Below are 70,539 nucleotides of genomic sequence, written 5' to 3'. Positions count from 1 at the left end.
CTGCATTCTAGCAACCTCTGATTGCCAAAGAATATTATTTGATTTTTCTTAACCCAAAACATTGGGAGAGCCAGATGCTCTAACTAGTGGCAATAGATAAGTGACATTATTTTAAATCCCCCAAATCTTCAAGTTGTGTTTCTGGATCAGAGATCAGACTCCACTCTGTGAAGCAAGAAGATTGCCAAAGAACTATTGATGTTTCAGTCTAGGTAGGGTCTCTGTAGAGCTGACAGCACTATTGGCACTTCACAGGAGCGTGTAGAGATTGAGTCTTTCATGTTCACTAAATCCAGAGACTCATCTTCAGGGAATAAAAATGTTAGACCAAAGGAAGGTGAGGTTGGTCATAGGGAAGATGTATTCAGCTAAAGTGTGACTTCTTACTGAGCAATTTTAGCTATATTGCTTTACACTCGAAAAGTGTACTTCAGGGGGAGGTAAGTAGCATAGTGAATTGAGAGCCAGGACTAGAGATGGGAGGTCCTGGATTCAAATCTGACCTTACTGTGTGTGTGTATGAGGTCTGTGTGACTCTGGGCAAGTCACTTAACCCCCATTGCTTAACCCTTACCATCCTTCTGCCTTAAAACTGATACTTATTACTGGTTCTAAGACAGAAGGTAAGAGTTTGTTATTTGGGGTTTTTTTTAAACACTGCAAGTCAATATCAGAGAGATGACCTAAGGGTGTCATAGACTGCCAGGGAGGAAATAGAAATGAAATCTTGGATAGTCACCAAGGTATGAGCTATCTTGAAGAGGAGTACTTGTTAGAGAATCAGAGTATCATAGTGAACCTGGAAGAAAAGTCCGCATATCCAACTGTAGCATTGTATGTCAGGGAAACCAAAAAGAGATGAATCTTGTAAGACTCAAGGTGTCACCAGGACATTTAAAGTCTATGTTCATGAAATGAGAAGAGTCGGTGGCTGTTAGAAAGAGTTGGATGTCTGGAAATATTTTAAGCAGCCATGGTGGCAAACACACTCAACAAGACATGAGGTTCATTGCAGTGTTGTGCACCTGGATTGGGTTCAAGAAAACATTATCCCATCCTGTCCATCCCTTGGAAGTGGCCGGGCAATGAAATGAACAAAGAATAAAAAGAGAAAACAAATTGACTAGGGTTGAGTCTTAATGTTGTACAGTTAGAGTGTTTCCAAAAGCCAGGCACTATCTTATGTCAATCTACATCTAGTCTGGAGATCATTGGGAGCATCGACAGTGCAGGCAGTAATAATGGAAGCCTCCTGCTTCTCCTTCCCTGTACACATGTATTGTCCAATCAAGTCAGAGGGTTAGGGTACAAGAGAGGAGAGGCAAGTAGGTGGGTTTGTTCTAGGGTTCTTTTTCCCTGGTCCTAAGAGCAGGGTAGGAGACAGAAGTGTCCAGATCCAAAGAGTGATACATGGATTCATGTCTGATGGTCCTGACAGCAGCCAGGAATGTTGCTGGTCAGCTGGGACTGGAGTGGAGCCTTCCAGTGGGGGTGAGGGACATTTCAGTATTGATAGACTCATTCTCCAGACCAGAAGTTGGAGCAGAGGGAATCGGGCAATCAGGGCAGAGCTTCCGATAGCCATTGATAAATAGATCCACCAGCATTGACAGTGATACAGAAGAATCTCACCTATTAGTGGAGATCTGTTTGGTACAGAGAGCCTGGAAGTCTATTCCATTTACAGAGTGTATATCAACAGAATCTTATGTGGTATAAAGTGTTATTAATGTTCATGAGTTATAGGAGGAGCATTGGGCCACTTGGGATTTGTTTCCTGACAACTTTGTCCAATCACTTTTTCAATGACAGTTTTTGGTGTTCTATATCAGTTTTGGATGGTAGCTGTAGCCAAGGTGTTATGTGTTAGTGTCATATATGTGTGTAAGTGCCACAGTGTTTAGAGTGCTGGACTTAAAGAGAAGAAGACCTAGGTTCAAATCTGGCCTCAGACACTTAATATCTGTGGGATCTTAGACAAGTCACCTCAACTCTGCCTCCATTTCCTCTTCTGAAAAATGGAAATAATAATAATAATAGCACCTCTCTCCTAGGGTTATTGTGAGGCTCACATGTAATTCTGTTTATAAAATACTTTGCAAATGCTAAAGTTCTACATAAATGCTAGTTATCGTTATTGATGTATGCTATGTGTCTCTCTTGTTGTCTAGCATAAGTGGCAATCCAAATGTGGGAATTAATTCTTTTTTTTTAAACCCTTACCTTCCATCTTGGAGTCAATACTGTGTATTGGCTCCAAGGCAGAAGAGTGGAAGGGCTAGGCAAAGGGGGTCAAGTGACTTGCCCAGGGTCACACAGGGGAATTAGTTCTTTAAGGAATTTTTTTAGGAACAGTGATGGAGTCTTTGGGAACAGAAGGGAAGTTTCTACCTACTGAGGGTACATGTCAATAATGAGGATACTTTCAAGGGAATAACACTCAGGGAACCCAAAGAAGTTATGCTGCAAGTTTACAAAGGGTCCCCGAAGTAGTGGGCAGGAAGAGTGGTCCTATCCTGCTGGCCAGTGTTGTGAGACAAACAGATTGATTGAATAGGTACAAAGGAAGGAAAATGAGGGCAAAGCCATCTCTTTGCATCATAGTAGCCATCCTCCCCACCTTTGGTTCTTTATGTACAAGGGGCATTTCCCATGCTGTAGAGCATAAGAGTAGGGCATCTGGGCATACCATAAAGGCTCAGGGTATGAAGACCCTCAACCATTCTCCAAGGTTTAGCCCCTCAACACAGCCCAGTTTCTGGGACTTGATCTTAAAGAAGAACAATGTCCTCAAAAGTCACTTAAAGGTGACAGCTGGTCCTTAGGGAGGGGAACAGAAAAAAAGTGTGGCCTGAGCTATTCCACACCCTGATGTGCTCTTCTCATGAGGCAAATGACATTGGGGCTATCAGGAAGCCAGGGACCACCCTAAAATATTTACAGGAAAGCAGTTCTCTCCCTGTATTGATACCATTTACTTGGGGACACAGGATGTCATAGAATTTATCACCTTAAAGGGGGCAAAATGTAAATTGTTGTACATTAAAATATTCTCTCAGGATTTGCTTTAAAAGATACTGATGAACCTTGCTTAGATATGTAGACACAAGAGTCCCTTAATTCTGATCTTCAATAAAGTAAAGACTTTTTTTGGAGCAGCTGATTTTTACATTATGGCTCAACACATAGAAGAGTCTCAAAAAATACATGATAAAATGAGATCATATTTATAAATAGTGCTTAGCACATAGTGTCATATAAATATTTATTCCCTTCTTTCTCCCCACATCCACCAAAGCCTAAAGTTAAGTTCTGCTTCTGGTACATCCTGGCTGAGTGACCCTGGACAAGTCACTTAAGTTCTCTTTCCCTTGCAAAGAGTGTGCAAGGTGACAATATGATCTAGCAGAATGTTCCCTGTGCCAGTGGATTCTTAGGTCCAGTCCCTCTCCTCCTAACTTCACCTTATCCAGGGGCTACAATGGTCAAGCTTATTGACTGATAAGTAGGAAATCTTCCATTCATAACAAAGAGAACATCATGGAGATTCTCAGCAAGACCCTCACCTTGACCTTCATGATCTTCATCCACCTGGTCCTGGTCCCTGCCAGTTGGCAGCCACTAACCTTTTCCCTTTGCATGGCAAATAGCTTGATTTGTTAACAAACACTTCAATCAGGATCAAAATGAGATCATGGGTAATATGTAAATCAGTTGAAAACTCCATGACATTCCTACCTCACCCAATAAGTTCCAATGCTCACAATTAAAGCAAGATGCAATTGTTTTGAAATTAATATCAATACAAATAGGTACTGGGATTTGTTTACAGCTGTTGCATAACTTATGAAAAGCATCAGGGTTTACTAAGGAAGGCTCACATTTCCACAGGGAAAATCCCCAAATTCATGATTTAAATACAGTATAGGAAACTAATTTACCATATTAATAACATTCCAAATATTCTCAAGTCTTATGAATCTCACTCTCATGTTCTTCAGGTGGCACTCCCTTCTCACACTATCAAACAAAATCTTTAATTAATTACCATTTTAAATTTTTTTATAAATTGCCAAAGTATCATATACCCATTTGGTAAGAAGGGGAAGGATTCAGATATGTTTAGGTAATCTATAAAATCAATTTAATATCCAGGTGTATAAATTTATTCAAATCCATGTTGCTTTTTGTCAAAGGCAATTTGAAGTCTTGAAGTCCAAACACAGTTTTGTTTTGGTTTTTAGTTTTTTTAATCCCTACCTTCCGTCTTAGAATTAATTCTTTGTATTGGTTCCAAGGCAGAAGAATGATAAGGACTAGAAATTGGAGGTTAAATGACTTGCTCAGGGTTACACAGCTAGGAATTGTCTGAGGTCAGATTTGAACCTAGGACCTCCCATCTCTAGGCCTGGCTCTCAATCCATTGAGCCACCTAACTGCTTCCTCCCCCCAATAGTTTTCTAATTATCATGCTCAAAGGCCCTCCAAATGTTCATTCATTTCTGATTTCCATTTTTAGGTTTAAAATTCAACAAGATCTTCAACTTGTCTCTTCTGTACCTTATCAGTTATATAGTAGAATTTATTTTCCCTGCCTTTAGAGAACTATAAATTGAAGACAGGTTTGGGATCATGATTAATCAATGATTGTTTCACATTTAATTGTACTCTCCTTGGTTCTCCATCCCATTAATTATACTTCTGCATTTTTTCTAATTCTCAAGATCATTTATACTATTTACTAATAACAAATTACCTCTCAATATGATATATGCATTTATAAATTTATATAATCATTGGCCAGGGAGAGTACCACATCCCTCAACAAATGTTTCTACCATGTGATAGTTCTTTTAAAGCAATCACAGTACTCATATCAATAAGAATTCAACCCCTTGATGCTATGTTTACATCATAGAATAGGCATCAGTCAAAAATATTCACAGCACAGCCTCATAGTCTTTTTTCAAAATTTTAATTCTGGAAATTTATTAAAATAACATTAACATAAAACGATCTTACAAACAAGTAAAATATAGTGATATTAATTCAATAATAGTCCAATTTAATACACCTCCAAATTATCTACATGGTATGACAAGTAAAAATTCCAACAGAATAGGTTTCAGGCAAAAAAGAAATCAAATTATTGATTGGACTAACAATGATCAAAGATAACTTTGAGTCTTGAGTCATTTGAATACAATTTTTGAAAGCTCATTATTCCGTCCTTCCCTAAACAGCCCAAGACATCTCAAATTGGCAGATACCTAGTAAGGAGGTAGGTTAATAGTTTCCAGTCCTTCCATGATCTCTTCATGATGTGATGTGGATGGGAAGTTTCAGAACAAATCATGATTCCATATTGGAATCTTGCTGACCTAAAGGTAGTATTCGGGGGGCAATGAGGTGGTTCACTGGATTGAGAGTCAGATCTAGAAATGGGAGGTCCTGAGTTCAAATATGGCCTCAGACACTTCCTAGCTGTGTGGCCCTGGACAAGTCACTTACCTACCATTGCCTAGCCCTTACTGCTCTTCTGCCTTGGAATCAATTCACAGTATTAATTCTAAGACAGAAAGTAAGTGTTAAAAAAAAAAAAAGAAGTAATCAAGTTGGGTCTGGATAGGTTTGACTTCTACCATTCATTCTAATAGATAGAATTAAGTTCATGGCCATGCTGCCCCAAAGATATACTTGGTTGGAGTGAAACTTATTTACTGGAAAAGATGAATCTTAGCTTGTCCATTTTAATTAACCCTATTATAAAGAATGCTTAGCCAAGGACTGTGAGAGCATTCCTATGATTGTTGGGACAAAGGAATGAGGAAAAGACTTGAAAAATTTGTTACAAGGCTGTATTAGAAATTAAAATATAGAGTATTGGGGGCAGCTGGGTAGCTCAGTGAATTGAGAGCTAGCCCTAGAGATGGGAGGTCCTAGGTTCAAATCCGGCCTCAGACACTTCCTGGCTATGTGACCCTGGGCAAGTCACTTGACCCTGATTGCCTAGCCCTTACCACTCTTCTGCCTTGGAGCCAATACACAGTATTGACTCCAAGACGGAAGGTAAGGGTTTTTAAAAAATAAATAAATAAATAATAAAATATAGAGTATTAGGAATAAACTTTCCCATTAAGGATAAATCTTCTCAAAAGAAAAATATTTCATGCATATAACTCTCAATTTTGGCATGCCTTACTATTGCATCCAAAAGTCAGCACAATGGGGCAGGTAGGTGGGTCAGTGAGTTGAGAACCATGCCTCAAGACAGGAGGTTCTAGCCTCAGACAATTCCTAGCCATGTCACCAAGGGTTTAAAAAAAAAAAAGCGATCAATAGTATGAGCTAACTTTATTTTTTTTTTAAATCCTTACTTTCCATCTTAGAATCCATACTGGGCATTGGTTCCAAGGCAGAAGAGCAGCTAGGCAATGGGGATTGGTAACAAAGCTAGGAATTGTCTGAGGCTACATTTGAGCCCAGGACCTCCTGTCTTGAGGCATGGTTCTCAACTCACTAACCCACCTACCTGCCCCACTGTGCTGACTTTTGGATGCAATAGTAAGGAATGTGTATTCTTACAATACTGTGTATTGGTTCCAAGGCAGAAGAGTGGTAAGGGCTAGGCAATGGGGGTTAAGTGACTTGCTCAAGATCATATAGTTAGGAAATGTCTGAGGCCAGATTTGAACCCAGGACCTTCTGTCTCCTGGCCTAACTCTTAATCCACTGAGCTACCCAGCTGCCCCACTATTGATCACTTTCAATGTCATCATTGTACATCAATTGCTATCCAAAAGGTAAATCAACTGTCATGGAACATAATCATGCTTAGTTAGTCTATCAAAACCAGTGTCAATCTGGCTTACACTACTCAATTCTAAGAGAGTTCCAGGATTCCAATTTTCTTTTCCAAATCCATAGCAGGATATGAGGATCTGTAAAACTAAGCATAAAATCATTAGAACTCTTGCCAATTCCCTGGAGAGGAATTCAACATAAACTCAATTTTGTTTCAATTATAATTTGTGAATCCTAGTTAATGAATGCTGAGAAGAAAGATGGAAAGCCCTTCTTGCTAGACATTCATGCTACTTTACATGACATTTATTTCTCATCCATTAGACTGACCCACACTGAGAGCATATTGTCACATTTATCTTTGTGGAAGTATAACTCTGGGAATAAATAGAAGGTTCTTAATAAATAAGTGTTGAATTGACCATGTTCAATAGGATAGTATGTATATATATAGTGCTTTGCAATATAGAAACAAGTGATTTTTTTTCAAATTTATTATCAGCAAAATTGCTGACTCCTTAAGGGTACCTGGATTTCCAGTTTGTGTATTCTTCTTGGCAGACACAACAGCTACATGGGACAAGATAACCACACAAGTGTATCAGAATTCCTCCTTCTGGGACTTTCAGAGAAACCAGAGCAACAATTGCTCCTCTTTGGGATCTTCTTCACCATGTACATGGTCACCATGATTGGGAACTTGCTCATCATTCTGGCCATCTATTCTGACTCCCACCTCCATACTCCTATGTACTTCTTCCTCTCCAACCTGTCCTTCGTGGATCTCTGTCAGATATCCACCACAATGCCTAAGATGTTGATAAACATCCTGACACACAACAAGGCCATCCCCTATGCTGGCTGCCTCGTCCAAATGTATTCTTTTCATTTGTTTGGAACCATGGATAGTTTTCTCCTTGCTGTGATGGCCTATGACCGTTTTGTAGCCATCTGTCACCCACTACGCTATGCAACCATCATGAGTCCTCGGCTCTGTGTCCTGCTTGTAGGAGGACCCTGGGGTATCACCAATCTCCAGTCAGTGGTACACACCTCCCTAATGGCCAAGTTGACCTTTTGTGCAGACAATAAAATCCCCCATTTCTTCTGTGACCTCATGCCTCTGCTGAAGCTCTCCTGCTCTGACACTCACATCAATGAGCTGGTGATTTTAATCTTTGGCATCTTCATGGGTATAAGTCCCCTGGTGTGCATTCTTCTCTCCTATATCTGCATTTTCTGTGCTGTCCTTCGGGTTCCTTCTGCCAAGGGGAAATGGAAAGCCTTCTCCACCTGTGGCTCTCACCTTACTGTGGTCTTACTCTTTTATGGAACCATTTTTGCTGTGTATCTGCAGCCCTCAGGACCCACCTCTCCACAAAAGGACAAGGCAGCTGCTGTGATGTGTGCAGTAGTCATACCCATGCTGAATCCCTTCATCTACAGCCTGAGAAACAGGGATATGAAGAGTGCTTTAAGGAAACTCATCAGCAGAACATCCTCACAGTAATTGGAGCCACAGGCTTAGGGGGCTATGAGACAAGCACCTGGGGAACTCAAGACTAGCCCCTTCCTGCTTTTCACTGGACACCTGCATTGCCACCACCCAAGGTCTTCAGGTATCTATACCCTGAGGACCACAGTAGGGTTGCCACATTTTAAGAGTGAAACTGTCATGTTGAAGAGCATCTAAAGAAGGACAACTGGAATGAGGAAGAATTAGAGGCCATGAAAGATCAAACGAAAGAACTAAGAATGTTTAGTGTAGAGAAGAAAAATTTAATAAGACACAATAGCTGGGTTTTGAGTGTCCAAGAGGCTCAGATAGAAGAGGGATTATTGGAATCAATACTATAAATAAAGTCTCAGAGTTAAATGGAACTTTAAATGTCATCTCATCCAAGCCATCCACAAATACAAGAAGCACTTGTGATATCATCAGCCTTGGGGAGCTCAAGGTGTGGGAACTGAAATCTACCTATGCCTTAGTAGATAAGCCCTTGAGAATTACCTGAATTATCTAAGGATTAAGTGATCTGTACATCCTTATGCACTTAATAAGTATCAGAAACAAGATTTTAACTCTGGTCTTCCTAACTCCAGGCCCTGCACTCAATCCACCATGCAATATTGCCTCATACTTCAATAACAACAAAAACTTGTTGAGCCATGAAGTTGCAGAGTCATTGTTGATCTGCATTGGTAGAAGGCATTTCTTCACTAGGAGTTCCATAAACCAACGAATAGTAGCTCTGAGTCAGTTTTTTTTTAATCCTCAACAAACTTTCTTTAACTTAAAGAACTCCAATGATGGAGAGCTCATGGTCTCCCTGAGGCCACTCATTCCACTTTTATAGGACTCTAATTATTAGGAAGTTGTTTCTTATATCAAGGAAGGAGTTTAATTCTTTGCAATTTCCTCCCATTGTTTCTATATCTACCTCCCCCACCCCTCACTCCTCAATCCCCACTCCCAAGCTAAGAAGAACAAGTCTAACTCCTCTTCAAATATTTGGAGAGAGCTATCATATCTATCTATGTCCCCCACCCCACCCTCAAGTCTTCTCCAAACTAAACATCCCTCGAGTGTTTACAAACAATCCTTGTACGACCCAGTCTTCAGTCCTCTCACCATTCTGGTTGTCCTCCTTGGGATATATCTCATTTGCCAATGACCTTCAGAAAATAAATAGATCATTAAAACAAGACACAAATGTACAGAATGTAGTCTATTTGATATGGAGTCCACTGGGGCTGTCCTGTCTCTTGTTCTAGATACCACTCCCCTTTTAAGACCTAAGATAAGTTAAGTACCCTTTTGTGGGCAGCCATATCACATTCTTGGCTCATTGACCTTGTAGCCCACTAAAACTCCACATGATTTCCATGTGTAACTGCTGTTCCAGGTACACTTTCCCCACTCTCTGAAGTTATACTTCTGAAATTCTTTTAATCAAGGTATCCCTGTTAAATTCCATCGGATTAGAGTCAGTCTATCATTTTAGCCTGGAAGAGCTTTTGAACTACTGATGCTATCCCCCAACATGCTACTGACCCCTCAGCTTTGTGCCATTAGAGTATGCTATCTGCGTTCTTATCCAAATCACTGGCAAAAATGTTAAACAGCACAAGACCAAAGAAAGATCCTTGAGACACTCCAACAGAAACCTCACTTCAGGCCAGGGGTTCTTAACCTTCTGTCATGGACCATTTGGGCATCATGGTGAAGCTGATAGGTCTCTTCTAGAATAATATATTTAAATGAATAAAATAAAATGTAGAAATAATATATGGAAATTACTCTGTGATACAACATAAGCTATTGTTATTTATTATGTTAATAGCAAAGTTCCTGATGACAAGTCTGTATTTCCATTTCATGTATCTTCCCTGGCAGATACATCAGAGGATTACAAAGGAATCCAATTATATTGAAATGTTATCAAACTATTAATTTTCTTAGTTTATAGACCCCAGATTAAGAATTCCTGCTCTAGGACAACATCAAATAATTAATTTCCCTTGGGTCTAGTCATTCAACCAATTGTAGCTTCATGAAATCTCTCACTTTTGACCTCTTCTCTCTATTTTTCACTGTAGCGACTCTAGCTCAAGCCTTTTTTCTCTCTCTCATTTTAGCCTACTGAAAAAGCCTCCTGTTCATTCTTTCTATCTCAAGTCTCTCCCCTGTCCAATTTATATAACTCCATACATCTGTCAAAGTGATCTCTTTTGAATTTATTTTTCCGTAATTACACGTAAAAAAATTTTTTAATGTTTTGTTTTTTTTTTATTTTGAGTCCTGAATTCTCACCTTCCATTTCTTCCTCCCTCACTGAGATGGTAAGCAATCTGATTTAGAGTTTACATGTGTAGTCATGTAAAACATTTTTCTATATTAGTCCAAGGTGATCTTCCTAAAGTGCCAATTATGGCACTATCCTCCTGCTCAATCAACTCTCATGGTTGCCTACCTGCTTGAAAATCATATACAAACTCCTTTGCTTCACATTAAAGCCTTTTATAACCTAGATACATATCTCACCTTCACACACTCTATGGTCAACTGGCCTCCTTGTTGTTCCTAATACATGATATCCTATTTCTATCTTCTATGCTTTTAGAAAGACTTTTAGCCTCCACTCTGGAATGCACTCTCTCCTCACCTCCACCTCTAACTTTCCATCAAAGGTCAGCTCAAACATAGCCTCCTACATGAAACCTTTCCTCACCCACCTCCTACTCCTATTTCCTCCTGCCCTCAAATTACCTTTATTTATTTTATAGCTATTTTGTATACATTTATATGTATATGTATGTATCCTCTCCCTTGATAGTATATAGATTCCTTACAGAGGCTTATAATTTAATTTAATTTAATTTCTATCTCTGGATCTTTCTAATACCTTGCATGATATCTGGCAAATTGAAGGTAGTTAATAAATTCTTGTTATTTAATTAAATTATTGACTGATTGGGATATGGAGCTGGCATCATATAGGAATCTAGTTTTGTGCTGGGGGCCCCACCACTTTGTATTTACAGATTCATTCTCCATGAATGAGCTTCTCCAATCTCAACTCCTTTTTAGCTGGTGTCTCAAGATGGAACAAACTGATGTAATCCTCCAGCATCACAGAACCCTGAAGTCAACTGTACTTCCCCCTCCTAGGGCTTAGAAGCTTCTCACCTCTCTCTCCCCTAATCCTTATAGTTCAGTTGGCTTCCCTCCTTCCTTTTTTTTCCTTCTTTCCTTCCTTCTTCCCTTCCTTCCTTTTTCCTTCCTTTCTTCCTTTTTTCTTCCTTCTTTCCTTCCTCTCTTCCTTCCTTTCTTCCTTCCTTCCTTTCTCCCTTCCTTCCTTCCTTCCTTCTTTCCTTTCTTTCCATCTATGATTTCACTGATATAGGTAATTCCCAGTGAGAGAATTCCCTTGGCCAAAGCAATTCATCAGTTTAAAGTTCTAGTGTGTTACCAAGAGCAATGAGAAATTAAACAGTATACCCAGTGTCATAAAACTAGTAGTGTCAAATACAGGAGTTAAAAACAAGTCTTTCTGGCTTGAGGCTAACTCTCAACTTCCACACTCACTGTTGCCTCTCTACCAAGATGAAAACCCTTCTTTCCCCTGCTATCACATCCTCAACCACCTTTGCCCTCCCTTCCTCAATCCCCATCATGTTGTCCTTCCATAATGTTCTCAGAACCCCATTCTATGATTTTCATTCTAGACCTCTTCATTTCACACTCTGCCTTCATGAATTCATGACTTAGTTCCTTCCTAAAACACTCTACTCCTCCCTCTCACCCATTAATCCAGATGTAATGAACACAAAGAAGAATAAGAAAACTTATATGAACTAATGCAAAGTGAGCAGAAAACAATATATAAAATCTTTACAACAATGTAAATGCAAAGAGAACAAAACTAAAAATAAATGCTACTAAATTATAACATATAAAATGTAACTATAATTCTGTTTGCCCCCAAAGAGATAATGCCCTCCACTCCTTTGATTACACTGTGTGTGTGTGTGTGTGTGTGTGTGTGTGTGTGTGTGTGTGTGTGTGTGTGTGTAGGGGTAGTTTAGAGGGTGAACCATAGGTATGGAATACTGAATATAAATAAAATCACATTTTTTTATATGTTGGTTAGTTTTAAGGAATTTTTTCCTGTCTTCCCTCTTTTTAGTCTTTATTATAAGAGATGGCTCTCTGGTAGGGAGGAGAGAAAATATAGTGGGAAATAGAGCAATAAAAATTTATTTAATAAAAGAATGTAAGCTGTTTCAGGACAAAGACTTTTTTTATATTCCTGTTCCTAAGATCTAGCACAGTACTGAGAACATAGTACACATTCAGGAATTATATTCATTCAATGGTTCATTCATTTATTCTAAATCCAGTGCTCTTTCCAACAGACCACTTGAAAGAATTAACTTGCCTCCTAAAAACCTGCCATTCCTCCAAATTCCCTATTTCTGTTGAAGGCACCACCATCCTTTCAATTAGCCAGGTTTCACAACCATGGGGTCATCCACCCTCTCCTTCTGACACCAGGTGCAATTGGTTATGCAGTCTTCTTGATTCTATCACCACCACATCTCTTTCCTTCCTCAGCACACACACAATGACTCTGCCCTAATCAGTCTTTATCCATCTTTTCTGGATTACTGGAGTACCCTCCTAATTGTTCTTCCTGTGCCTTGATCTCTTCCCTCTCTAATCCATAATCAGCCCATCCTCCACATAACTGCCAAAATAATTTTCTAAAAGCAATGTCACAGCTCCGTTAAGACAAAAATAGAAACTCTTCACCCTGATATTTATAGCCCTTAACAAAATGGATCCTATCTTTCCTGCCTTATGCTATTTCCCTTCATGAATGAAATGTTGCAGCCACACTGAAGTACACAAATTTAACATGTCAGCTCCTGTTTCGGTATATTTCCATAGGTCATGCCTGGCCATGCACTCGCTCTCAGAATTTCTTTCTTTCAAGGTTTGACTCAGATATTACTTTCTCCATATAGCATTCCTTGATGCCACCAGCATCAAAGTTTTCCTTTTTAATACCTGAAAATAGATTTCATTCTCCCAGCAGAATGTAAATTCTTTGAGGACAAGGACCAATTGGTGTGTTGTTTTTTTTCATCTCCGGTCCCTAGCATAGGTCCTTGCACATAGTGAGTCCTTAATGTTTGTTGAATTGAGTGCTAACTCAATCCCCACCTGGATCCTAAATCCCCTCTAAAATATCCCTAAGAAGTGGTCATCCCGACTTTATTTGAAAGTCTATGATGATAGGCACCCACTGCTTTCCAGGCCAAATCATTCTAGTTCTAAATAGATCTGTTGGGAAATTTTTCCTTCTCTATAATTTCCCTGTATTGCTCCTGGTTTAACAAAGCTAAGCCCTCTTCAGCATGACAAGCCCTTGCTGGGGGGCTCAATGGATTGAGAGCAGGCCTAGAGATGAGAGGTCCTAGGTTCAAATTTGACCTCAGATACTTCCTAGCTATGAGACCCTGGGCAAGTCACTTAACCTCATTGCCTATCCCTTACCACTTTTCTGCCTTGAATCAATACACCATATTGATTCCAAGATGGAAGAGAATGGTTTATGGAAGAAGAAGAAGAAGAAGAAGAAGAAGAAGAAGAAGAAGAAGAAGAAGAAGAAGAAGAAGAAGAAGAAGAAGAAGAAGAAGAAGAAGAAGAAGAAGAAGAAGAAGAAGAAGAAGAAGAAGAAGAAGAAGAAGAAGAAGAAGAAGAAGAAGAAGAAGAAGAAGAAGAAGAAGAAGAAGAAGAAGAAGAAGAAGAAGAAGAAGAAGAAGAGGAAGAGGAAGAGGAAGAGGAAGAGGAAGAGGAAGAGGAAGAGGAAGAGGAAGAGGAAGAGGAAGAAGAAGAAGAAGAAAAGTAGAAGAAGAAGAAAAGTAGAAGAAGAAGATGATGATGATGATCCCCTAGGAAAGAAGCAAAATCAGCCAAACCTGTCTCCTCAGTGATGCTATCTGGGCTTGTCCATTGGGATAAGAGAAGTCATTTGTTCTTCCACAGGGATTCAGGTTCTGCCAAGCCCAAATCAACTGTCAATTTGTGAACCTAGCAGTGCTAGAGAAATATTAGCTCTTCTGATCATGAGGTTTACCATCTTGGTCAGAACAGCCCCAAACCTACTACACAGCACCTTCCATGACAATCACATCCTCTGAGGTGAGACAAATCACTGGCCAGAAAGTATTAGCACTCAGCTCCACCTGCCTGTGCATAGACATTGGGCAGCACCTCCTGGACAGTAAACATTGAAGTACCTACTTTGTGTCAAGCTTTGGGGATAAAACCAAAACCAAAAGGCATTTGCTGCTCTAAGAGGTCCCAGACTAATGGAGGAAATGGCATGCAAACAACCATGTACAAACAAGCTATCAACAGGATAAATTGACAAGTTTCAGAGAAGACATATGTGCTAATAATTGTGAGGAAACTCTTCATCAGTCTTGAGATCTGGCTGCATTTCTGGTTGTCAAAACCTAGGTTCCTGATTAAGGGTCTCTAAACCTCAGGCACAGGAAGTCCAGCTCCCCAACCATGCAGGGAGAGGCACAAATGATGCAATAAGGTTCTCTCCAAATTCCCACAATTGAGTAAACTTTTCTCACAAGACAGAATTTAGGTTAGGCTTATAAATGAATAGAAAGGGATCTGAGCTAGCTCCAGAGCTGAATCACAAGATGGAGTCAGTGTGGTTCACTCATTTCCCACAATTAACCACTCACTATCCTAATCTCCTCCGTTCCCTCACAGTTTTCTTGAGGTTGTTGGGACAATCAAATAAGATAACAATTCTAGGGGGCAGCTGGGTGGCTCAGTGCATTGAGAGTCAGGCCCAGAGATGGGAGGTCCTGGGTTCAAATTTGACCTCAGACACTTCCCAGCTGTGTGACCCTGGGCAAGTCACTTAACCCCCATTGCCTCGCCCTTACCACTCTTCTGCCTTAAGACCAATACACAGTATTGATTCTAAGCAAGAAGGTAAGGGTTTAGGGGGAAAAAAGATAACATCTGTAAAATACTTGCATAAAAGGCACTTAAATTTTTATTTCCTTCCCCTGACACCCTGGGCCTTTAAAGATGCCTGGCACATGGGTGCTTAATCCATTCCTTTTCCCCTCGCCTCTGTCCCCAGAAGCAGGCAAAAATTTTTGTGAACTGCTGGATGGGGCTGTCTCTTGCCAGGGAATGCATGGCATTTCCGTTTGCTCTGTCCTCATCTGAGATAACTGAGTGTCAGAGGTAGAATGGACCAGGTTACAGTCTGTGAGCTTCAAAAGTTCAAAGTCTAGCAAATTTCAGCAAATGAAGTTAATAACAGAGTTTGATGACAGCCATAGTAGCTATACCTAGGAAGAAGTCCAGCAAAAAGACTGTAAAGCATTCAAACTATCTGCTTGACTCAGGCAGGGACAAGGCAGTACAACTGGGCAAGGAATGCCTTGTGCACTGGCTTCACCACACCAGAAAAGAACCAGATGAAAAGTAATGGTTTGTAGCAAGCTCTTTTAAGTCCCCCACAAGGATTGCTCATCATGTCCAAGAGGAGGGGAGGGAAAGGAGGCAGGAAGACATTTTTGGATCTTATCATGTCAGAAAACATATGCTAAAAATTGTTGTTACATATAATTGGGAAAATAAACTATCCTTGAATAAAAAAATGTCCCTCACATGAGGCCAAGTGGGTAGGTAGAGGGGAGAGTTCATCATCATTTGGCCTGGTTGTATATTTCATTTCTTGCCCTACCATCTCAGTAAATATCCCAATTGTAAAAGCGAGTTGATATTAATTGGTTCATTGATATTGGGGGAACCTTTAACTGGCCAACTGATAATTGGAAGAGGGAACACAAAGGACAGGAACTACTCTCTCTCCCCACCCCAACTCCTCAGGACTACCTGATCTGCTAGTGTGAACCAGGGTTCATTAGCAATAATAATATGAATAATCATGAACAATCTCATACATACTGTTACTGAATCTCCAAAGAAGAGACTTCAGAAATCACATAATCCACTCCATATCTGGGCAGGGGTCCCCTACAGACACCCTCCCCAAAGGATTCTTTTCTTTCCTATAAAACAAGTTAGAGAATGAGGCTGTCGCCCACTTCAGGATGAATCTGAGGAGGAAGAAGATCTTTTTCTTTCTTTGAAACTGAAATTCTTATACATAGAATATCCCCTCCTTTTCCCTAGTTCTAGACCTTGGGGCTGAAGCAACTAAATGCAATCACCTTTTAGGCTCTCCAACTACCAACTACTAATTTCTCAATTCCCTACACAGTTTGTGATAGACGTTGGCACACCTCTCGTGCAGGCAATGGAACCAAAGCCTTGAATTTGAGTCAAAAAACCTTGGTTTGAGCCTTGATTCCATCCAATTCTGAGTCTAAGACCTTGGGCAAGTCACTTGATTTTTTTTAACCCTTATCTTCATTTTAGAATCAATACAAAGAACTGGTTCCAAGGCAGAAGAGCAGGAAGGGCTAGGTAGTTGGAATTAACTGACTTGCCCAGGGTCACAAAACTAAGAAGTATCTGAGGCCAGATTTAAAGCCAGGATCTCCTGTCTCTAGGCCTGGCTCTCTATCTACTTTGTCACAAAGCTGCCCCAAGTCACTTAATTTTTGAATCTCACTTTTCCCAGCAGCAAGAAGAATTAATCATCATCAACAATGTAGTTAATATTTCATGGAGTCACAAAGAATTGAGTTCAAGTTCTGCTTCAGATACTTCCTGTGTGACTGTAGGTAGTCACATACCTCTCTGAAAAATAGGGCCCACCTGCCAGAGTTGTCATGAAGATAAAAATGAAATATTTATAAAGTGCTTTATAAGTCTTAAAGAGCTATATAAATGTTAGTGCTCGTTATTTATTGACTCATTGGTGTGTAGTCCTTCACTGGTACAGATAGAAACCCTTCAACATCTTAAGATTTGGTCTTGGGGGCAGTTGGGTAGCTCAGTGGATGGAGAGCCAGGCCTAGAGATGGGAGGTCCTAGGTTCAAATCTGGCCTCAGACACTTCCCAGCTGTGTGACCCTGGGCAAGTCACTTGACCCCCATTGCCTAGCCCTTACCACTCTTCTGCCTTGGAGCCAATACACAGTATTAACTCCAAGACAGAAGGTAAGGGTTTTAAAAAAAAAAAAGATTTGGTCTTCATGAACTGTGACCAAAGCAGATCATCAACTTGTGGGTGGTCATTCATCTGTCAATGGGCCTCCTCATCCTTTGCTTGGCCCCTGCATCTCTGGTCTCATACCTGAAGCTTTTCCAAATTGGTAGGACCCATCAGAGCTCACCTTTTTTTCCAAGAAGGATGACCAGCTCCTGTGTATAATATCTACTTCTTCAGCCTATTTCTCTGCTTCCTATTTTCACCCTCAGGACTCTAGTGCCACCCACTTGAATGATTTCAATAGCCTCCAAATAGGTCTTCCTGCCTACATTTTCTCCCCTCTTTAATCCATCTTTCACAGGCTACCAGACTAATAACCATCCTTAGATCTAGACCTGATAATGGCTCTCCCTTTCTCAAAGCCCTTCAAGGCTTCAGTAATTCCAACTGAGTAAAGTTTAAAAATCCTTTTCCCTCCATTTAAGGCCCTCCCGAACTTCCTATCACCCCACTCTTTAAGCCTGAACTATTATGATATTCCTCTCCATGAATTCTATGCTGTCGCCAAACTGTATTATTCATGTCCCCATGCATAGATATAATGATTCCCATCATTGTTTCTTTGCTCATCTTGTTTCCCTCTGACTAGAATGCCTTCCAACCTTGTCTCTCTACTGATTTCCTACCAATCATTTAAATCTTAATTCAAAAGCCCCCTCCTCCAGGAAGTCTCTCCTCATTCCTCCTTCCTCCATTTGGCAATAGCCTTGAATCCCACATAACACCTGACGCCACTCTAATGAACTGAATCACGCACTATTTTGAATTATAGTTATTTATGTCTGTGCTAAATCCCCCTATAAAACTGTAAGTTCCATGAAGGCAGGGGCCACGTTTTAGGCAAAACTCATAGCTTCCTCAGTGCCTAACACAGAGATTACTAAACAAATGTTTGGTAAATTTAATTTTGTAGCAACTTGAAATGTGATCTTAATCAGGGGCTAGATCATGAGAACTACTGGAGTCATTATTAAACTACTATAGTCATTATTAAAGGGTGTGGTGATTTCTAGAGATCTGATGGGAGATATATAACCTAGAGTGACTCTGTAACTAACTATGAGAAGAAGAAAAAAAAACTCTGCTAGGAAAATTGGAATTGAATCTTAAATATTGGAAGGGACCAGCGAGATCATCTAAACCCTATCAGCTTCCCAGTGTAAGAAACACAAGTGGGTTTTTACCATATTCTTTTTCTCCTCTGCTCTGCTAGCCCAGATGGATCAATAAAAATATCAAGAACCAGATTGTTCACAGAGAAAGCAAATCAGGCTATTTTCCCAGTTGGAAGGAGCCAGGCTGAAAAGTTGACTCTTTCCTAAGATCAAAGGCTGACCTTTGAAAGAAAGTTATTGATACGAGCTCTCAATTTTGATATTTGATATAAAGTACATTTTGATACCAAAATTCCCTGAAGCCCCAAGAAGCCAAAGCTGGGGTTGTCTACGTGCCTAGGAATGGCTTTCAACCCAGGGTAGAGTAAAATTAAAATTATGTTTTATACATAATTTCCTTGGAGGACAGCCAGAATTAAACTGAATGATGACTTAAAGATCAGGGAGAAAGATACTTAGATATTTGTATTACTTTGTCTTATCCCTATTGTATAACTTTTAATGGTGATTAGTAAATGTGGTAGCATTTCATTAGAATACATCAATTTATATTCGATATATTTAATTAGCATAAATATATGCTATATTATCTACATATAAAATAGCCTTTTCGTTTTTAATAACTGGGTAGAAGAGAACACAACAGTCTCAGATCCAACTAACTCGTTCTATGAGAAAGGGAGTTATTTGGGCCATTCAAGAGAATTGAACAAACATTTGTGATGAGCTTCCTCCATACAAACACTCTAAGATACCTGGGAGGAAAGAATCAAACTAGGCCCAAGCCCGGCCACAAGGGGGCTCCAAGACACCACCGTCCTCATCGGAAAGGCAGGAACAGACCCTGGAAGGAATCTAACTTGGGCTGGCCAACCCAAACACAGAAAGAGCCTAGGAATGTTGCTGCATCCTTTCCCACAACTAGCTGCCCTTTTCCCAGACATCTTCACTCTGTGTCAACCAGGGAGATCCAACTGCAGCTTTGCTGGATTTGAGTTTTTCCTTTTAGATCCTGTCCCAACACTGACCCAAGAAGGGCAAAAGAAAATCACAGGCCAGGCCTGACTCTTTCCTCTCTCCCAGAGCTATATAATGCAGCCCAAAACTCCAGGTTCTTGGGCTAAATCAATCTTTCCTCAATAACTTTAAGTGCTTAGTAAATTACCACAAGTGCTAGGTTAATGATCATTTTTATTAATGTGAAGTATAGGCTAGTTGGTAGAGCCTAGAGTCACAGATTCCAGATATCTGCTAGCTGTGTCATCCTCAGCAACTCACCTAACTTCTGTTTGCGGCAACTTCCCCATTTGTAAAATAAGGATAATAATAGCATTGATTTCCCTGAATTTTTATGAGGATCAAATGAAATGATATTTTAAAGTGCTGTGCAAACCTTAAAGCTATTACTATTAAAATGTGTGGTTTCCAAAGCACTTACCCCAAAACTCTACAAGGAGTAGTATAAGTATTATCCCCATTTTACAAACAGGAAAACTGAGATCCAGGGATTTGCCCAAAGCCACACATGTACTGAAAGATGAGACTGGGATTGCTAGTTAAGTCCTGGTGGTTCAACACCAAAGTTCTTCCTTAATGAAAACATAAATAAATTTTTTTTTCAAAACAACTAAAAATGAAAATAAATCTCTCCTGCTTATTGGTAAAAAAAAATTCATTTATTTTTCCCTGTCCCACTCCACTCTTAACACTAGTTTTCATCTACTATATCTTGTAATCTGTCCCAAATGGCTAGGCTGAGCTGAGGTCTTGTCTACTCATTCCTATTCCCTCCTCCTTTCTTTCTGTTTGCTTCTGACTTAGGAAAGGACATACAATCCCACATATTTCTCTCCCTTTCAGTTGGCAAATATTTTCCAAATCACAGATGGAAAGAATTTTTCACTTTACCTTTTTAGGAGCAATAGCAGTGTGTTCAAACAGCCTCCCATGCTCCTAATGTTAGAGGTAGCTTTGACTCTGCCTCCACCAAGGCTTGCTGATTCTATTCTCATCACACCTCTCTCCTTCATCCCTTTTTCACTTCCACTGTCCTAGAAGCAACCCTCACTCAGATGTATTCCTTGCAGATAGTCCCATAACCAATCCAGTCTCCAAACTACTACCAGAATAAACTTTATTAAGCAAAAAAACTAGTTGTGAAATTCATCTGCTTAAAACAAGGTAAGAGGCTTCTTATTGTCTACCAGGTATAAAGATTAAAATTTTGGGGAGACTGAGGCAGGTAGAAATTAGTTTCTCTCTGCAAGGAGTATTATATTTTTATGAGGTTTATTAAAGGTTAAGGATTAAAGAAAATACAGAATAAGAAAGCACATGCCTAGGCCAGAGAGGCCTAGACAAGATAACCTCACATCATGAAAGAGACACATCTGCTCCAAAACGGAAGTCCAAAAGAGACTGAGCCTATTCACAACCAGGTTTAAATACCCCATCTCGCTCTCGGCCCAGGTGAGAATTCAGTGAGATTAGAGGGAATTCTGGGGAAGTGGAGCAAGGATTTCTGGGATTGAAGTCCTGGATTTGAGTCTATTTTTACACAGGTCATCTAAATTCCTGTCGAGTATTCAAGGCTATTCTCTCCATAACTTGAAGGGACTCTACTTTTCTAGACTTATATTATTCCCTTCCATTTGCCCTACCGTTCTAAGACAAAATAGACAACTATCAGACCCAGAAACATGCCCAGTGTCATCATGTTTCCACACCTTGACTTAAGCCACTTCCTGTACCCAAGCTGCTCCTGATCCCCATCTCTGTCTGTTGCTAATCCTATGAAGCCCAACTCAAATATCAGCTTCTAGCAGCTATCCCTAACCCTAGCAATCATTAGTTTTGTTCTCTTTCCCTTTTATCCTCAAATTATTGTAATTTATAAGTTAGTTATGTTTACATGATCCATTGGGGAGGCTAGTCTGCCAAAGGATCTCAGGGGAGAGTGTGTAATTAGAATGTTACCCTAAAAACTATAATCCTCAGCAAAACTATGATTCCCAACACCCTACTTACTTCCTTACCTTTTGTAGACAGGATATAAATTTGGTGGAGTTCCGTGTCTTGCTCTCTTTCCTTCCAGCCAAGGCTTTGGTGGAGCAGAGGTTTTGAACAGGTAGAAAAACTTAGTCATGTGGTTCTGTTTTGTCAGATAATAAACTTTATAAAAATAATACTTGGAGAATTGGACATTAATTTAAATCTTACAACTTTCCATCTCCTCCTTTTGAGAAATAGCTCTGCATATGTCAGGTGCTTAACAGATAATCAAAGAATAAACCAAATTTTGCTTATTTTGTCACTATAAAGTTGCTTAAACTCTAAAATCATCATGGAGTTTGTTACAACCTATAAGTGCCACTGTTTTGTCTTGAAACCATCACTTTGGAAAGCAGGAATTAACACACATGATCTTCAGTCCAGTGGTGGTTATAGTTATGGAACTGTCAGGAAAGTGGGTGATATCATCTATATTCGAAGTCAAAGGATGTGAAGCTGCTCCATGGATCATGAAAACCAAAAGTTGAGTCAAGATAAACCACATCAAATATGGAGATCTAAAAATGTGAAGGAAGATCAGGGGGCATGGTTTAGAAAGAAGACGTCAAAAAGAAGCTGAGAAGCAGCCCAGGGTCTAATGGGAAGAGGAAAATTATTTGCTACCAGTGCATTCCAAGTAGTCTGGCTCACCTTCATCTACTAAAGTCACACTGCTACGGACCTTGTTCCCTCTGAACCCTAGGCATGGAGTCTCTAGGGTCTGATAAATCGTTCCTGACAGGTTTGCTCCTCTAAAGTCACAGAGAACTGACAGCATGAGCTGGCCTGCCATTAAAAGGATGCTACAATACACCCTGAACTCAACAAATTCTCTTCCTAGATGGACCTTAGTTCACAGCTTGTTCCCTAGCTTCTTCAGAGTCTGATTTATCCTCACATCTTCCTGATCATCTTAGTCCCATCTCTATCTTCCTTTTCCATGTGGTTATTTAGCCTTAACTTTATTTCTGCCAATCCTGTTTGATATGATGCCTGTCTTCTTTTATCTAGATTTTGACCTACAACTACTCCAAAGTGTGACCTATTACCTTGCCACATAGTAAAAACCAAGGATATCTGTTGTTCAAACCAAGATATGGAATTATATGGAAAAATACAGGGCTTATCTGTCATATGCACATACTCATAGACACAAGCATATTATAATCTCATTATCCTTCTTACCTAGAAAGGTTGATAGTGAAGGAGAAAGGTAGGCAAACTGATAGCCTCTCTCTAGAGTTCATCACTTTGTCTCAGTAGTCCTTTCCCTCCACCCCAAATCCCCTTTTTCCTATTAATGAAATCCTTCCACAACCACCATTTTGGAAAAAGGACCAAAGCAGTTATCCTTCACTCTTCAGACTTTGCTACTATGAAAGAGAATTCTTTACTCTATTGTCTATCCTGAGTGAATACTAACTTAAGCACCTCACTAGATTGTGGAGACAGGATTAACTCTCCTTTGTGTACCTTTTGATTGAATCAACACAAGCTTGAACTAGGTGGAGTTGCTTGCAAACCACTTAGTGAATTCACATCCTACTTGGTGCTAGGTGAGAAGCCATCAAAATACTTGGACAGCTCCACCCTTTTTTTAACTCAGTCAGAAACTTGTGAATTCTTTTAAAAGTTCACATCCTCAGAAATTGTTCAATCAGGAAACTGTGAACCTTCTTGATAAGAAATTGACCTTCAGAAGGTGAGAAGTTGGTCCCACAGACACTGCCCCCTGGGCAGTGCTAGACAATTTGGAAATTGTGATTGGCCCCTGGGAGGAGACAAGAAGTCACCATAAAAGCAAGCCCAAACTCCCTCAGTGAGGATAATCTTTGAGAAGATAGTCTGAAGAAATTGTCTGCTGGAGATAGTCTTCTAAGTGAAAGAGACTTTGAGGGAGCTCCACTGGAGACTGTGGTTAGGATCATGGACTTGGAGCTCAGCTTCAACTTAGACTCTGACCCCTGAACTACTTTGTTGGGTGAGGTAAATAAAGGCTGACTAATTTCCTAGCTTCCATTCTTGGAGGAGGCCATGTGGTTATTTACCACCAGCCTTCCTGGTTGAGATAGTATAGATAACTTCTCTCTATCCTCCTCACATTTCTCATCTTTATTGTTTCCTCTCTGTTTATAAATACTTGTAAATAAATTTCTGACTCAAGATGTAATAAATATTGGTGACCACATAATTTCATAAAATTATTGTCCAACCATTAATTTTCACCTTTACACTACCATGCCTCAGAGGCCCTGTCCTAATACCCCTTGACAATTCCTTCTTCCACTGGTAACTTTTTCCCAGAACCTCCATTTTGAGGAAGGGCCCTGATTCTTTGGACTTCACCACCAGGCCTCAGCTATTTCCTGCACCACTTTTTTAGCTCCCTTTCATGTGTTGCCTTCTCCCATTGGAATATAAGTTCCTTGAGGGCAGGGACTGCCTTTCTTTTTGTTTATATTTATATCCTCAGAATTTAGCATAGTGCCTGATACAAGATAACACTTAATAAATGCCCAATGACTTGATTTATTTACTAGAGACTTTTAAATTTCATCCTAGTTGTATAGAATGGACATTAGATAAAAGTTCTTATTTCTTCTTTTCCTTGTTTTGTTTTTCCCCTAAATTATTCATGAAGGGTCATATACATTTTTTTTTTAAAGAAAGAAGTTGGGTTTTTATAACTTCAAGCAGATGAAATCTACTTGTTACTAAAGGAAAGAAAGCCATCTGCTGGTGGAATTATTCTTGTTTGCAGGGACCATCTGGGGAGAGGGTAGTCATTCTGTATCATTCCTAGTGGGGCAGGAGAGAGGATACACAAAGCTTGGAGTTACTCAAATAAGCCAAGATCCAACACTGACCTCCACAGGTTGATCCAGCTCTTGGAAGCAGAGTCCAAGGCTAACCAATGCACTGAAGAAGAATACACTTTGTCAGGATCAAACAGCATGGCTGGAAGCAACAGGAGCCATTCAGCTGGACACTGAGTGGCAGCTATCTAGAATCTCAAAATGGGGCATCAAAGGGTTATCTTTGTGAGAATCAGTGTTGATCAAGGCACAGACTCCAGTTGCAGTGGAAGCTGAGTAAAGTCATCATCTCTTCATCAGACAATTCAAAATCAAACATCTGAAAGTTCTCAGCAATCTGTGATGGGGTAACCACATTGATTGGGGATCAATCACAACCACTTTTCTCTGGATGTGGAACCTGATCAGAATCTGTGCAGTGGTTTTGTGGTTTGGTTTTTTTGTTTGTGTGTGTGTGTGTGCTTTTATGCAATGGCCTGGATCTTGGGGTCATTCAAGAGAGAAGGGTTGTCTGGCTTGGTCCATGGCTGATCCAGAGAACCAGGCTGTCAGGGGGCTGTAAGCTGTCACTACAATGCCTTTGTACTGACAATACTGGATCAGCTTTTCCTGGTGAGATATGAATGGCACTCCCCTGGTTAATTGCTGGTACATGCTTCAGCTCCAGCTTGGTCAAGATTTCCTCAATCTGGAGGTGGTTGAAGTTGGAAATCGCAATGACTTTCACTAGTCCTATATCCACTAAGTCTTACATGGCCATCCATGTATCCAAAAAGCTGGTGTAACATACCAGGGATGGAAGTATGGTTGATGTATTAAATACTTGATCAGATCAGTTAATGATCAATGTATAGGCAGTTCTAAGGGCAAGAGAATTACTAGGCCTAAGCCACAAAGGCTTAGCCCTCACCTTGTCAAATCTCATTCCTCTGAAAAGCGCATGTCAGGTGAATCCCCACCTACTCTGATCTTGTCATTGTCTATCCAGCCAATGTTAAAATCTATGTGCTATGTTACCTATTCATTGATCACCTCTCAATCCACAGTAAAGGCTGGGGTGAAGGCGCTCCTCTTCCTCTTGTTTCCTGCAACCTTGGAGTTCTCCCTGTTGTCTCTCTTTATCTGTCCTAGGGCCACTCTTGGCCACGTGCTTTCTATCTCGGAATTCTTACTTCCATGTGTTCTCCTATTTCTCATATTTTCCTTTAATTATTTTTCTAAGGAAAATATTATCAGGGGCCAGTGCCACTCCCCATATATATTTTAACTTGTCTGTGTCTCTTGATTTATCACCCATTTTCTCCAACTCCTTTCTCCTTCTCAAGCCCAAACCCACTAAGGAAAAACTTTATGTAACAGCCATAGGTTGGACTGTTATAGCTGGACTGGAAATCACTTTGCACTTGTCATCCAGTGGGGAAAAAAAAATCAGTCCTGGCCTTAACTCCTGTAGGCCAGTGAATAAAGAAGAGATCCAGGTAGTACAGCTTCAGGTCACTCAAGCATATTCTGACAGGCAGACTTCATCAAGCTTTTCTCATAGTATATGCACCAAAGCTTGCTGATGATGTACAGGTCCTCCTGACTCATGACCTTCTCCTTTATCTTCTCCTGGATAACCTCACCCACTTCATTCTCATTCTGGTAGACATGGGCGCAATCGATGTGATGGCACCCAATGGCCTTCACCACACTTGCCACTTTTCCTGGAGGGGCCTTCCAGGTTCTCAGGCCCATGATAGGCATCTTCACCTGATTCTTCAGCACAAGGAAGGCCCTCATGATGTTCTGTCCTTGAAGGAGATGGCTTCAACAATGAATGAGAAAAGTGAATGAAATGTCAACCCCACAAACCAGACACTATCCATATACTTTCACAACCTTCTCCCCCTCAAGGAGTATATTTTCTAAAATCTGTAGAGGATTTTCACAAACAGACAATAAGCTGATCCAGAATTGAGCAAAAAAACTAACTATGGTTGGATAGCATTGGGAAAGGGCAAAAGTCTTTTGATGACCCCAACCTTTACTCTAAAAAAACAACAGACCCATCTATGTATGGCAATAAATCATGGAACACAAAGGTCTGAAGAAATAAAGTTGTGGAAAATTCATGGAATGATGCCTAATATAAACAGATAAAGGAACTGAAGTCTAGAAAATTATTTGTTCAAGGTTACAAAGCCAGTTAGTGGCAGAACAGGGGCTGAAACCTAGGTATCTTTCCAATATGGCACGTGCTGCTTTTAAATCCTTGCTTTGAAAAGATATCCAATGCCTGTGCCCAACCAGAATCTGTTTCTAATCTACTAATTAGTTCATCTAATTAATTCTGTCATCTTTTGAATTCCAGTGGCTCTCTATTATCTTCAGTATCAAATATAAAATCCCCTGGCATTCAAAGTCCTTCATAACCTTCCCTCCCCTGTATAAACACACACACACACACACACACACACACACACACACACATACACACACACATCCTTTCAGGCCCCTTACCTTTTATTTACCACTATGTATTCTGGGATCCAGTAACATTGGCATCCATCCTATTCTTCAAGTAAGACACTCCATCTCCCAACACCAAGCATTTTCACTGGCTACTCTTTATTCCTAGAATACTCTATCTTTTCATCTACAACTTCTGGCTTCCCTGACTTCCTTCAAGTCCCAGCTAAAGTCCTACCATCTATAAGAAGCCTTTTCTTATATTCTGTAATGTTAGCACTTTCCTTTTGTTCAGTCCCACTTTATCCTGCCTCTAGGTTCTCTGTACATAGTTATTTTCATATTATCTCCTCCATTAGCCTGTGAGTCCTTGAAAGCAGGAATTGTCTTTTGCCTTTCTTTGTACCTCCAGGACTTAGCATATAGTATGTGCTTAATAAATGTTTACTGACCGACTTTAGGAGCTATTATAATTGATCCTAGCAGTTGCTAATCATCATCTGGTTGACAGAAAAGGAAAAAAGGAGAGAGGGAAGAAAGGAAGGAAAGAGTGAAGAAAGGAGGGAGGGAGGAAATAAATGAGGGAAGGAAGGAAGGGAGAGAGGAAATGGGAGGGAGAGAAGGAGGGAAGGAGGGAGGGAGGGAGGGAGGAAAGGAAAGAAAGAAGAAAGGAAGGAAGGAGAGAGGAAACTGATTTCCTCTGCTAGAGAATCCAATACTAAGCTACTTCATAGTGTTAAATTTCATATAAAAGGGTAAATGGAAAACATTTTTATAACTTCTAATAATTGCTTTAATTTCATCTTCATTCACCCATTTCATCTTTAATGCTAGTGATTTGGTTTTCTTCTCTCTTTTTTATCAGATTAACCAATGACACCAATTTTTTTCATAAAACTAACTCCTAAACTTATTAATTCAATGGTTTTCTTACATTCAATTTTATTGCTCTCACATTTTGTTTTTAGGATTTCTAATGCAGTATTTAGTTGGAGATTTTTATTTTGTTCTTTTTCTAGTTGCTTTTTTAAACTGTATTCCCAATTCATTGATCTTTTCTTTCTATATTTTATTAACACAAGAATTTAAAGATAGATTTTCCTCTAATTACTGCTTTTGCTGTATCCCATAGGTTTTGGTATGTGGTCTCATTATTAGCATTGTCTTCAATGAGATTACTTATTGTTTCAATATGCTTTAACATTAAATTATTTAGTCTCCAATTGATTTTTACTTTTTATTTCTATGGGTCCTTTATATATTATTTTTATTACATTATGGTCTGAAAATTATACATTTGCTATTTCTGCTTTTCTACATTTAACTATAATGTTTTGTGCCTTAATATATGGTCAATTTTTATAAAGGTGCTACATCCTGCTGAGAATGCAAACTTCTATTCCCATTCAGTTCTCACCTGATATCTCATATTTAACTTATCTAAGATTCTATTCATCTCCTTAATTCCTTCCTTATTTATTTTTAGATTTATCTAAATCTGAAAGGGGAAAATTAAAGCCTCCCTGCTATTAGTATTTTGTTATCTTTTTTCATCTGTAACTCATTTAGTTTTTCCTTTAAAAATCTGAATGCTATAACACTTGCTACACACTGGTCCAATATTGATAATATGTCATTATCTATGTACCCCTCAATATAATATAGTCACCCTGTTCATCCCTTCTGATTATATCCATTTTAACCCTAACTCTTTCAGGGATCATACCAGCTACCCCTGCCTTCACTGTATCAGCTGTGGCATAGAATATTCTGCTCCAGCTCTTCATCTTTCCTCTATGTGTATCTCTCATTTTCAATGTATTTATTTTAAACAATTCATTCAGCCCTGGCTTTTGGTCCATTCTGCTATGTTTTCATCCCATTAGTGAATTTATCCCATTCACACTCAATGTCACAGTTATTAGCTGTGCATTTCTATCCACTTTGTTCCTCCTGTTTGTCCTCCTCTTCCTTTCTTTCTGCTTTATCCTTCCTTAGATGTCCAAATTCATTTGACCAATACTTCTCCAATTTGTATCTCTTTCCAAAAATCCTCCCTTATCCTCTCCCCATGCCTTCATGGTTCCAAACTGGCCTACCTTTCCAAAAATTCCTCCCTCATCTCTTATCCCTTGTCTTTTAATTCTATATGCCTTCCAAAAATCCCTTCCTTATCCCCCCAACCTTGCCTTCTTGACTTCTTGACATGAGTTTGATTCTAAAAATCCCTCCCCTATCTTATCCAAAGAGTCCTTCCCTCAACCATTCTGGAAGGCAATTTGGAATTATGCCCAAAGAGTTTTAAAAGAATGCATGGCCTTTGATCCAGCAATACCACTACTAGGTTTTACCCCAGAGATTAAAAAAAAAAAAAGTTTGTACAAAAACATTTATAACCATGCTCTTTGTGTGGCAAAAAATTGGAAAGTGAAGGGGTGTCCCTCAATTGGAGAGTGGCTGAACAAATTGTGGTAGATGATAGTGATTGTGGTATAAGGAATGATGAACTGCTTGATTTCTATAAAAACTAGGAAGATCTCCATGAACTGTGGAGTGATATGGAGTGAAATGAGTAGAACCAGGAGAAGATTATACACAGAAACTGAAACATTGCGGAATAATCAAATGCAATCGACTTTGCTACTAGTAGCAATCCAATGATCCAGGATAATCCCAAGGGATATGGGAAAAAACCACAATCCACATTGAAATAACTGTGACAATAAAAACACAGAATAAAAACTTATGATTTATCATTTGTTTATATGGGTAAAAGATTTGGAGTTTTGGTTTTAAAAGATTACTCTATCACAAAAATGATTAATATGAAAATAGATATTGAGTGATAATATATGTATAACCCAGTGGAAGAGGGGAGGAAGAAAACTTGAATCATGTAACCACAGAAAAATACATACAAATAAATAAATAATTTTAAAATAATAAGATTGATAAAGAAAGCTTTTTTTTTAAGTCCCTCCCTTATCCCCTCACTTTTCCTTCCTACTTCTTGACATATATACTCCTCTCTAGCTATCCCTCGCTTTTCTTATCCCCTTGCCCTTATTTCTTTTAACCCACCCTTCCTTCTCTTTGTCCCTCAGTTCCCCGGAGGGACTCCCAGACCCTGCCTTATCTCATTCCCCTTACCCCCTATTTCTATATGTTAAGAAGATTTTTACTCTTCTAATTATGTATGTTGTTATCTCTTTATCCCAGGTCTGAAAAGAACAGGTTTCTAGTACTACCAGCCCACCATCCCTTCCTCCCCTTCTCCATGGCAGTTCCTCCAGACATTCTTCCTCCATATAAGACAGACATTCCACCCTAAATCCTCCTGGTCTACTCCACTACCATTTTGACTCATTCCACTGCATTCACCTCAACCTCCAGCCTTCCATCCCTATATACCCCTTCAAAGTATCCAGACAATGATGCCATTCCGAGGGACATAAATGACATTTTCCCATAAAGGAATCAAAAATTTGACTTTTGGGATCTCTTATGTTTAATCTTTCATCGTTACCTTTGTATGTTTCTTATAAAGTTTCCTACTGAGTTCTGGGTTTTTTCCCAGGAATACTTGAAACTTCTTTAATTCATTAAATATCCATTCTTCACCTTGTAAAAAGATAGCAAGGTTGTACAAAAGAAAAGAGTATCTTTTAAATATATCTTCTCTTCTCCACTTAAAAATCTATAGCCCAGCTCCCAAAAGAGATGATCTTAGTGGCCGTCTAGTGGCCTCCATAACACACCTAAAGTGCTCATCCAGCCACATCTCACATAACTCTTCTTTATAAACTCTGACTCAAACTGGACAACTATTCCCAGGTTTTTTCTAGCCCTCTTAAACCTTGTGAATGCATATATGACCAGAAAATACACTCCTTCCTCGGCTTTGAAGTGGATAGGGTGATGATTTCATCACCTACTTATTATAGTGTCACAAACTTTCTCAACCCATTCCTTCATCTGTAAAATGAGGATAATAGCTCCTATTTTGCCAGGTTATTGTGAGGATCAAATGAAATACCATACATAAAGTCCTCTGCAAACCTTAGAGCACTATATAAACAGAGGTTTTTATTGTTATTAGCTTTGCTTCACAAAATCCTTTTCAAGGTGTAGCTCCAGACCCACATCCTACTTAAAGCCTTCCCTGTTCCTCCTCAAATTTGCCTTGAGTAATTTGGCTGACTCTCTTTTGACCCTATCACACCATTAGTCTGTGTTATATGCTTGTTGGCAGATGTCAGTCCCACATTGTAAATAGACAGTAGGTTCTTTAAAAGCATGGACAGTTATAGGCAGTTTTTGAGCATGGAAATGACCTGGTCAGATAGTTATGCCTTTGGAAGATAATTTGACAAGAGGGAAGGATGGAAAGTTCACAGCTGTAAAGGACTTCAAAGGCCATCTGGGTTGATCTATACCTGAGTAAGAATCCCTTTCTACAACAATACAGACAAGTGATCACATTATTCTCATCATCATCCCTAATATTTGCAGAGCACTTATATATCAAGCACTGTGCTTGTAATGATGGGGAGGAGTAAGACAAAAGAACTGTTGAGGGAAATGGAAATGTTGAGAGCTCCACAGTTGCATGAGGCAAGAATGACAGTTGGGAACTGAACAAGGACTTCTGGGGAAAAGGAGGAGGTCTTGAGGGCGGAGACACAGAAGGGAGTGGAAGGAGGAGCTATTTCTCAGGGCCATTTTCAAGACACCTGTGGAGATTTCTGACACTGACAGAAATCTCAACATTGCAGGTTCCTGTTTAAAACATCGCTGATTCCTGTCAAGAAACCTAATTTCTTCAAAGACTTTCATTCCATGAACTATTGAGATACTTGACTCAAATTGATAAGCAGTGCTCTCCCCTTTTCTACCTCTCCCCTACCTATGAGAAAACCTTTTATTTCAATAATGAGATTATTTAGAAAAGATTTAGGGCAACCTACAATCCCTCTAACCTCTTCCCCTTTACCCCAATAAACAATTAAATCAAATAAGCACTCAGATAGCGAATTCAATCTCATTTATTTCCATCTAGAGAGTAAGCCCATTGGCAGACTCCATCTTGTTGCCAGTTTTCAAGACACGAGAGGGAGGCTTATGAGCTCCCCCAAAGCACTGCATATCCGGATTGAGGTCCCTCATACCTCTCCTTGTAGAGAAGACTTCCCTGCCACTCTTGAGGGCTGGCTCGGCCACCAAGGGGCAAGCCTTTGCCAAAGGGAGATCTCCATTTTTTCTTCCTCAAGTAATTCAGGGACTCAGGGAGGGAATAGTGAGGGAAGCCATTTTCATCAACCTTTCCTCACTGCCTTCAGCCCTCATTTCTCCATCTGAGGAGTGTGAGCCCCCCCCCCAAATTACATGCTGTATCCCGAGTTGTCCCAGGACCTCGCACATAGTAAAAACTTACAAATATTTGTTGATTGGAATTATTACTGACTGCTCTACTTTTTTTTTTAAAACCCTTACCTTCTGTCTTGGAGTTAATACTGTGTATTGGCTCCAAAGCAGAAGAGTGGTAAGGGCTAGGCAATGGGGGTTAAGTGACTTGCCCAGGGTCACACAGCTAGGAAGTGTCTGAGACCAGATTTGAACCTAGGACCTCCCATCTCTGGGCCTGGCTCTCAATCCACTGAGCCACCCAGCTGCCCCCTTGCTCTACTTTTTTAACTTGATGGTTTAGATAAAAAAGACTATTTGCTATATCTTGAAACTCACCCCATCTTCCTACCATGCCTTTGCTCACACAGCTTCACAGCTGAAAGAGACTTCCAAGTCATTTAATCCCAAATACTGATTAGGAATTCCTTTCTAGCAATAACAATAATAGTTAACACTTATATTGTTTTTATTATGTGTAAAACATTATGGTATGTGTTTTACAATTATCTCATTTGATCCTAACAACAAGCCTAGGAGGTACTATTAGTATTCTCGTTTTACAGATGCAGAAACTGAGGCAGAATTTAAATGACTTAAAAATAGTCCTACAGGTAGTATGCATCTGAGGTCTAATTTGAAGTCAGATCTTGCTGACTCAGGCCTATTATTCCATGCACTGTACCACTAAGCTACCTCATCTCCATTTGATGTTCTAAAGTGCAGAGCAACCTACTATATCCCTAGGTAGCCTATTAGACTTTTGGGCAACTCCAGTTATTAGGGAGCATTTTGATTTTTCCTTTGGTTGGTTTGGGATTGGTTTATTTCCCATCCACTACTATGAATTCTCATGTTTGAGCCATGCAGAATAAATCTAATCCCTTTTCTTTATGACAGTCCTTCAAAATTCTTAAGAGATGTTCTCCCACCCCTCCTGGAGACATATATCCAGCTTATCAAAGTCTCAAATGTAGTTCCAGAATTTTGACTTTTGTTGGATGGGGACAGCTATTTAGGATATCCACCCAGAATAGGTAGAGAGAATAATGAGACAGATTAGGGGGAGAGATGAGGCCTGGATAAAAAGCAAATTGAACAAGTACAATCACCAAGCATCTCCACCCTACACACAAATGCATTCAGGGGGGCCTCTTAAAATCCATTCCACCACCCCTCTATAGGCCTCTCTTCTACAGCCCAACTCCCAACAAAAATTCTGTTTCCTTGTCTGTAAAAAGAGAGGGTTGAACTAAACGACCTCTCAGGTCTCTTCCAGTTCTAAATCTATAATCCTATAATTTTGTCTTCAGGATCAACTAGCCATATCAGAAAGACTCAGAAAAATAAAAGAAGTCACATCTGAAGATTGGGAAAGAGTTCAAAAGGTAACATGCTCTTAACCTGCCTCTGGAGGACAGCTATACCAGGCCTGAATCATGAAGAGAAGGGAAATGGGCAAGGATGGAGAACATATCAACCTAAGAAAGGTATAGACTGACTCCCCTGACCATCCCCTCTCACCTTCTTTCCCTAAAGATTAGGCTGAAATTTGAGGAGACAAGGCTTACCCTATCACTTAAGGGTATGAAGATAGAATTATCTTTCTTTGTTATTTCTAATGTAATCAATCAACAATCTTTAGTTTAATCAATCAAAAACTGAAAAACACCCCTATACTTAACACTTGACCAGTCACTAGGTGGAAGAGTTCACAAATCAAAAACTCTCACCTCCAAAGGGGACTTAGCCTCTGGGTAGGGCTAAGCAGTTTGGAAGCTGTGATTGGTTCTTGTGAAGATGGGAAGAGACAGGAAGTGATATGGAAAAAGGACTATAAAAAGGCTATGGCTTCCTGGATTTGGGACTTCTCTCTTTGGATCTTCTGGCTTGGAGTCATTCCTGCCTTGGTGCTTGAAGAGATGCTTCCCTTGGATCCTGCAGTGGTGAGTGGAGTGATTCTTTCCTTGGTTCTTCAGTGAGGAGACCCTCTCTGCTCATTGGTGCTTCAGTGGGACACTCCCTTCAGCATGAGTTCTGGTGAGATTCTTAGTAGTCTTAGCCTCGTGTGCACTGAAGGTAACCTGCAGATTCTTCAGCATCTCCTGGCTCTTCGGATTTCGGCTTCCTAATTAGGTCTTTGGATTCTGGTGAGATTTGCTTTCAGATTTCTATTTGGAGTCTGGAGACATTAGGATTAAATTTAGGGTATTCATAGCGAGGCAGTACTTTGTCTCTTTCTTACATTTCCCACTTTCACTCTTTCCTACCTCCTTATAAAATAAAGCTGCTACAGTCATTTTGATTCGAGACAATATTTTAAATTGGCAACCACAATATTACTTTAAAGCTCTCATATTTAGCATAAGACCTAAATTTAAAATTTTACAAAGGAATCATTCCCTGGCCAGCCATCTCCTTTATATTGCTCCTCATGGCAGCCCCAGAAGGAAGCAGAGAATAACTTGTCCTTCAACCATTAGAGTAAGATGCTTATGAATAGGGGGAAGCATTTAGGGACAGAGCCCTAGGAGCAGTCCAATTTTCCTTCCTATGGCTTACCTAAAAACCTAGAACTCAGTACCCAAAGTCTTCCTTGCCCTCTAACTAATCTTATTTTGTTGTTCAGCCATTTTCTGTCATGTCCAACTCTTCAAGATCCCTTTGTTGACTTCAAAATAACACAGAGCTACCAAAGTAGTCAGAAAAACCACTCTTTATTCAGGAATGGGGATAGGTTCATACTCCAGCCGCCACACAGAGCCCAGTGCCAACTAGCACACAGGGCCAGCACCCTGGGGACTCTGGGAATCGTATCCCTTTGGGGGAAGGCAGCCCACAAAATGCCAGCTCCGGTGCCTACTCTGCCCAGGGAGAAAACACTGTGCTAAGTGCTGACTAGGAAGAGAAAACTTAGGGGGGTCTCATACCCTCTGGAGAATTTGCTACAGTAAGTCGGTAGAGACAAACCACAAACAGAGTGTAAACTTCTTTGCAGTCAGCCTCAGGGGTCAGCTATATCACATCAAAGGCAAGGGTCAAACTCAAGAGCTGGGGTGAGACTTAACACAATAAGGGAAGCCTCCAAAACAAATAAAAGGCACTTAACATTAGCTATGTCCACAAATCCCACCTAAGCTAAGGGTTCTCAAACAGCTCTAAAGTCCATAGTTCAACCTCAAAACAGGGGTGCTTGGCACTAAGGTTTCTCAACGGGCATAGGTAAACTGAGTCATCCAAATTCCTCATCGACACCTTCTTAGCAAAGATGTTAGAGTAGTTTGCCATTTCCTACTCCAGCTCATTTTACGGATAAGAAAACTGAGGCAAACAGGGTTAAGTGATTTGCTCAGGGTCACACAGCTAATAAGTGTCTGAGGCAACATATTTGAACTCATGAAGATTCCTGTACCCGGCTCACATGACAAAAAAAGGAAAATGATAAATGTTGGAGGCAATATGAAAAAAATGGGAAAAAAAACAACACACTGTTGGTGGAACAGTGAACTGATCCAACCATTCTGAAGAACAACCTGGAACCATGCCCAAAGGGTCATTAAAATGTGCATATCCTTTAACTTAGCAATACCACTACTAGATATGTATCCCAAAAATATTAAAGATAAGGGGAAAGGACCTACTTGTACAAAAATATTTATAGCAGTTCTTTTTGAGGTGGCAAAGAGTTAGAAACTGAAGGGATGCCCATCACCTGGGGAATAGCTGAAAAAGTTGAGATATATGATTGTAATGGAACATTATGCCATAAAAAAATAAATAAGATGACCTGTTAGGGTCCAGGTTTTCGTCCACCACCATGGAAGACCAATAGACAATGCAATTAAGCAAAAGGGTCGTTTATTGCTCTGGTGCGCACCAGGGGAGCTCAGCAAAGGAGTTCCAATTGTGGCTCGTGGATGCTGAGACGTATATACCCACCAGCATGTATGGCCCCCCAGTCCTTATCTGGTACATACTATTCTTGGAACTTTGACATGTTTATGTTGTTTGCTTGGCCCTTAAGTTCTTATCTGGTACATACTGCTGCTGGGACCTTGACATATCTTATAGATGTTCTGAACTTCCAAGGTCAGGCAGTTTCCTGCTCAGGCCTCCCTCATTCCCCACTCTTTTTCTCTTAGGGGGCAGGGGGAAGGCCTGTCCACTGAGGCAGCTCGTAGCCCTCAGCCCAGGGCTCGATGGTGGCTAGGGGCTGATACTGTTGTCGGAGGGCCAACACCTGGATGGCATCCAGGCGGTCTTTCACAAACCAAACAAGGCAGTTAAAAATGCAGGGACCAAATGTTAAGAGTAGGATTAAAATTATAAGGGGCCCTATAAGGGACGTGACTAGGGTAATGAGCCTGGGAGAAGAGTTAAAAAGGTGGGCGTACTAGGGGCTGGCAGTTTCTCTCTCCTTCCGCTGGGCTTCTAGACCTTCTCGTAGCTTTCTCTGGGAGTCCCTAATAATCCCCGAGTGGTTAACATAGAAGCAGCATTCTTCGCCCAAAGCTGCACGGAGGCCCCCTTCCTTAAGGAAGAGGAGGTCCAGGCCTCGTCGATTTTGAAGGGCAACCTCGGCTAAGGAGGCATAGGACCTCTCAAGGAAGTTAACAGAGGATTCTAGCCTAGCTATATCCTCATTGACTGCCTTGAGAAGGTGGTGGTACCCCTGAGCCTGCGTGGCGAGGGCGGCAATGCCCACCCCTGCCCCTGTCGCTGCTAAGAGGGTGGCTACGGTGATGGCAATAGTAACAGGTTCTCACCTCCATTGTCTAGACGATATGTGGTCCCATGTTTGAAGGAGGTTCTGCTCAGCATAGTAGGTCACTCGGGGTACTATTGTGATGGGGGTGCAGAACTCAAGGCGGTCAGTGAGGGAGTTAGGGGAGACACAGGGCTGTAGGCCAGAACGGGAACATAGCCAATGCGCTCCTGCGGGTGGAATAAGGTGTTTCCCAGTTAAGGGATAGTCCGTAGTTGAGCAAAGGTGGGGGTCGGGGTGGCTGGATTTTCCCACTACATCGTTGCCATGCCCAATCACTGCAGAAAGGGTTAACCCATGGCCTGGGTTTCCAAGGCCCCTGTCGCTCCAGTGGCACTGCGGTGGGTTTTCTTCCTGTGAGATTTTACAGGAGGCATTCAGGCCAAAGGCCTCGTAATAGGGCAGGGATGTGACTAGGCAAAGCCAGCAGTGTTCAGTGAGGTCAGGTGAGGAATGGTTGAGGGCCAAAAAGGAGGCTTGCAGCAAGGGAAGATAGGGATTGCTTGCAACAGGGCGATCAAGGTCGTGGGATCTGGGGGTGGTCGGAAGTGGAAGGTTCGAGAGACTGGGGGGTGGTCGAAAGTAGAGAGTTTGCAGGACTGGGGTTGTTAGGTAAGGGAGCCGCAGGAGGGTTCGGGTTGAGTATGAGGTTGGGCCCCAAGGCCACCGGGGCAGTGGTGAGTTCTTTGCGAATCGTAAAAAATCCCCCTTGGTCATATCCAGATTCATATCTGCGGACTCCCCAGGTGCGCCCCAGGAGCCACCCCTGGTCTTCCGGGCGTAAGACGGTCAGGTTTAGCTGGGTACAGCGGGCCCGTTTGGAAGCGGGGGAGTGGAAAAACCAATCCCATGTGCATCCTGTGTTAGGGATCAATTTCAAACCCAGGAACTGGTCAGTTTTCACAGTCCAGTGAGAGGCCTCGTCCCTCGCAAGAGTCACACAGTCCCAGTAGGCACAAAGGTAGTGACCTGGCTGGTTGCAGTATGACCTCCCGGGGTTAGAGCTGGGACATATGTAGTGACCCATTAAGGCCAGGTCCTTTAGTTCCTCCAATGAGACCATCCCTGAGGTCTTTCCTGTGCTCCTTCCGCCCCCCTCACAATGCTCGGCCAATATCAGCGTGCAGCTGGGGACTGAGAAGGTGGGTCCTCGGTTGCTCAACACGGTTTGTGCTGCTTGCGGGGATTCCACGGGCGTCAGGGTCCACTTCCAAAGCTGGCCAGGGGTTCCACCTTGAAGAATAGAGAGGAGCCAGACAAGGGAGGGGGAAACCAAGAGGTGGGAGAAAAAGTGAAGTAATTGAAGTGAGTGGGTCATGTCGCCCTCCTTTGGAGTCTGAGCTTCAGAGGAGTGTTGGGATAGGAAGTGGCTGTCCAGACTTCGGTAGCCTTTGGCAGATCTGCAGCTCTCACGTGGGAGTGGTGGATCCAAGGGCTGATTCCATTGACCTTAAGAACGAAAGGGATAACAAAAAGTTAATAAGGTCCCTTCCACCGTGGCTGAAGGTTGGCCTTGCGGTGTCACTTAATCCAGACCCAATCCCCAGGTTTAAAAGTATGAGGGTCATGGGGAGGGGGTTGGAACCATGCCTGGAGCCTCGGCCAGAGGTCAGACTGGATCTGAGAGAGGGAGAGAACAAAGTCCCGCAATGAGGGGCTACCGGGGGTTGCATTTGGGAAGGCGGAGAGGATGGGGGAATTGAATCACAAAGGATTTCATAAGAGGTCAGAGAGAGGGGCCCAGGGGTATTGCGGCCTTAAAAAGGGCTAGGGGAAGGAGCATCACCCAGTCCCGGCCAGTCTCCAAAGAGAGTTTAGTAAGAATCTCTTTTAGGGTCCGATTCAATCTTTCTACCTGCCCTGAACTCTGGGGGTTATACTTACAGTGTAATTTCCATTTGACCCCGAGACCCCCTGCCAGTGCTTGTAGAGTTTTGGCCACAAATGCAGGGCCATTGTCTGAGCCTAGAGAGGAGGGCACCCCAAACCGGGGAATTATTTCTTCCAGCAAGATTTTAGTGACTGCATGGGCAGTTTCAGTCTTTGTTGCAAAAGCTTCAGGCCATCCCGTGAAGGTGTCTACAAGAACTAGGAGATACCAGAATCCAAATTTGCCAGGTCGTACTTCAGTGAAATCAAGTTCCCAATGTTCACAGGGTCGGGTGCTACGGAGGCAGGTTCCGGGGTGCAAGTTCGGGTTCACTGGCCAGGTCAGCTGGCAGGCAGTACATTTGTTGACCAACTCTGTCAGGAAGGACCGAGAGCCTTGAAAGCAAATCCGTCCTTTCCAGAGCAGTTCATGGAGCTTGTTGGCACTCAGGTGTGTGAGATGGTGGAGGTAGGTGGTCAAAAGTTGGCCAGAAATTCTAGGTAAAAGCAAGTTACCAGCAGGGTCCTGGAAGAAAGACCCAACCAGCCGTCCTTCCTTCCCTTTTATCCATTGGCAGTCACTGTCTGAATATTGTGGAGGATCCGGTGGGGGGTTCAGGATGGGAGATGAGGGGCCCGGTGGCTCTGGGTCAGCCTGGATGGGCAGCACTAGGGTATGGGCCCAGTCTCGCGTTGCAGCTGCCTTAGCCACCTTGTCTGCCCAGCGGTTTCCCATGGCGGGGAGAGACGAGCCACTTTGGTGTCCAGGGGTGTGGACAACAGCAACTGCACAGGGTTCCCAGATGACTGTGAGTAGATCTTGGATGTCCTCAAGGTGGGCCACAGACTTCCCAGCCAAAGTGACAAACTCCCTTTCCTGGTATATTGGTGCATGCACATGCAGGGTCATGAAGGCATAGCGACTATCTGTATATATAGTGACTTGCTTGTCCTTTGCCGCCCACAAGGCTGCTGCCAAGGCAATCAGTTCATCTTTCTGTGCTGACGTCCCTTCAGGGAGGGAGGCGTCCCAAATGACCTGGCCAGTATGATCTACTACTGCGGCTCCGGCTCTCCTACCTTGCGGGGACATGAAACTGCTGCCATCGGTGAAGAGGAGGTCCGGATTGGCTAAAGGGACATCCTTAAGGTCAGGCCATGCAGATATCGATTCCACAAGGATCTCTTAGCAGGAATGCGTCTCGGTGTTGTCATCCCCAGTGGGGAGAAGTGTGGCAGTGTTAAGGGTGGACACTACCTGGAAGGACAGCCGAGCCTCATTCAGGAGGAGCGATTGGTAGTGGGTCAGCCAAGCATGGGACAGCCAGCGCTCCGGAGGCTGGCGGAGGATGCTCTCAATGGCATTTGAGGTGGCAATGAGCAGTGGCTGGCCACGTATAAGTTTGTCAGCATCCTTGACCAAGAGGGCCACTGCTGCGATGATGCGGAGACAAGAAGGCCATCCCTCCAAGACAGGGTCAAGCTGTTTGGAAAGGTAGGCCACTGGCCGGTCCCAGGGTCCCAGTTTCTGAGTGAGGACCCCTTTTGCCACCCCCTGACATTCGTCAACAAACAGCTGGTAAGGTTTCTCTGGGTCAGGTAGGTCTAGGGCCGGGGCCTGCAGCATAGACTTCAGGAGGTCCTGGAAGGCGATTTCCATGTCCTCAATCCAGACCCAGTTCGAGGTTTCCCGGGCAGCAGCATAGAGGGGCTTTGCTGTTTATGCAAAGTTGGGTACCCAAAGACGACAGTATCCCACAGATCCCAGGAATTCCCGTACTTGCCGGGGCGATGAGAGAGTGGGGATGGAGAGGATGGCCTGGGTCATGGCTGGGGTGAGCCAGCGGAGACCATTGTGTAGGCAATAGCCAAGGAAGGTGACCTCTCGGCAGGCTATGTGTACTTTCTTGGCACTGACACGATAGCCAGTGGCCTCGAGGCAGAGCAAGAGGTCCCTTGTAGCCTTCGTGCAGGATTCCTCTATGGGAGAGGCGATCAGCAAGTCATCTACATATTGTAAGAGAGTCGCGGTAGGGTGGAGTGGGGGGAAAGGTTTCAAGTCCTCCACCAATGTGTTGCTAAACAAACTTGGGCTGATTTTCAGCCCTTGGGGTAACCAACTCCATGTGAGTTGAATGATTGAGTGGGTTTCAGGGAAAAACCACTCAAAGGCAAAGATGGGCTGACTAACAGTGGCCAGTGGAAGGGTGAAGAAGGCATCTTTTAAGTCCAAAGTAGTGTACCAGATCAAGGAAGGGTGTAGATTGCTAAGAAGAGTATATGGGTTTGGGACGGTGGGGTGGACATCCTCCACACGCTTGTTGACTTCACACAAGTCCTGAACAGGCCTATAATCCCCTGTGCCAGGTTTATAGACAGGGAGGAGTGGGGTGTTCCATGGAGATTTGCAAGGCATGAGAATCCCAGAGGCCAGAAGGCACTTAACATGAGGTTGGATTCTGTCTCTGGCCTCAGCTGACACCGGGTATTGTTTAACCCATAGAGGGGTGGCCCCACTCTTGAGGGGGATGATAATGGGTGGTTGATTTATGGCCAGCCAAATTCCAGAAAGTTCCACCCAGACCTTAGGAATGGAGTCCACCCACGGCCGCACATGGTGGGGGGGGGGGGGGGGGGAGAAATGTCCAGAGGTGCTGGGTCAGAATATAGAAGGTGTTAATCCTGGAGGGCTAGATTAAGGACTGTGAGGGAGACCCCTGAGTCATCTGTAAGGGACACAGTCCCGTGGGAAAAGTGAATATGGACCCCGATCTTGTGGAGGAGGTCTCGCCCGATAAAGGGAGCAGGGCTCTCAGGGATAACAAGGAAGGAATGGGAAACTTGGTGGGTTCCTAGGTTGACAGTCTGCGTTGTGGTCCAGGGGTATCAGCTGGACCCCATCACCCCTTGGACCAAGGAGGTTTTGGAACTGGTCTTCCTCAAGGGTGACCAGAGGACCGAGTGTTTGGCTCCGGTATGCACAAGCATGGGAAGGGGTTTCCCCTCAATGTAAGCCATTACCCAGGACTCAGGGAGGGGACCTGAGACCTGTCCCCCTCAGTCATCCTCAGCAAGGACAATAATATTCCTACTAGGCCATCCCCAATCTGTGTTGGAGGGGCTATCCCAGAGCCTTGGGGGAGGGGGGGGGCCTGCCGGCCTTGCCTCATCCCGCCTTGTATTTTCTGGGGGCAGTGACGCTGCCAGTGGCCAATTTTTCCGAAGAGGAAACAGGGGCCCCGTGGGCACCACTCAGGCAGTTGCCCACCAGGGGGAGGGGTCTGGGTTAAGGCTGCCACGAGGACCCGAGGACCCAGGTTGTCTGTTGTTGGGTCTGCATCAATTGCTTCCTAGTCTTCTCTTCCCTAGACTAGAGTTCCTGTAAACGCTTGAGTTCTCGTTCTTTGGCCTCTTTCTGTCTTTGTTCCTGTCTAGCAATGTCCTCCTGCCTTAGTTGGTCAGCTTGTTCCTCAGGGGTTTCGCGGGAGTTAAAAACTTTCTCTGCTACCTTAAGTAATTCGGCTAGTGATTGGGCTGTAAATGCATCAGCCCTTTGGAGCTTCCTGCGAATATCAGGGGCTGACTGATTGACAAAAGCAAGAAGAATAGCTGTCTGGCAATTGGGTGCTGTTGGATCCACCTGGGAATAGATGTGGAAGGCTTCCTGCAGCTGCTCAAGAAATGCAGCAGGGGTCTCCTCGGGGCCCTGCCTAATGGAATCAATTTTAGCCAAATTAGTGGGTTTGTGGACTGCTGCCCAAAGCCCAGCAAGGAGAGTCTGGTGGTAGGACTGAAGACGCTCCCTACCTTGATCAGTGGCGAAGTTCCAGTCAGGCCGCTCGGTGGGGAACACCGCAGCGAGGCATGCAGGGTCAGTGGTGGGTCTCCCATCATCCCCAAGAACCAGCTTTTTACCTTCAGTGGTGATCCAATCACACTCCTCACTAGTGAAGAGCGTGCGGAGTAATTGCTGACAATAATCCCAGGTGGGACTATGGGTGAGAAAAATAGACTCGACCAGGTCTATTAGCTTCTGGGGCTGCTCAGAGAAAGGGAGATTTTGACCAGTAGGACAGTGGTAGAGGAGGGGGTTTCCGCTGGAATGGGAGGTGGCAGCTGCATCGAAGTCACCCGGCTTCTGGTGCGGTGAGCTGGAGGTGGGCTGGGCAAGCCTGCTCTCTGTACGGCTGCTGCCTCATTTCCATCAGGAGGAAGGAGAGGGCATAGCTGGGGGTTATAGGGAAGGAGTGGCAGAGGAGGGTCAGGGTGGGGTTCCTCGGGTGGTGGGAGGATCGGAGGCAGGAGGGGCTCTTCAAGGTTAGGCTTATCAGGCAGGCCCTTGGCCCTATCATCCAGTGAAGCCACTAAGACGTGGACAGCCTCCGTATGAGGTTTCAACCAGGGTGGGGGGGAGGGGGGAGGGGTTAAGGCTAAATCTTTCCAGGTCAGGAGGTAGGGGACCTGGTCTGGGTGCCCTTCTGGTCCAGGGAGGAGGATCCACCCCCGAACGGCAGAGATGACACTGTTCTGCCAAGTACCTCCTGGGGGCCACCCGCACCCAAAAGAGGGCCATTCTACATTTCAGAAAGTCTCCAGCTTTCCTTTATGAACTGTCAGGCTTAGGTTTACAGCCCTTGACTTAAAGTCAGCATAATGTTGGAGGATCAGATCCAAGGGAGTGGACTGGCCTTGACCCATATTGGGTCCAGAGGTTAAGGAGAGAATGAGGAGATAAAGCAGAGAGAGGAAGATAAGGGAGTGATACCGGGGAGTTCGAAAAACCCTGATACCGGTGACTGCTTGTCAGAGGTCGGCTGCCCGGTCCCTCCCTTGTGGCCAAAAAGCCCCAATGTGTCTATAAAAATCACCTAGGGCTATAAGAGCCACCTAGGGCTATAAAAAATCACTTAGAGATAGTGGGGTGTCCCCCAGTCTCTCTTAGGGGTGCAATATCTTCCCAAGGGGGACTCGAACCCCCTTCCCTTTAATCTAGTTGAGAGTAATCCCAACCTGACGGAGACTTGAACTCCATCCGATGGAAACTTGAATTCCGTCTTCGGGGAACTCAAACCTCCCGAAAGTTCCAAGTTCCATACGTATCCTGGACTGTAATCCTTCCTCACCCCTCAGACAGATTTCAAGTGCTTCCCCTGGTTCCCGACTGGCTCCCTCTGGGACAATAAAAACTGCAATACAACAGGGTCCACTCTCAGAAACAGGTAGGAGATTCGGACAGATGCCACAGGGCGAACCCCTCACTCCAGAATGGAATGGGCCTTGGAACTTAGCATTAGGATGACCTGTACAACCCACAGGCACGGAATATATCATCCACTGAGCCATATGTTCATCGAGAGTCCTCCTCTCCCCCATACACTCACAATCACCGCACACATACACACACACACACACACACACACACTCCACTCGGCTCACCTGAAGGTCCGGTCCAAGGCAGTGCCTTCGGCCCTTCTGTCAAGGGGTTCCGAGCTGGGGACGAGGAGGACGAGCCCCCAAATGTTAGGGTCCAGGTTTTCGCCCACCACCACGGAAGACCAATAGACAATGCAATTAAGCAAAAGGGTCATTTATTGCTCTAGGGCGCACCAGGGGAGCTCAGCAAAGGAGTTCCAAGCTCGTGGATGCTGAGATATACATACCCACCAGCATGTATGGCCCCCCAGTCCTTATCTGGTACATACTATTCTTGGAACTTTGACATGTTTATGTTGTTTGCTTGGCCCTTAAGTTCTTATCTGGTACATACTGCTGCTGAGACCTTGACATATCTTATAGATGTTCTGAACTTCCAAGGTCAGGCAGTTTCCTGCTCAGGCCTCCCTCAGACCAAACCAAAAAAAAAAAAAAAGCCTGAGACATATGAAGTGATGCAAAGTGAAGTGGACAAAACCAGGAGAACGTTGTACAAAGTAACAACAATAATGAACAATGATCAACTGTGAATGACTTAATTATTATCAACAAGGCAAGGACCCAGGACAACTCCAAGATACTCATGAAAAAAAAAAAAAGGGTATCCATCACCATGGAAGGAACTGATAAGTCTGAATATTGACTGAAGCACCTTGTCTTCTATTTCCTCCATGAATTTTTCTGTAGTGTAAACAATATGTCTTATTTTACAACATTATGAACATAGAAATATGTATTGTATGACATCATATGTCCAATCTATATTATATATATAATGACTTCTTCTTGGGAGGGTTGGGAGGAAGAGAACAAAGACTGTAAATTGTAAAACAATTTATCAAAAATGTATCAACATGTAATCTGGAAAAAAAAATTTTAAGAGTCTTCTGGATTCTAATCCTAATGCTCTCTTGTTTGCATCACCTAAATGTATAATATAAATCAGGTATGGTATAGATAATTCATTAAGTCAAACAACGAACTTCATACTCTCTTCCTCCCTCCCACTTCCCCCAATAAGGTTTTAGGCCTTGAGAGAGCTACTATAGCTTAATAGAAAAATTAGTTGACTGAAAGTCAGATAACCTACATTTGTATCTTAAGTGACTTGCCTATGGTCATACCATCAACTCTGGGCTTTACAATTTTTCAAGTCCCCTCTTGCTATTTCTATCTTATGAGCCTCTCCCAAGGCACCCAACCCTTCTACTGCTTCCAACTTTCCAATCCTTAAACCCAAAAGCCTCAATACCCCACTCCAAGACCATGGTATTCCCTCTGTGTTCCCCATTGCCCCAAGCCCCTCCAATGCCACCAGCAGCTCCTGATAACCTATCAACAAATATTTATTACGTACCTATAAAATGCCAAGCATTATACTAAGGATACAAAGACAAAAAGACATAGTCCCTGTCCCCAGGGAAATTACATTCTATCTGGGGAAACAACATATATACACATAAATACAAAATCTATACAAAGTAAATTCAAAGTAATGAGAGGACCGTCAGCTGGAGGAAGAGAGGAAAGATTGAAAAAAGCTTCCTGGTAGAGGCAGTACTCCAACTAAGCTTTGAAGCCAGCTAAGATTCTAAGAGGCAAGATCCAATAGTATATTCAGGGGCTGGGAGATGATCATGAACAAAGATAGAATACTATGTATAAGGTATAACATATAAGTCAGGTTGCCTGAAACACAAAATGAGTGCATGAAGGAAAGGAATGGGGAATAAACCTGGAAAGGTAAAACCACCAGTGCCAAATTGGAAAAAATTTTAAATACCAAGCAGGGGAATTTTTCTTTTATCATAGAAGCAATCAGAAGCGATGGAAGTTTTTTGAGCAGTGGAATGACAGATTAGACCTTGGGAGTATCAATTGGGCAGCAGGGTGTGGAAGATGGATTTGAGAACAAAGATGGCAGGAAGACCAAAAAAGAATCCAGGGGAGAAGTAAGGAATGCCTGCACTTGGCTGGGGCTTATGAATAAAGAGAAGGGCAATGAAGCAAGAGGTGTTATGAATTGGAGATGAGGGATGAGGAAAAGTGAGGATCAGAGAGGATCAACTTTCAGCAGAAAGAAATAATTCAAGAAGATAGCTAGGTATGAAGGAGGGGGAATTCATGAGTGCTCTTTTCTGCTATTTCCATCTTTTAAAAAGAAAAAACCTTCACCTCCTATCTTAGAATATCAATACTAAGTATTGGTTCTAAGGCAGAAGATTGCTGAGGACTAGACAATGGGGATTTAAGTGACTTGTGCAGGGACACACAGGAAGTGTTTGAAGCCAAATCTGAACCCAGGACCTCAGATTTCCAGTCATAGCTCCCTATCAATTGAGCCGTCTAACTGCTACAATCTTGCCCCTTGAATACCCAGAATCCCAATTCCCCTTAACTGATGGTTATCTGTTCACTAACCTGAAGTTTTTTCAATATGTTTTCCTTGTCAATTAATACAAGGCTCTTCTATTGGCCAAGCACCCAAGTCAAGAGTAACTCTTGGGGGCAGTGGAATGGCTCAGTAAAATGAGAGCCAAGCCTAGAGATGGGAGGTCCTAGGTTCAAATCTGATCTCAGACACTTCCTAGTTGTGTGGCCCTGGGCAAGTCACTTAACCCCCATTGCCTAGCCCCTTACTGCTCTTCTACCTTTGAACCAATACACATAACTCTCTTCTTTTGAACCCTGTCCTAAAATAGGCTTAATGTGCTAGGTCACTGTTACTTTTTCTATATACTAGATGACTGGGCCCCTAAGGAGACAGTCTGAATTGGGTTGGACATTCAATACATCATTTTTGACAGGAACCAATTACCTGGAATGAGGGTAAAGAGGGAGACAGGGCCTGGGTACCCTCTGGACTCTAGGGGGAGTAATGGAAACTGCTTTAAGCTCCCTCTGCTAAACCTTTCTTCTTCCCTTAGATCATCATGAGTAAGGCACTGAGGGCATCCCTCTCAAGTGGCTGGACAGAGGACTGGGCCTCAAAGATTCTAGGTAAATGGTACAGCTTCCAAAGCTTCCCCTTCCCAGCTGCAAACCACTACTCCCAAAGATGCTGCTATCCTCAAATATTTGGAAGGGAAGGCAGATTGGACTTGTTCTACTGGATAGGAAGAGGACAGAATTATGAACAATAGGCAAAAGATGCCATCAGGCAGATTTTAGTCTGAACTAATAAAAAAAAAATCTTACCAATTGGAGTCATTCCAAAGTAGAACAGGCCATCTTGGGATATAGTGAGTTCTTTACTGGAGACAGTCAAGTAGAGGCTAGAGCTCAAAAGACACTTAAAGAACATCTCAAATCTAGCCTCAGACACTTCCTAGCTGTGGGGCCCTGGGCAAGCCATTTAAACCCCATTGCCTAGGCCTTACCACAAAAAATATTGATTCTAAGATGGAAGGTGAGGGGTTAAAAAAAAAAAAGAAATTGCCACATAGTACAAATCAGGACTTGGTTTAAGGTTTTGTTGATTGTCTAGTCTTGAGAAAGTTATGAGAAAAATGTTAATAACACAAATTAAAGTTAAAAGTGTGTCCTGCATACATTTTTAGGAGAGTTTGTTGTTAAACATTGACAAGTACCCTGCTACTTTTACTCTACAGAGGACCAAGAGTCCCAATCCCTGTAGAGATCTCCTAACCTGAACCTGTAATGAACAGACCTGATCAGCTCTCACTCTGCTCTCAACACAATGACCAAAGCTAAAATAAGGCTCTCCTCCAACACCCTAGTGTTGGTGTCTAGCCTCTTCTTGGGGAGATCTTACCTTTGTCCCTCCTCCCCATCACACCATTGTACTCCCTCCTGTGCAACCTATTTCTCCAGATCCCTCCTCTCAACATTCCCTAGCTCCCTGGAGATCCAAGACCTTCCACAAGAAATCTGGCAATTTGACCTTAGCCCAACCAGAAAACAATCTTTTGCTAAAATAAAAATGCTCCAGACATTGTCCCACACTTCCCACAGTTCCCATCTTCTGAGGTTTCCCCTTACTATCTTAGCTTCCTAAAGTCTCTCTCCATCTGCTCTCCCCAGCCCCAAATCCTGACTTTCCCCTCCCCCCAGACAAGAACTACATCTCCCAGCAGCACCTGCTCTGGCCAAGGGAAGAAAAAAAAAGTTTGGGCCAAAGCATTCCTGGAATTTGTTTCCTGCCTGAGGGAGGGAGGGAGGGAGGAGGGAGGAGGGAGAAATCGAGCAGGGTGGGCAGGCAGGGAGAAGAGGGGAGGGGGCGGTCCGGGGCAAGGGGCTCTGCCTGGCCTGGCAGGACCCTGGCCCAGCCCCCAGCCCCAGCCCCAGCCCCAGCATGGCCGAGCCGCTACTCAGGAAAACCTTCTCCCGCCTTCGGGGACGGGAGAAACTTCCCCGGAAAAAGTCGGATGTGAAGGATAGAGGTGAGGTCCGAGGGGAGTTCCCAGGGCCAGAACTCCTACCACTGACATCTCTTCCCTACACAGCCCTCCTAGATGCCCCTTGGGGGGAACCCCAAGGTAGAGAGGCTGAGGGAAGGAGGAGCTGGTACCTCAGGGAATGGGGGAGAGGAGCTGGGAGCAAGGGGTGGAAGGATGGAAGGGGGAACAGGAGGTGGGAGGGGACGGGAAAGGACTCCAAACCGTTATACAGTTGGAATGTCTGACTATCCCAGGGGAGCTCTAGAGTGGCTAATACCTCTTAAGGTAGACTACAGACAGGGTGCTAAGGGGTGGTGAGAACAGAGAGGAGGACCTTCCTTAGTTGGACCAAGTATGGGGAGCAGAACCCTGGTGGAATACTAAGGGGGGAGGCAGAGGTAGGGAGGGGGAAGGGGCATATACTGATATCAGACTTTGGTTAGCCCTAAGTTGGCATGAGAGACAGAGGAGACAGGGAATTTAAGGACTGGGCCCTTCTTCTCCTCTGGGCAGATTGGCAGGGGACTGTCTCACCTTCCTCCTTTCCCTATAGGCCGCCCAGCCCTGATCCCCGAACCCAGTGTCCCTGAGCCAGCACCCGACCTCCCCAAGCCAGAGCCCATAACCCAGGTGACAGGGCCTGGGGAAGAGGAACCTCCTAGCCCTGAAGTGTCAAGAAACCCAGCCCGGGGGGCCTACCTGCAGAGCCTGGAGTCCAGCAGCCGTCGCTGGGTGCTGGGAGGCAGCAAGGTTCCTGAAGAAACAGTGCTGGGACCTGGAGGGCCCACTGAACTAGCTGGAGAGATCTGGTACAACCCTATCCCAGAAGAGGAGCCAGGAAGTCTGGCATCTGGGGGGACCACACCCCAGGCCACTCAAGCCAACCAGGAGAGTGCAGCCCCTGGGGGTAACGAAACAATTGTAACCTGATCTCTTTCCTAAATCCCTCCACTCAGCAGCCTCCAGCCCCCAAGACCTGTTCTTCTCCCTAGCCTGCAGCCCTTCCTCTCTTTTCCATCTCCCTGACCCCAGCTCTGCCATCTCACTTTCCCTCCAACCCCCAGTCCTAGCCCTCTAAGCCCCACTCGGTGCTCAGTCCTCATTGTCACTCCCTCCATCCTGACCCCTGCTCTCTGTTCTCAGCTCCCTTCTCCCCAGCCTCTGTCCCATCAGCCCCCTCCCACTCCCATTTGCTGTCTTCCCTCAGTCCCTAAGTCTGGCTCTGCTCTCAGGCTCCTAACTTTTGTTCTGCTCTACTCTATACAGGAGCAGCCCCAGAAGTTATCCCCAGCAATGCCCCTGCTAAATCATCACGAACCAAGTCTCCAGGCCCTGCAAGGCGCCTCTCAATGAAGATGAAAAAGTTGCCTGAGCTGAGGCGGCGACTGAGCCTCAGGGGGCCCAGAAGCCGGGGAGAACGTGAGGCTGAACGGGAGCGGGCAGCCCCAGCTGGCTCAGTCATAAGCCGATACCACCTGGACAGCAGTGTGGGAGCACAGAGGTGTACAGAGGGAGCCCAGGGGAGCCAGGCTGGCTACCTCAGCGATGGTGACTCCCCTGAACGGCCTCCTCACCCATCTCCTGCTGCCTTCCGGCCCTATGAAGCAGCCCCTCCACCCCGTGCCTCACCCCCTGCCCTCTGGGGGCGCCTCAGCCTGCACCTATATGGGCTGGGGGGCTTGCGCCTGCCACCAGGACCCACCCCACCAAATCTCTGCTGTCTGCTCCAAGTGGATGGTGCCCCAAGAGCCAGAACAGGACCACTTCGGGGGAGTGGTACTGACTTCCTGAGGCTTGACCACACCTTCCATCTAGAGCTGGAGGCTGCCCATCTTCTCCGGGCCCTAATTCTGGCTTGGGACCCCTGTATTCAGCGCCACCGGTCCTGTGCTCATGGCACTGTGCTGCTGCCTTCTCTTTTCCGAGGTGAATGGGGATTTGGGGATGGCTCAGGGAGTAAACCTGTGGATGAATCAAGTAAGGCTTTGCAGACAGAATCTGAGTCAAGGCTAGGGCCTTCCTGGTGAGGGAACAAGGGCCCAGATCAGCAAGGAATGGAAACTGAAGGTATGAGAACGGGTGGCCAAAGAATGGGCAAGGGATGCATTGAACTGAACACTAGGCACAGCACTGGTACATATAAACTATGGAGCCTGCAACAAGACCCTGTTTCTATATCATACTGTTATATCTTGCTCCCAGGGTGCCGGGCCCAGCAGCTAGCAGTGAGACTAGAACCCCAAGGCCTGTTATATGCAAAGCTGACACTCTGGGAGCAGCAGGAAGCCCCAGGAAGCCAAGAACCCAGAGTCTTTGGGTTACCTCTGCCACTGCTTGTAGAGCGGGAACAAGCTCCAGGTCACGTGCCCCTCATCATCCAGAAGTGCATTGGGCAGATCGAGAGAAGGGGGCTCCGGGTGAGGCCCTGGAATCCTAGCCCTGGCCACACTTTCTCTTCTATACCAGCTCCCCATTTTCTCACCACTCCCCTACCCCTCCTGGATTCAGTATTGATCTGGGCTGTCCACTACATCATCTAGGTTCTAGATAGCCATATCAAAGGCTCCTCTTCTCCTTGCAGGTGGTGGGATTGTACCGGCTATGTGGCTCAGCTGCTGTAAAGAAGGAGCTTCGAGATGCCTTTGAGCGAGACAGTGCAGCAGTCAGTCTCTCCGAGGACTTGTATCCAGACATCAATGTTATCACAGGTCAGAATCTTCCTCTCAAGCTACATCTCCTTCTGCCACTCCCCTCCCCCTCCTTTTCTTTGGCTCCTCTAACTCTACTCCCAAATCAAAGTTCCCTTAACATGGCCTCTGCTTTCTCCCCCCATGAAGCACTGAAGCATTCTCTTAGCTTAGCCTCCCCTTTCTCTTTCACTAGAGTTTCTCTGGGGAATCTCACTTTCCTCTCTGTCCCAGCCTTTCCCTCACATTTTACCTCTTTCAACTCTGGGGGCCAAGAGTAGGAATAAAGAACAATCCCAAGAAAAAGAGACAAAAAAGCCCTAACTTGAGTTGGGACTCACCTCTGTAGGGATCCTCAAGGACTACCTAAGAGAGCTACCCACACCGCTCATCACCCCACCACTCTACCAAGTGGTCCTGGAGGCTATGAGGCAGGGGCCACCCAGCTCCAGCAGGGTAAACCCACAAGGGACCAGAGAACTCCTCCAGTGTCTGCCTGAAGTTGAGAGGGTATGTTGACTGGGGAGAAATGGAGATAGGCGGTGAGAAAAAGGGAAAGGGCATTGCATAATGGGGACAGAAAGCCAGGGAAGGGGGAACAGGAAGTGAACTGGGCTAAACTAGGGAGACAGTCATCCACTGGAGCCACGGTATAAAGTAGAGGGGAGGAGGTCCTTTATAACATTTCTATTTGCAAATGCACATGTTAAGGCCAAGGTCTGTGATCATTTATTTTGTGTTGAAATGTTACAGAAATAACCCAAAGCTCCAGTGGGCAATAGTACACATTACTGAAATCTTGCCTAAGGAACAGAAAAAAAGCTGAGGGTGGTGAAAGGGAGGTAAAAGGAACAAAGAGTGGTGAAGGGAATCAAAGGCAAGACTAGAGAAAGAAAGCTGGGGCAAGGGAGACAAAAAAAAAGGAGAGAGAGAAGATGGAGTATACACTGAAGCTAGGGTCAGAGACAGGAATGATAAGGAAATGGGGAAAGGGAAAATGAAGGGATAAGAGAGTTAGGAAGAGAATAAGAAAAAGGAATGGGTGAAAGGAAGAGAAAGGGAGTTCAGACACTGGGAAAGTAGAATGACAAGGAAGGAAGCAGAGAGAAGGAAGGAGACAGGACAGGGAGAGGAAGAGGAGCAGGAGTCCCAGAAGGCAAAGATATTGGGGAAGGGACTGGCAAAGGGGCATGGGGTGTTGGGGCGAGGTCCTCTCCACTTCTGTACTCAGAGTGCCCCTTTCCCCCCTACCCCCTACCCTGGGCCCCTTCAGGCCACACTGACATTGCTCCTGGATCACCTGCGCCTGGTCTCCTCCTTCCACACCCACAACCGCATGACCCCTCAGAACCTAGCTGTCTGCTTTGGGCCTGTGCTGCTGCCCCCGCGCCAAACTCCCACACGGCTCCGAGGGCGCTGCCCTGTCCCCGGCTCCGGCTCAGGTTCCGGCCTCGCCAGCGCTGTGGACTTCAAACGTCACATTGAGGTGTTGCACTATCTGCTTCAGGCCTGGCCAGGTAAGTCCCACCTCCTGTAGGCCCTGCCCACTCAAAGCAGAAACCCAATCCCCCAGAGGCTGTGCCCATCAATCAGCCATCGAGAAGGCCAATCCCCTGTAACCATGCCTATCTTACAACTAATCAGAGATCAAATCACCTTCGAGGTCACGCCTCTACCTAGCCCAAAGAGGGGCCTGTCACTCAAAGGCCACGCCTACCATCCAGCCAATCAGAGGCCCAAATTCACCCCATCCCATCTGGTCAACTAGGCAATTTAAGACTGGTACGGAGAAAACTTCCAAGGCAGCTTGGGGTGGGATATCAACTCAGAGCCAGCTCTAGGTCATTTCCTTCCCCTCTTACCCTAGACCCCCGCCGCCCCCCGGATCCTCCAGACAGCGTCCCCTACCTCCGCCCGAAGCGGCAGCCCCTGCTGGATCTGCCGCTGGGGGAGCCCGAAGTGGTGACACGGCCTCGAGACCGAGGTGGGCCCGAGAGCCCCCCTAGTAACCGTTACGCTGGCGACTGGAGCATCTGCGGGCGGGACTTCCTTTCTTATGGGCGTGACTTCCTGTCCGGCCCAGATTATGACCAGGTCGCAGGGAGCGACAGTGAGGACGATGAGGATGAAGGCAGAGGTCAAGCGGGAGCTGGTGACTTTGAGGGGGACTTTGCCCTCATGGATGATGACCCTGAGGCTCCTTTCAACACCCGCCTCAACCTAAAAGACTTTGACACCCTGATCCTGGACCTGGAGAGGGAGCTGTCCAAGCAAATTAACGTGTGCCTCTGAGCCCTGGTGTGGAACCTGCCTCCCGTTGCTAGGGACCATATATTTCCTTGTTGCTAGGGACCAGCCTTCTGTTGCCAAGTACCATCTCCTCGTTGCTAAGGAGATGTCCTTAACGGGGATAAGTAGCCCTCTTACCTTGGACCTTTTTTACCAGGGACCATTTTTCTTGAGGCTGGGTTAATGCCCTTTGTAGGAGCCACTCTACTACAGCCACTTTTCCAAGCAAAAGTGAGACAATGTAGTGGAAAGAGCAGAATACACATCAAAAGAACCTGTGCTCAAATCAGCTACTTGCCACCAAGTCAGTGGGGGCAGGTTTTGGCTCTCTAGGCCTTAATCTCATTTTTAAAAATGAGGAGTTGGACTAGATGATCTCTATGGTCTCTTCCAGCTCTAAAATCTTCTGACTTATTATCTTGCTGTGATCACCCACCTCCCTGAGGGGGGTACCCAACACACCCTCCCTTGCTGCTGCCAGCCAAATCAGTATTAGCTTTGGATACAGCTCTCTGCAACCCTTATTCCCTCAAGCACTGAAATCAGCAGTGTCATTTTGGGAATCCATAAGTTGGCCCCAGGTTATCTGAATAGGGTAACTGGTATGGAATATTGCCCTACCTCCAAGAGGATATAACCCCACTCCCAAACAGAAAGGGAGAGCCAATCACTGCCTCAGAAGAGCAAGTTGGGGTAGCAGAGTATAGGTCCTAACCCTCTCAGGCCCACCAAACTAAGCACTTACCCCTCCATCTTTCTCTGAAGGATGGCTTGCTGCCCATTTTCCCCAAACCCCTGCCAAGAGCCAGGCTGGTATACTTTGGTACGAACAGGCTCTTATTTATTGCCTCCAGTTGTGAGAATGTGTGTGTGCATATATATGTGTTAAGAATAAGAGAGAATGTTGTATAAATACATTTATATGGGTGTTGGAGCTCCAGGTCAGGGAAAACATGGGGATAAGGAATCAGCAGTGGATATATATTTTCTGAGTCCATAACCAGTAGGCACCACTGTGGAACCCCATCCATCCTAGATCCCTCCCACCTATGAGGAGCCATTGGTGGGAAAGTTAGGGTCCTTCCCACCATCATCTACCACCCTCCCTCAATCCCATCCTCACTGTGTGAACAATAAATCATTATGCACAGGTACCAGGGCTGAATCCTTGGGCCACCAATGGCCTAGATGAGATGTTTATTGAACCAAGGTTCATAGGAAAAGAGAGCATGATCACCTCCAGGGCTGCTTCAACTCAATCTAGTGAGAGAAACTGAGCTTACCACCTCAGGGCACACCTCTAAGAATGGATTCCATTCTCAGGTGTCCTCCTCCCTTCCCACTATTCCATTCCCACTCTTTATATTGTCTGAAACAGGACCCTCTGAAAAAGGGGGAAAGGCAAAATGAGTCTAACAGGTGGCATAGGGTGATCAGGGCACAAGGTGATAGATTAATAAGTCCTCCTACACAGAAATGGAACCATCCCTGAAGTCCGACTTTCCAATGAGAACATTAATAAGGACAGGCTGGCCCTTACGACACAGCTGCTGGGCAGTATGAAGCACCTCTTCAGCCTTCTCCTCATTCTCCCTTGACAGCAGTAAGCCCTTAGACCCCAGTCCTTCTGCCACCACATGGTAATCTGCAAGAACAGTATGGGAAAACAATCAGAATAGAGCCTTAGCACAAAGCCACCTGGAATAAAGCTGCAGGTAGCTTACCTACCACTAGGCCTTTAAGAAGTAGGGACTGGGGTGGGGAGGAAAGCAGAGATGAGACTCACTCCTCCCACCCTGGCTACCCACTCCACTGTAATACAGACCATGATCCCATTCTCCTCCAGGATCCTTACCAGTGTAAGCCAGACCACAGGCCACATTACTGCCAAGAATGGGCACCTGCTCCCTGGAGATCTGGGTCCAACACGCATCATTCCCCACCACAGCTATAATAGGAACCTGAAGAAAAGAAACATGAGGGTAGGGATTCTAACCCCAAAACTTACCACTTACTCCAAGCTAAGAAGTAGGGAACAGAAATGAGAGATAGAGCCCCTGAAGGAAGACAAGTGGGAGAAGAGATGAACAGAAATCTCCTAATAGTCTTCACTCCCCATAGATGAGCAGTTCTCTCTAAGGCCCAGAATTGACTATTGGGGAATAGCTAGAATATCCCTATTATGCCCACATACCTTGTGTCTGGCAAAGGTATCAAACTCAATGATACTGTAGCCAAGGGCACCATCGCCAAAGAGGACCCACACCTAAGGAAAGTAAAATAAAGCAGCACAGGAAGGTAGTAAGCCATGGGCTGGCACCCCTCACCCTTATCCCATAACTCACCTCTGCATCTGGGCGGCACAGCTTGGCACCAAGTGCAAATCCTCCTCCTACTCCCAAAGTCCCAAATGCTCCTATAAAGAGGCAGGGGAAAAGAATGTGCCCAAACACTTGAAATCTGCCAAGATTTTTTATATCTAATTCTGTCTCCCAAAAAGAAAGAGTTGTTCTTGGTCCCTACTCACCAGGATCAAGCCAGCGCAAAGGGCCTCGGGGTCGGACCAGATAAGCAGCACTGCCCACAAAATCTCCACCATCTGCCACCAGCACTGAATTATCTGGCAGAGTCTTCTCGACCAGCTCCAATACCCAAAGTGGGTTCAAGTGGTGGGCTGTGGGTTCTGCTCCCTTTTCTCTAGAATAGGTAGCCAGATAACACCCTGAAAGAAACTCTTCTCCCAACACACACACACACTCACTCTCTTCCTTCCCCCCAACCCCCTCAACCACCCCATCCCACCCCAACTAACAATACCCACCGATTGGTCTGTTCTTTCTGCTGGTCAGCCTTTTGAAGCTGCTCAATCCATTCTTGGTTCCACGTCTGTCCCCGGAGCCCTTCTGATAGCCTTAGCAGAAAGGAGCCTACATCCCCTGGGAGTAAATTTTGATGGGATTGGGGTTATATGCTAATATGGCCTTTCCTGCCCCAATGAGCAGAAAGAATCTAATAAACAAGATAAAGGCTCAAAAGGAAGGGCAGGCCTAGGAGGCCTTTGGAGGCAGCTGTAGGATCAATGGACAAAAGGCTAGGCCTGGAGTTAGGAGACCTAAATTCAAATCTGGTCTCAGAGACACCTATTAGCTGTGTGTTCCTTGGCAAGTCACTTAACCTCTGACTCAGTTTCCTCAATTTAAAATTAGGAATAACAGTACCAATGTTGCAGGATTGTCATAAGAATCAAATGAGAATATTTGTAAAAGCACTGAGCAGAGTGCCTGGCACATAGTAGACTATATAAATACTTATTCCATCCCCTCTTTCTTTCCCCTTCCCACTATCATCCCTTAGTGAGAACAAAGGGACAAGCAACATCACAGGGGAGTAATCTGTCATAGGACAAAAAACCCAAAACAAGGGGTAAAAGAGTAAAGAAGGCTAAGTACATGTCTTAGAGGATTTCCTAGACCTAGGTTTAAATCCCACCTCTGCCCTTACTATTTATTACTCTTTCTGAGGTTCCATTTCTTCATCTGTAAAACAAGGATGACTTGTCCTATCTACTTCACTGAGGTGTGATTAAGATCAAATGAGATAATGTATGTAAAGTGTCCCATAACTGTGGAAGTATAGAAATGGCATCTACCAATATTCATTCGCACAGGCCTGGGACTGCCTTCAACTGGTGCAAAGAAAGCAGATAGCAATCCATCTACAATCTAGGTAGTAGATTAATACTTGGGAGTAGCCTGAGTCACAATGATTATGTGATTTGTTTGGGGTCACAGAACTAGTGAGAGAAATGAGGGTTGAACTCGGGTCTTCCTACTTCTAAGCCCAGCACTATGGTCACTCAGCCTGAGGGCTCTACTCCATTATTCATATTAAAGAATTATTAGAGATGCAGTGCATAAAGCACTGGAGTTCAAAAATTCAGAACTATCTTCTGACCTTAAAGTAATTTTCCTCCCTGGTTCTCAGTTTTTTTTTTCTGCTGTAAAATGAGGGCATTGGACAAGATCATCTCCAAGATCCCACACAGATCTAAACTCTACAGTCCAAAACCAGAATCAGTCCTGTGAGATGTGTTCCCTTGCTCACCTTGCACTGCTTCCTGAGGCTTCCAGAAGAGGTCAGAGTTGAGCAACAACTGTTCACGATCACGATTGACAGCAATAATTTTACTGCTGTGGCTTAAGACACGGCCATAGGACAGACGGAAATCACACACAGCACCTGGGGATTTGGGGAGGAGGTATCACAAACTTAAACACAACAGGGAGGAAGGATAGTCAGTGGCCATGGGAGAATGAAACTGGTGAAATTTCATTTAATTCATAGTTCAGGTTTGTTTCAAACGCACTCTGTTCTGTGTCAACTGACTGGATTGCAAGCTCCAGATCCTGTGTCATTCATCTCTCTCATCACCAGCCCCAAGTTATCTGGCAGGGCATTCTCCACTAGCCTCAGTACCCAAAGCAGGTTCTTTGGGTAGGTTTTGGGCATTGTTGCCTTTTCCCTAGAACAAGCAGCCAGTCAGCACTAGCTGAAGTAATATTCCACAGTAAACATTTGCTAGATGAATAAATGAATGGTCCTACTAAAATATAAGCTCTTTGAGGGCAGAGAACTATTGTGTTTGCTAGTATCTAGCACAGCCCCTGGCATATAATAAATATTTGATCTATATTTCTATATAGAAATATGTTATTATTCTTAGTCTCTATGATTAATTCCAAAGCCCAAGATCTGGGAAGCAGAATATCTGCAGATGTTATTAATCTATTTTATTTAGCTGAAGAAACTGAGGCACAAAGATGTTAAATTGCTTACAGTCACATAGCTACCAATGGTAGGATTTGAACCCAAGTATCCCTACACCTCTCTATTCACTATGCCATATTATTGGTTGGCCTTTTTGAGCTTCAGTTTCCTCAGCCAGTAAAATGAGGATTTTTGTTTGTTTTGGTCCAGACATTATTTCAATCAATGTAGGGAGATTCTTAGTAAGAAAATTTCCTTTACTAATTCAGATCAGTAACTATTCTACAACCTATAGTCATAGACAATAGAGGTAAAATGATGATGATGACAACATCCTTCCCTATCAGGATTGATGTTAGAATTACATTAGGAAGTACATATAGAATTTTGCAAACCTTAAAAGACTTTAGAAATGAGAGCTATTTTTATGAGTGGCATTTTCTTTTTCATTTAAGAAACTCTAAAATACTTATTGATCTAATTATATTTGTTTCAAAACTTAACCACTTTATAAATCTAGTCTACCCTATCTTAGCTAAACACATACCACCTACCATGGGCTTCTAATACAACAGCCATCTACTGACCACATACCTAAACTCTATCTTCAGTTCTGTCATAAGTTCACCTCACCTTTTAAGGATGAATTTGAGAGAAAGAGTGGGAATTTGGGGGCATGACTGAATTTCTTTTGGGGAGAGAATATGGAAAGGAGGTTACAAAGATCAAATGAGTCAAGGGGGAAAGTGATGAATGCCAATTAGGGTCCTACACTTTAAGGATTCCTGAAAACATGGATCCTTGAGGACCACCTCCTCCACTATTGCCCCACCAGATTAGCTCATGTACCTGCTAAGATGACAACATCAGCCTCCTTCAGTGCATCACGACGATTTTGCCTGATGTGAATGGGGCTGTTCCGGCCCAGAAGTCCCCTTGACATCCCTCCCAGGAAGCAAGGGATACCCAGAGACTCCACTGCAATTCTAATAAGAAAAAAAATCAGAGAAGCCTGGAGTAGCACCTCCTGGTCAGTTCCTCCTGACAGCCTCAGTCCCCAAACATCATCCCATTTCTCTTCCCTGCCCATTCCCACCAGAGGAAGCCTAAGTCTGCACTGGGTTGGGATGAGGGGAGCTGACATGTAGGAAACCATGCAAGATCAAACAGGGTAGACTTCTTCTCCCCTAAAGCCCAGAGGGTAAGGGCAGGCAGAACTTCTCTGAATTAGAGGCAGGGGATTCCTCAAAGGAAGCATAGAAGCAAGGTCTCCTCACCAGAAGCCAGGGAGATTGGGGCAGAGGGGGAAGGGGCAGACAGTGGTCAGGAGAAGGAAGATCTCTTCAGCAGAAGCTCTGGCCAGGAGGAATATAGAAAGTCTCCTCACCGGAGGCTCTCAGCTGGGGTGGGGGGCAGCAAGGCCTGGCTTCCCAGCAACAAGAGGGGCTTCTTGGCTCGACTCACAAGTTCCACACAGCGCTGAACCTGTCAAGAAGGGTGAAGAGAAGGTTCTTCTGCTTGTTGCTACATATCTCCCTCTCCCTCCCCCTCTCCCTTCCCTTCCCCCCACCCCCTCTCTCTCATGCCTGGGGAACCTCAGAAAGAAGGATCCAGGCCCAGGAAGGCATGGTCAGCTCACCTGCTGGGAAGAGGCCTGAGGAATATTCAGGGGAAGGGGGCCCTCAGGTTGTGGCTCCCAGGCCCCTGCAAACAGATTAGCCAAGTGGTTCTCCAGGTACCTGGTGGAGAGGACAGGGAAAATCAAAAAAGGTTAAAATGGAGCAAAGGAACCAAGGAAGATAAAAAAGAGAGAGGCAGGGGATTGGGAAGCACTGGGAATAGGAAAGGGAGAAAGCAAAAGGAAAAGGCAAATTTTAGCCTTCATTTTACATATGAACATCAGAATTGGATTTTTTAAAAAAAACTCTTACCTTCTATTGTAGTATCAGTTCTAAGGCAGAAGGGTATCCAGGGCTAGGTAAATGAGGTAAAGTGACTATCCTGGATCACACAGCTAGGAAGTATCTGAGGTCACATCTGAACTCGGGACCTCCTGACTCCAGGCCTGGTGCTCTATCCCCTGCTACCTCACCATCCCACCATCCCAATCACTCGGGAAAATTGAGCCCCAACATGTTGATGAGAAGGTTAGATGGGAAGCTCCCTTGATACAAGTCTTTCTAGGTCTAATATTCCATGATCATATGGTTTTTCTGTTTACATGCAGCCAGAGCCAAAATCTTACCTGGTATCCCAATGCAATCCAACATGTGTCATAAACTTCCTAACTCCTAAGCATTTCCTCATATTCCTAAGAGCTTCCAAAGCACTTCCATGTAGATACCCAAGTATCATCTCAAATTCATTTATGTCTAGAACAAACCTCTTCACCTCCGAATCAACTCCTTTTTCTCACCTGAGTCAGCCATACCACTCGGGCTAGGAATTTCAAGAAGCACCCTGGAACCTCTACCTTCTGTCTCCTGAGGCTAAGCTAACCCCAAGTTCTAGAAAGCTTTCTTTCTTGTTCCTCTTATGTTCCTCCTCTCTTTTTTATTCTTGATACTACCACCCTAGTCCAAATCCTCACCTCCTCACAGCTGAATATTGCAATAATTCTACCTAGTCTCCCTCCAGGGATTCTTAACCTGAGGTCTGTGAACTTGTTTGTTGAGATAGGCATCTGTGTGTCTGTCCTAACAATATTTCAATATAATCTGTTTCATCTGGAATTCTATGCTTTTTATTTTATGCACTTAAAAAGATTATTCTGAGAAGGATCCCTAGGCTTCATCAGAATGTCAAAGGGGTCCGCAGTACAAACAAACTGATGAGTGAGTAAATAGTTGATTAGATAAATAAGTGAATGAAGAGACAGAAAAATAATAAGATTTATTATCCCTTTAAGATTTGCAAATCATTTTACAAATAGGTAGGTGCTATTATTATTCCCATTTTGTAGATGAGAAAATTAAGGCAGACATGGATAAATTAAGTGGCTTGCCCAGAAACTCAGAGCCAGAAAGTATCTGAGCCCAGACTTGAAGTCAGATCTTTCTAACTCCAAGCCTAGCTCTCTGTGAACCATTGTGCCACCTAGCTGCCTCTAAAAGGTTAAACAAAAAAAACCCAACTCCTGCCCCAGTCTCTCCTTTCCATTCCATTCTGTACATACTGTTAAACTAGGCTCTGTCAAGTGTCCCTCTTACCACATGATTTCATAGCTCAAGAACCTACAATGATTCCCTATTACTTGCTTTATCCAAACAAACCAGGGTCCTACCTGGCTTTCAAGGTCTTCTATCAGATGGTCCCACCTTTAACCACCATCTTTATCTCCCCTCTACACACCTTCTTTTTAAGTTAGCCCAACCTCACTCTTTCTCATACATAAAAGATGCCTTGGTAATGCATTTCTTCTTGTCTACACTGCCCTTCCTTCCTCATCTTCTTCAGTCTACCACAAAGCACAGCCAACAGTGACAGGATGGAAGGTCCCCCAGGGAACAACCTGTCTGTATTCTATCTCTACATGTCCCAACCACCTTAATCACAGTAGGTACTTAATAAATGTCTGCTAAAGTAATTTGTTGAATTCAAATGCCACCTCCTCCCTAACTGCTCCTGTCCATATTGAGATGTCTAAAGTTTAGCACTTCCAAACAGCTCTCTGATTGTTCCACAAATGGGAGTCTAGGTCCCCATGAAAAAATGAGCTGGCTGAGGACAAGAACCAAGTCTCTGAGCCTGGTCCAATCTCTCCCATAGGCCAAGGACAGCTGGGTTCCTCAATGACTGCTGATGTATTGAGTGGGAAAGCTGGGGAAGAGGGCAAGGTAGATGAAGGAGGAAGCAAGAGGAGGGGGAGAAGCAGGGGTGCTCACCAGGAGACAAGCTTTCCTATGAGGCTCTTGGGGGGTTTGCTCTTGGAGGGCATCACCTCCCTCTGCACCAAGAAGTAAGGGTAGAGCACATCGATGGGAAGCTCCACAAATACAGGGCCTAGGAATGGGGGCACAGGAGGCTACCTCACCTGCTCCATCCTCCCCAAGGCCCCATTCTCCCCCTCAAACACACTCCATCCCTCAGCACCCCCCCACATACCCAACTCCTGCCTACCTGGGGTACCAGACTGGGCAGCAGCAAGTGCAGCCCGAAGAGTAGGGATGATGTCACGTACCCGGTGCACAGAAGCACAGAACTTGCAGAGTGGCCGGAACAGAGACATCTGGTCGATGCCTTGAAGTGGCCCCCGGCCCTGACACAGATGAAAGGTCACAGCTGTGGGCTCCACTGCACACCCTCTCCTCCAACCACCACCTGCTCTCCCCACCTAGCCTAAGGTGAACTAGGCTTTGGTCATTACAGTAATGGGTAGCCCCCACCTCACCTGCAGCAATGTGCTGGCTGCCCCTCCCAGAAGCAGCACAGGGGACTGGGCCATCTGGGCATTCTTCACAGCAGTAACTGCGTTAGTAAGGCCAGGCCCCGCAGTCACTGCAGCAACACCCACTGTCCCTGTGGCAGATAAATCCTCTTTATCAGCAAATTCAATATTCACTTGTTCAACAAGTATTCACAGAGGTTCTAATGACCCATCTCTCATCATCTCCTCAATGCCCACCCCTGGAACAATCACATAGACACTACTAGAAAGAACAGTAACCTGAACCTTACTCCTCAATAACCATAGTAATACCCACGCTCTTTCTCCCTCCCCTACCTAGTGAAGGGGCACAGGAATCAAGGCCTTACCTGAAAGCCGGGCCACAGCATCAGCAGCAAACACTGCCGTGGCTTCCTGACGTGTATCTACCACCCGGATGCCCAGTTTCTCAGCTGCCACCAGCAATGGAGAAATGTGTCCACCCACCAATGTAAAGATGAATCGAATGCCATGGGCTTTCAGCACTGATGCCACATTCTCCCCACCATACCGAGAACTAGATTTGTCCACCTAGAACATGAGAGGTGAAGAGTAAGGGAGTAGGAAAAATCTAAGTAGGGAATGTAAGAGGGGCGGCATCATGGGAATGATTCACGAAGTACCCGGGCTTGGTGGTTGTGCCCATTCACCTGAAACACTGGAGAGCTGGAAAAAATAACCAAGCACTAAAAGTCAAAATGATCCATTTGCAACTGAATTAAGAGGTTGGGTGGTCTTGTACTTTAAGCTGCCTTTGGGAAACAGCTGAGGATTCCATAGCATGTCCCTAACCTAGGACCCCTATTTCTGCCAGCTGGAAGCCAGCCACATCCCAGGCAGAGGAGAGGCCTTGAGGGCTAAGTGGCCCCATTCCATGGCTTCTCCCTGAGGCATTTCACAACTTGGTCAACTCCCACAGATTCCTGAAGCAGACCTAGTTTAATTTGTGGGCATCACCTCAGGACACTTGTCTTCCAAACCCAGTTCAGTCAGACTTCAGCTTCTGTTTCCAATCCCACCCGCCTCTGCCACAAAAGGTTCAAGGGTAACACAGTGAGCTCTGTAAAGCGTTTTGGGATCCTTATTGCTGACAGCATGGTGATAACCCCGATACTCATGGAGAAATCAATGGAGCTGGGAGGGAACAAAAGGCAGTCAGTGTGGTTAGACATAACATCCGAAGATAAGGCCAAGGATCCACAGAGGCCCAGCAATATCACAGCACCAGGAGGGTTCTCCCTTTTTTCCAAAACCCGTCTCCACTCCCACTCCCACTCCCACTCCCACTCCCATCCTAGACAGGCAATGTCTAACTGTTCGGAGTTTAAGGATGGGCCGAGCAAGAAGATCGGGGGTAAACAGGCAAAGATAAAAGGTCCTGGGATAGGGGAAGGGAGAGAAAGGAAGAAGCTGGAGAGAGGAGGGAAGAAGCTGGAGGGAGGGCTTTAAACGTTCCCTCCACCAGGAAGCCCGCCCTGGTATCCATGCCCCACACAGCGACCTTGTCCCTCTGTCCTCCTCTGAGCTTGCACCTTTGGATATCGGTGATTACCCGCGTGCTCTCACAAGCCAAATGCTTGGTAGTTCCCAAATGTACAAGAGTCTTTGCTAAGACCCAGTCGTCCCATGGTTAAGCCCCGAACTGCCCCGGAGCAGCGCCGCCTCCCCCCGCCCTGGCCCCGGACACCTGGTGCAGGAGCTGGTAGAGGAGGCCAAAGCGATAGGCGACTCCGAGCGAGATGGTCCCCAGGGTTCCGCAGGCCAGGAGGACGTAGTAGAAGGCAGAGGACCAGCTAGCCTCCATGTCCGAGCTATACCAGCGGACTCAAATCCCAAGGAACCGAGCAGGCCCCCGCCCCCGGAGGGATCCAAGTCCGGCCCCTACCCTACCGCACCACGCCCCGTTACCGCCCGGGCCCAACCAGTAGGCAGGGCCTTACGAACACCGGGTAAGCCCCTCTCCTCCTGCGTGGGCACGTCTGCCCTCCGCCCCAAGACGCAAGCCACGCCCCCCACTCCAGGGATTGGTGGTTCGCCTGCCCCACCCATTCTCCTCCGGGAGCAGAGGTCGCTCTGTGGTTCGACAGGCTCTATCATCACGTGATTGGAGCCTCCAATCAAGAAGAGGTAAAGGACCCTAAATTCAGAAGTCTTCCGCCCTCGGGACACTGGACTCATCCGGGTCCTTGGGGCGGGTTCCCTCCTTAGGAGGGAGGAGGAGGGGGAGGGAGGAAGAGGAGAAAAAAAGAAAACCACTTGTTCAGAAACTCTGCTAACCAGCCTTTCACAGCACACGCCCTGTCCCTGTGACCCCAACCTCTTTATAGGCCCCGCCTCATCGTTGCCCCTACCTCCTTGCAAGCTCTCATAACCCTCCCTACTGCCAAACAGGCCCTGTCCCTTCATGGCCCCCTACCTCTTCAAAACTCCTCAACCAAAAACACTAGGCCACGCCCATGTTACTCTTTTTTTCCCCCCTTTTTTAACGCTTACTTTCTGTTTTAGAATTAGTAAGGACTTGGCAATGGAGTTTAAGTGACGTGCTGGGAGTCACACAGCTGGGAAGTTTGGTCATATTTGAACCAAGATCCTTCCTCTGTAGGCCTGGCTCTCAATCCACAGAGCCACTTTGCTGCCCTTTCTTGTTATTCTTAGCCTATACCTCCTAGGCTTCTACTGTCTGTTCACAGCCCCAGTTACACCCGGCTTCTTCACATCTCCCCTCCCGTTTATGAACCTCCACCCCATAAATCTCTTCAGCACCTCGTCACCCACCCAGACATTCTACCTTTGAATATTCCCTTAACGTCCCTTGTCACCCATTCCCATCTCCTTGCTTTCGTTCAACAACTTATGTTCTTTAGTCCTACTTGGCAAAGATGCTGGCATGAGTTGCAGTTTCCTCCTCCAGCTTAGTTTACGGATGAGGAAGCAGACCTGAGGAGGTTCGTAAAATCATTGTCTCAGTCAGAATTAGAAGAAACCTGTTGTTTGATCATTTTAATCACGTTGTACTCTTCTTCGCCTCATCTAGGGTAGTTTGCCATTTTCTTCACCAGATCATTTTTTGCACATGAGGAAACTGAGGCAAACAAAATTAAATGAAGTGCCCAGGGTCACACAACTTTGTAGTTGCAAAGAATTAGAAATTGAGAGGCTGCCCATCAGTTGGGGAATGGCTGAATAAGTTGTGGTATATGATTGTGATGGAATATTATTGTGCTTTAAGAATTGATGAGCAGTGTGATTTCAGAAAAATCTGGGAAGACTTACATGAACTGATACAAAGTGAAGTGAGCAGAACCTGGAGAATATTATAAATAGAAACAGCAAAATTACTTGATGATCAACTGTGAATCAAGTTTCTAAATAATTTATGATGAAAATTATTATCTATCTGCTGAGAAAGAACTAATATGAATACAGACAGAAGAATACTTTTAAAAAACTTTCTTCTTTTTCTTTTATTTTTTGTGAGTTTTCTTTTGCAACATGAGTAATATGGAAATTTGTTTTGCATGACTGAACATATATAATCAATATTAAATTGCTTACCTTCACTCTCCTCTAGAAGAGAGAGTGACCGTCAACAACTTTTCAAAACTCTGCCTCACTGAAATCAATTAACTTGAAAGTCCAGACATCACCCTCCTGACATTGGTCTGCCATTCCTGGCATTAAAAAATAAAGGAAGAACACCAAATTTGCCAACTTGAGTAGAGGGGAGGGGAGAGAGGGAGAGAATTTGGAACTTGAGATTTTACAAAAATGAATGCTAAAAAAAGGTTTACATGTAATTGAAAAAGTAATTTTTTTTTTAGAAAAAAACAAGTATTATTTTTCCTGGTTTTTTTTTTTTATCATTTCCAAACATTATTCATTGGAGACAAAGATAATTTTCTTTTCCTCTCCCCCACCCCCCACCTCTCCCATAGCTGACGAGCAATTCTACTGGGTATCACATGTGTTCCTGATTCGAACCCATTTCCATGTTGTTGGTATTTGCATTAGAGTGTTCATTTAGAGTCTCTCCTCAGACATGTCCCCTCAACCCCTGTAGTCAGGCCGTTGCTTTTCCTCGGTGTTTTTACTCCCAGTTTGTCCTCTGCTTGTGGATAGTGTTTTTCTCCTAGATCCCTGCAGATTGTTCAGGGACATTGCATTGACACTAATGGAGAAGTCCATTACATTCAATTGTGCCACAGTGTATCAGCCTCTGTGTACAATGTTTTCTTGGTTCTGCTCCTCTTCCTCTGCATCAATTCCAGGAGGTTGTTCCAGTCTCCATGGAATTCCTCCACTTTATTATTCCTTTGAGCACAATAGTATTCCATAACCAACAGATACCACAATTTGTTCAGCCATTCCCCAATTGATGGGCATCCCTTCATTTTCCAATTTTTGGCGACCACAAAGAGCGCAGCTATGAATATTCTTGTACAAGTCTTTTTCCTTATTATCTCTTTGGGATACAAACCCAGCAGTGCTATGGCTGGATCAAAAGGCAGACAGTCTTTTATCGCCCTTTGGGCATAGTTCCAAATTGCCCTCCAGAATTTTTGGATCAATTCACAACTCCACCAGCAATGAATTAATATCCCTACTTTGCCACATCCCCTCCAGCATTCACTACTTTCCTCTGCTGTCATGTTTATAAAAAACCATAACAAAGTTCATTTGGAAGAACAAAGGATCAAGGATATCCAGGGAAATAATGAAAAAAAAGTACAAAGGAATGGGGCCTTGCAGTCCCAGATCTCAAACTATATTACAAAGTAGTGGTCATCAAAACAATTTGGTACTGGCTAAGAAACAGAAAGGAGAATCAGTGGAATAGACTTGGGGTAAGTGACCACAGCAAGACAGTATATGATAAACCCAAAACCCCAGCTTTTGGGACAAAAATCCACTATTTGATAAAAACTGCTGGGGAAATTGGAAGACAGTATAGGAGAGATTAGGTTTGGATCAACACCTCACACCCTACACCAAGATAAATTCAAAATGGGTGAATGACTTGAACATAAAGAAGGAAACTATAAGTAAATTAGGCAAACACAGAATAGTATACATGTCAGACCTTTGGGAAGGGAAAGACTTTAAAACCAAGCAAGACATAGAAAGAGTCACAAAATGTAAAATAAATAATTTTGACTACATCAAATTAAAAAGTTTTTGTAAAAACAAAACCAATTGTAGCTAAAATCAGAAGGGAAGCAACAAATTGGGAAACGATCTTCATAAAAACCTCCAACAAAGGTTTAATTACTCAAATTTATAAAGAGCTAATTCAATTGTACAAAAAATCAAGCCATTCTCCAATTGATAAATGGACAAGGGACATTAATAGGCAGTTTTCAGATAAAGAAATCAAAACTATTAATAAGCACATGAAAAAGTGTTCTAAATCTCTTATAATCAGAGAGATGCAAATCAAAACAACTCTGAGGTATCACCTCATACCTAGCAGAAAAAATAAAATTTTAAAAATTTATTGTTTTTTTAAAATGATGTCCTGGAGGAATCTCAAAATCAACATGTCTATAATAGAATTCTTTATCTTCCTTCTACCTCCTTTCTTCTTAACATTCTCTAGCACCTTAAAAGACACCACAATGCCTACCATTTGCCCAGCATCCCAAACCTTAGTGTCATCCTCCACCCCTCAACCTCATTCCTCAAATTTAATCCAATACCTCACATTACCTGAAATAGAGTAAAACAAAGTCCCTGATCCATTGGTAAAGGTAGTAATCAATAAAGTATATTTTCCCTTATAGAAAGCAGGCTTAAGGAATGTACTTTCCCAGGCCATAACAACAGATAGTCAGTGGAACCAGAGGATGGCCCCTCAATGAAGGGATATGCAACGGAATGTCCTGTCCTCCCCTAGCTAATGGCATATCTGGCTTCTACACGATAAGGGTTGCTTGCCCTGGTCATTCTGCACCAATCATTAAGGCTACATTTCCCTCATAGTTTACTTTAAAGCCATATATCCTTCTCTGACATTGTATGAGTTCATTTTACCTTTTTACCTTATATGTATGCAACCCTATAAAAACTGGCTGTAACTTCACTTTGGTGCAACTTTCAGTAGGAAAGTTTGTCTTGGCCAGCTAGGTACATTTATTAATCAATAGATTAATAAATAAATATTGGTTCCATTAATTTGAACTTCTGGGTGTCTGGACTCGATTTTTGAAGTATATTGTATTTTAATTTAAAATACAAGATTTTTTATTTTTTGTTTGAGATTATATTTTTATATAAATCCAAGATTTTGATTTTTTTTTTTTGAGAAAGATCTTCAAGGAAGAAGCTTGCTAACTCCTAAATCCAGAGAATGAACTGTTGCAGAAAGATGCCAAAAAACCCACACTACATCAAGAAGATCAAGAATGAACTTTGGGTGTGGTTGATTGAACTGAACTTTGATTGAGCATTTATTGTAAATGCACATATTTATGACAAAAGGGACTGCCACTAATTTGGTTTTCTGTCAATGCGCCTAGCAAAACATTGGTTTTGTTTTCTTTCTTTTCTATTCCTCCCTCACTACTCTAATTTCCTCTTAGAAAACTGAATATTGTATGCATGTGTAGTTAGAAGTGCGTTTAGGACTACAAGATAATTATGTTAAAATGATCATTGGGGAGACTAGTCTCCCAATGATCATCAGGGGGGATTATGAATTGTGGGGTTTTCCTTAATGGACTTCCCTGACCAGCAGCATCCCACAAGGGAAGGGGCTCACCTTTGTGATGGGACCCGAGGAGAGGTAGGAACCGAGAACCAGGGTGGAAATGAAAGACACGGACAAGTCAGTGTTTGAATAGGGCAGGCAATCCCTATGATACTCCCTTGATAGGAGAGTATGAGTACAAAGGAACAAAGGTGGATGAGGAGATTAAGATAGGGAATGCAGGCCGAGATGGTTACAGCCTCGGGGAAGGAGAAGGTCAAGAGGAGAGAGAGACATAGTCATTAAGGAGCCAGTGGAGCTCCATGAAAGGGGAGAGAAAGCCAAGAGGAAGTTTATGGGTTTGCCTGTGAATTTAATCCTGTCCTGCTTGGGCGGTACTCCTAAGCACGTAGTAACCACATCACAAAGTATAGACACTTAAGATTGGGTGGCAAGGTAGAGGGAACACCTTTGGGTGTGTAGATTGCAAACCGTGCTGTCCTGGGGAATTGAGTCCGAGCATGTTAATGAGTTTGTCTTAGCCAAGGGCCACATGGCCAGTTCAAGGTTACATTCACAAGCCTCATTGGTATAACCTTATGCTTGGAGACACAGTAATCATACAGTCATTTATATTTCATAGATGTGAATATGCTTGGGATGCTACATGAATCTTAAAATTTCTCAGACTTGTGAATATTAAAAATTCTCAGATTCTACCTTAGAACATTTTTGGTTAAGGCTGCTATCCCCTTATTTTTCACTAAAGAAACTTTAGTCAGGAATGTAGGTGGGAACTCTAACATTACTCCACCCATACTTAAGCCTACTTTAGGGGGAGATAA

The 70,539-nt window shown here is 43.9% G+C and overlaps 4 protein-coding genes and 1 pseudogene across 5 annotated transcripts; 2 read left to right on the top strand and 3 right to left on the bottom strand.

Moving 5' to 3' along the window:
- Nucleotides 1-7,378: 7,378 nt before the first annotated feature.
- LOC100012177 (olfactory receptor 1I1) lies at nt 7,379-9,039 on the top strand. Its single transcript, XM_001366368.5, has one exon. The coding sequence runs from the start codon at nt 7,379-7,381 to the stop codon at nt 8,312-8,314; it is 936 nt and encodes a 311-aa protein (XP_001366405.2). The 3' UTR covers nt 8,315-9,039.
- Nucleotides 9,040-20,228: 11,189 nt separating this feature from the next.
- Nucleotides 20,229-37,273, bottom strand: LOC100618086 (aldo-keto reductase family 1 member B1-like; annotated as a pseudogene).
- On the bottom strand, nt 36,215-40,114 carry LOC103104556 (uncharacterized). Its single transcript, XM_007489686.3, has 2 exons — nt 39,023-40,114; nt 36,215-38,587 (listed from the first exon to the last, which is right to left on the bottom strand). The coding sequence occupies exons 1-2, from the start codon at nt 40,098-40,100 to the stop codon at nt 37,656-37,658; spliced, it is 2,010 nt and encodes a 669-aa protein (XP_007489748.1). The 5' UTR covers nt 40,101-40,114; the 3' UTR covers nt 36,215-37,655.
- An 8,481-nt stretch (nt 40,115-48,595) lies between these two features.
- Nucleotides 48,596-63,433, top strand: SYDE1 (synapse defective Rho GTPase homolog 1). 2 transcript variants are annotated; one of them, XM_001366633.4, is made up of 8 exons: nt 48,596-48,843; nt 49,394-49,747; nt 50,107-50,766; nt 51,043-51,257; nt 51,422-51,548; nt 51,877-52,037; nt 52,801-53,044; nt 53,395-54,970. In XM_001366633.4, exons 1-8 carry the CDS (start codon nt 48,756-48,758, stop codon nt 53,817-53,819), a joined length of 2,274 nt encoding a protein of 757 aa, XP_001366670.1. In that variant the 5' UTR covers nt 48,596-48,755; the 3' UTR covers nt 53,820-54,970. The 2 variants fall into 2 exon arrangements, with proteins under 2 accessions (XP_001366670.1, XP_007489747.1); XM_007489685.3 differs by lacking the exon at nt 53,395-54,970 and adding an exon at nt 63,311-63,433 and having other exon boundaries at nt 48,613-48,843.
- ILVBL (ilvB acetolactate synthase like) lies at nt 54,978-65,035 on the bottom strand. Its single transcript, XM_001366685.4, has 15 exons — nt 64,697-65,035; nt 63,339-63,540; nt 62,974-63,101; nt 62,703-62,841; nt 62,468-62,585; nt 60,223-60,322; nt 59,971-60,068; nt 59,433-59,569; nt 57,921-58,055; nt 56,638-56,752; nt 56,344-56,513; nt 56,162-56,232; nt 56,011-56,082; nt 55,672-55,777; nt 54,978-55,461 (listed from the first exon to the last, which is right to left on the bottom strand). Exons 1-15 carry the CDS (start codon nt 64,811-64,813, stop codon nt 55,283-55,285), a joined length of 1,887 nt encoding a protein of 628 aa, XP_001366722.1. The 5' UTR covers nt 64,814-65,035; the 3' UTR covers nt 54,978-55,282.
- Nucleotides 65,036-70,539: the final 5,504 nt, after the last annotated feature.

The sequence above is a fragment of the Monodelphis domestica genome, chromosome 3 (genome assembly GCF_027887165.1).
Source record: "Monodelphis domestica isolate mMonDom1 chromosome 3, mMonDom1.pri, whole genome shotgun sequence".
NCBI lineage: Eukaryota > Metazoa > Chordata > Mammalia > Didelphimorphia > Didelphidae > Monodelphis > Monodelphis domestica.
The sequence above is the reverse complement of the archived record's forward strand: the minus strand, read 5'-3'. Positions and strand labels throughout refer to the sequence as shown.

Excerpts from the sequence above, each read along its gene's own strand:
- LOC100012177 (XM_001366368.5), top strand. The coding sequence starts at position 7,379 with ATGGGACAAGATAACCACACAAGTGTATCAGAATTCCTCCTTCTGGGA.
- LOC103104556 (XM_007489686.3), bottom strand. The coding sequence starts at position 40,100 with ATGTCCCCGCAAGGTAGGAGAGCCGGAGCCGCAGTAGTAGATCATACT. Across the intron at positions 38,588-39,022 it reads GGTCAAATGGAAATTACACT|GTCAATGGAATCAGCCCTTG; the intron begins GTAAGTATAACC and ends TTCGTTCTTAAG.
- SYDE1 (XM_001366633.4), top strand. The coding sequence starts at position 48,756 with ATGGCCGAGCCGCTACTCAGGAAAACCTTCTCCCGCCTTCGGGGACGG. Across the intron at positions 51,549-51,876 it reads AGACATCAATGTTATCACAG|GGATCCTCAAGGACTACCTA; the intron begins GTCAGAATCTTC and ends TCACCTCTGTAG. Across the intron at positions 53,045-53,394 it reads TCTGCTTCAGGCCTGGCCAG|ACCCCCGCCGCCCCCCGGAT; the intron begins GTAAGTCCCACC and ends CTCTTACCCTAG.
- ILVBL (XM_001366685.4), bottom strand. The coding sequence starts at position 64,813 with ATGGAGGCTAGCTGGTCCTCTGCCTTCTACTACGTCCTCCTGGCCTGC. Across the intron at positions 63,541-64,696 it reads TCTACCAGCTCCTGCACCAG|GTGGACAAATCTAGTTCTCG; the intron begins GTGTCCGGGGCC and ends CTCATGTTCTAG. Across the intron at positions 62,586-62,702 it reads TGCCCAGTCTGGTACCCCAG|GCCCTGTATTTGTGGAGCTT; the intron begins GTAGGCAGGAGT and ends CCCCATTCCTAG.